The 72,089-nt window shown below is 44.1% G+C and overlaps 3 pseudogenes; 1 reads left to right on the top strand and 2 right to left on the bottom strand.

Annotated features, from left to right (window-relative positions):
• The first annotated feature begins 56,314 nt into the window (after positions 1 to 56,314).
• On the top strand, positions 56,315 to 57,549 carry LOC148337734 (uncharacterized; annotated as a pseudogene).
• A 1,164-nt stretch (positions 57,550 to 58,713) lies between these two features.
• LOC148337733 (uncharacterized) lies at positions 58,714 to 68,440 on the bottom strand (annotated as a pseudogene).
• A 1,467-nt stretch (positions 68,441 to 69,907) lies between these two features.
• On the bottom strand, positions 69,908 to 71,237 carry LOC148337732 (uncharacterized; annotated as a pseudogene).
• Positions 71,238 to 72,089: the final 852 nt, after the last annotated feature.

The raw sequence follows: 72,089 nt of genomic DNA, 5'->3' as shown, positions 1-72,089 counted from the left end.
GCCCTTTATTAGTCCCACAATGGGGAAATTCGAGATTCGAACCCAGGCCCCCTGGGGAGACTGGGTCCTGAACGCGGCGCCTTAGACCACTCGGCCATCCTACAGTGAACCCCCGGTTATCGCGGTTAATGGGGACCGAGACCACCCGCGAAAACTGAAAATCCGCGAAGTAGCGTCGCACCTTAAAAAAAAACAAAAAACAAAAAAAAGTATATATATGCTTCGCACCTATCTATATATATATATAAATATATATAGGTGCGAAGTAGCGGCACACCTTCAAAAATGCTTAAAAAAAAAAAAATATATATATATATTTTTATAAATATATATATGGGTAGAGAGAGAGAGAGTGAAATTCATGTTATAACAAAAAAAATCAAATTATTATTAAAACTTGTGTTTTTATTCCCCAGCCATTATTTTTGTATTTATTCAATTACTTCTTTTTGTATTTATTTAATTACTTCGACTTTTACCTGCTGGTACGCCGTCCGGTGTGCCCTGTGAATGTGAGCTGGAGGATTGAACAGGACTCTCCAAACGCAGACACGGGAAAAAAGGTGGTGATACAAAGATAGTGTAGGGACTTTGTAAATGGTTCAAGGGTTCTGTGTTTTCCTCTTTTCTGTGGAGGCTGTGAAGGCAGCAGGGGAGTGAACGTTATGTTGTTGTCGTTGTGTTGCTCTCTCTCTCTGATCGGCGTGGTTGCGGCCAACAGCAGCCGTTTTTGGCTTAATAATAAAAGCGTTGGCTGATGGACAAATTGGCCTGATTTATTATACAACGTTACAATATTTATTATAATCACAATATAGTCAGTGTAATCAGCGCGTCTCGCAGCAGCTGACGGCATGGCGCGAGACTATCGCTGGAGGAACGCCCACACAGCTGAAAAAACAAAAACACACGCGGCATGACAGGCACGGATCATGACAGTGAAATGAAAGGTGGCATTCTTCATTTATTTATTTATTCATTCATAACTGACAGCCTCGCGCTCCGCCCGTGCCCGGGGAAGGTGCTCCTCTTCGGCTTACTGTGACGCGAGCATGCCCTCCTCCTCGGCAGCTCCCATTCGGTTAAACTTAGGGGCTGTTTGGCACCGCCCGTGCCCGGGGAAGGTGCTCATCTACGGTTTAACTGCCACGCACGCCGGCCGGAGCTCTGATACGGTCCGAACCGCGCGAAACGTCGCCACCAATCGTGTCCGGGGGAACCTGCTCTTCTTCGTCCACTCTCTTCTTCGTCCACTCTCCTCTTCGGCGCACGCCGGCCGTCTAACCGCTTCAGCGCCCCCTTGTGCCGCTCGGCGAAACTACAATGCCCCCGAATATTTTTTAGACCCGCGAAGCACTGAACCCGCGAAAGGTGAACCGCGAAGTAGCGGGGTTTCACTGTATTAACTGTTAGGAATGCGAGGAAGCAGGGAAAGGTGTAACTTAAAGGGAATTTATTAACGGGATCAAAACAATGACAAACAATGTGGCAGGGTGCAAAAATAACAAGGTAAACTAACGTGACTAACTGGATCAGACGACGGGGAACATAGATAGTGACAATTACGAGGGGACGAGAGCGGGAGCGAGGACGAGAGCGGGAGCGAGAACAAGAGCATGAACGAGATCAGAGAGCGGTCGTGACAGTCCGTAATGGAGCAAAATAAACAAAACCCAGGACATGGCAAAAAGGTGAAAAATAATAACTAAAAACCTGACATGACCGACACGGGTCATGACAGTACCCCCCCCCTCCCCCCGAAGGGACGGATCCCAGACGTCCCAAAACAAAACAGAAAAAACTAAAACAATGTCCAAGAACGAGGGTGGGCGGAAGGGGTCGGGAGGTGGGACCACAACCCGTGTTCGAGGCCGGTCTGGCGGATCTCCGGGAGGCCAGACCAGCGAGTCCCTTTGTGGCCCTTCAGGCGGCCGTCCGGGAGCCACGACCAGGTAGTCCAACTGTGGCCATTCAGGCGGACGTCCGGGAGGCCCCGAACGCCACATGGAGTCCGCTGACGAGGCTGAGACGAGAAGCGGCGGCGGGACGCCGGGCTCGGCCGAGGCAGAAGCTTGGAACGGCGGCGGCCCGGGCGCAGCCGAGACAGGAACCTGGAGCGGCGGCGGTTCGTCGGGCGGCGCCGGGACAGGAACTTGGAGCGGCGGTTGATCGTCGAGTGCCGCCGAGGCCGAGACGAGACGCGACGGCGTGTCGTCGTCCACCGCCGAGGCAGGAACCGGGCGCGACGGCGGGTCGTCGAAGGCCGCAGAGGCGAGAAGCGGCGGCGTGTCGTCGTCCTCCGCCGAGGCAGGAACCTGGAGCGGCGGCGGGTCGTCGGACGCCGCCAAGGCAGGAACTTAGAGTAGCGGCGGATCGTCGAGCGCCGCCGAGGCAGAGACAGGAAGCGGCGGCGGTTCCTCGGAACAGCTTTAGTACGATGGGACGCATCAGGTCCCATTTATCCTCCAACTGAAGGGAGCCGGCGGTGGACGACGACACGCCGTCGCTTCTAGTCTCTGCCTCGACGGCGTGTTGTCGTCCACCGCCGGTGCAGGAACCGGGAGCGGCGGCGCTTCGTCGGGCGCCGCTGAGGCAGAGACGAGACGCGCCGGCGGTTCGTCGGACGCCGCTGAGGCAGAGGCGTGGAGCGGCGGCGGTTCGTTGGGCGCCGCCGAGACAGGACCCTGGAGCGACGGCGGGTCGTCGGACGCCGCCGAGGCAGAGACGAGAAGCGGCGGCGGTTCATCGGACGCCGCCGAGGCAGAGACGAGAAGCGGCGGCGGTTCATCGGACGCCACCGAGGCAGAGACGAGAAGCGGCTGCGTGTCGTCGTCCACCGCCGAGGCAGGAACCGGGAGCGACGGCGGGTCGTCGAAGGCCGCCGAGGCAGAGGCGAGAAGCGGCGTCGGTTCATTGGACGCCGCCGAGGCAGAGACGAGAAGCGGCGGCGTGTCGTCGTCCACCGCCGAGGCAAGAACCTGGGGCGACGGCTGGTCGTCGGGCGTCACCAATGCAAAGACGAGAAGCGGCGGCGTGTCGTCGCCCTCCGCCGAGGCAGGAACTTGCAATGGGCGCAGGACATGTGCCGTCAGATCATGGACCTGAGGCGGACGCGGGACGTGCTCCGCCGGAACGTGAGCTTGGGGCGGACGCAAGACGTGCTCCACCGGAACGTGAACTTGGGGCGGACGCACGACGTGCTCCGCTGGGACGTGAACTTGGGATGGACGCACAACGTGCTCCGCTGGATCGAGAACTTGGGGCGGACGCAAGACGTGCTCCGCTGGAACGTGAACTTGGGGCAGACGCAAGACGTGCTCCGCTGGAACGTGAACTTGGGGCGGACGCAGGGCGTGCTCCGCCGGAACGTGAACTTGGGGCGGACGCAGGGCGTGCTCCGCAGGGACATGAGCTTGAGGCGGACGCAGGACGTGCTCCGCCGGGACATGAGCTTGAGGCGGACGCAGGACGTGCTCCGCCGGGACATGAGCTTGAGGCGGACGCGGGACGTGCAATGCCGGAACATGAGCGTGAGGCGGACGCGGGACGTGCTCCGCCGGAACATGGGCTTGGGGGGGACGCAAGACGTGCTCCGCTGGAACGTGAACTTGGGACAGACGCACAACGTGCTCCGCTGGATCGAGAACTTCGGGCGGACGCAAGGCGTGCTCCGCTGGAACGTGAACTTGGGGCGGACGCAAGACGTGCTCCGTTGGATGGGTGACTTGAAGCGCTGGTGAGGCGCCAGAACGGGGTTCAGCAGCTGTCGGGAAGCCGGGACGGGGCTCAGCAGCTGACGGGGAGCCGGAACGGGGCTCGGCAGCTGGCGGGGAGCCGGAACGGGGCTCGGCAGCTGGCGGGTAGCCGGAACGGGGCTCGGCCGCTGGCGGGGAGCCAGGACGGGGCTCAGCCGCTGGCGGGGAGCAGGGACGGGGCTCAGCAGCTGGCGGGGAGCCGGAACGGGGCTCAGCAGCTGACGGGGAGTCGGAACGGGACTCAGCAGCTGGAGAGGAGCCGGAACGGGACTCAGCAACTGACGAGGAGCCGGAACGGGGCTCAGCCGCTGGCGGGGAGGCGGCGGCGGGCCGGGCGCAGCAGGCGGCCCGGGCGCAGCCAAGACGGGGGGCCTGATCCCTATCAGCCTGCCGCCATAGGGAATCAGGGGACCGGGAGACACGAGGGACCAAGACTACAGGTGCTGGTGATCGTGAGCTATGAAATGCCGGGGGAACGTGGTCAGGTGCGAAAACCGACGGTGAACGAGGTGAGCGAAGTGGCCGTGACTTTCCTGATTTGCGGCGTGACGCGCGCGAGGTGGAGTGGGAGGTGGTCTCAAAAAACTCAAAGGAAAAAGGGTGTCAAGAACTGTTCGGGGGGAGGAAGGTGATCGGTCTTAACTGAGTCCGGGTTGCGCTGGGCGTCTAACAGATTATAGATGTATTCGAAGTCGTCCTCGTGGTCCGAGTCGACAAAAACGTGGGGGGCATAATGCTCAAAATCATATTCGGTATCGGGAACTACTAAAAAGTGAGGGGGTGCCTGGGCTTGGTGCTCGAAATCATCCTCATAATCGGAGTCGATGATGAGGTTGGGAGGTATGACCGGTTGGTAATCTACACCGTGGTCGGCAGGCTGATGAGGGCGGTTGTCCTCACGGCGGCGTTCTTTTTTGGTCGGTGCATTCTGTCAGGATCGGGGTCGGCGAGGAGGGGGAGGACCCAAAATGCGAGGAAGCAGGGAAGGTGTAACTTAAAGGGAATTTATTAACGGGATCAAAACAATGACAAACAACGTGGCAGGGTGCAAAAATAACAAGGTAAACTAACGTGACTAACTGGATCAGACGATGGGGAACATAGACAGTGACAATTACGGGGGGACGAGAGCGGGAGCGAGAGCGAGAGCGAGAACAAGAGCATGAACGAGATCCGAGAGCGGTCGTGACAGTCCGTAATGGAGCAATGCACCGACAATGAGTTGTCAGCACGAGGTGTTCAAATAGTCCAGTCATTAGGGGAGCAGATGGGAATCAGGTGTGTGAGGCTAACGGGGAACAGGTGCGTGGCTGGTGGGGAACGAGTGCTGAGGGGAAATGCCCCACTCAGCTGACAAAATAAACAAAACCCAGGACATGGCAAAAAGGTGAAAAATAATAACAAAAAACCTGACATGACCGACACGGGTCATGACAGATAGCAATTGTTCAACGAGATATCCAAAATAAGCAAACGAAATTGTGTTATTGATATTATATTAATGCTCATCTTGATAATACATGTATGGATCGGGTCAGCGTGAATCCTGTGACTAGAGTTGATGTAGATGAACATGTTTTCTATGATAGTTGCTTTTGAAAATTTCAATTGTATTAATATTGCTGACAGAGCTGAGCGGTTAGGAATTTTTTTCACCACCACTGTGTCTGGTTTTGATAGTGGTTGAAATAAACTTCAATCCACTACCAAGAGGGGAAATCTGGTGGTGGTGTGGATATGATAGATCATTTGATAAATTACCTAAAAGGTTTTGAGACTTAGTGCATATCTGTATGTGTTTCTCATAACTAGGCCCTGCTTATAAATTATTGGTAGTTTCTGGAGAGTGCCATTTCACAAAATGTATTTGATTGATCGTAAATGGTATGTTTTATATTGTTTATGTGAACTGTCCAATGTCAGGACATCGGTGACGTTAAAAAAGAGAAAGCAGAGTATCATGGCCAAAAATGATTCAACATACATGGAAGCCATCGGTGTTCTCCTTAGTGTAAGTACCGTATTTTCGCACCCAAAAGACGCGCCGTGTCAAAGGGCGCAACACCTGTTGAGGGCGCTATTTCTGTCTTTGTAACATATACTGGACGCACCGCCTGACAAGACGATAGCACAGCTGCTGTTAGCATAGCATGAACTTGGCAGAGCTGCCCACACTGACACAGCCGATAGCAGCCTACTATGCCCCAATAACATAAGCAATCACCCCATTGTTGCAGCAGACGCCAAGTCTCTATTGACAATAGCTGACATTGACAATGGCTCAGGCCAATATTAGGTGCATTGGCAATAGCCTACAAAGCAACGTCAGGGGAGGGACTTGGCTGCTTACCACACTCCTTAGAGTCACGGTTTCAAAAAAAAATAAAAAACTCATCATACAAGCAAACAATGAAACATAGAAATAAGATTAACACAAACATGTATCTCTCATGCCATCAATATACCCAAAAAAAATGAAAATAACACAAAAGCCACTCAGCCTTAGCTAATTCAAGCAATGCATTCTGGGAGCAGAGACCCACAATGCCATAGCTGTTTAGAGAGATTTGCATGGCTGTTTAAAGAGATGTGCTGTTATGCTTTGGACTTTTTGTCTGTTGTCTAAACCTGGGACGTTTCTTGCTTGCAATAACATAAATGATAAGACAGACTAAAACATTGTGGACAGCTGCCCTTTGTCCAGCTTTTTCCAACACCATCACCCAAACATTATAGTCAGATAGTGTATTTGTCACGGTCGATTGTAAGCATGAACAACTCACTCTTTGCCCAGCAGGGTGTGCTAACATGCACTTCCAACAGCTCGTTGATGACAAGGGCTGATGGACGTGAGTGGTACTTTGTCCATTTAATGGACGCATCGACTGACAGGGCGCTTTGTTTGTTAAGGGGAATTTTTGTGACTTTAAAGTGCGCCTTATGACTGCGAAAATACGGTAAGTAATTGTAAATTAACAGATCAAGTAACAGGATTTGAGTCCTCGAACTAAGAACAAATAACGCAGACAGGTCAACTGCATCATCACAAGGTGCAAAAATTAGGTAATTGGACGCAAAGTGGGTTTGAAACGGTGCATGAACGGCCAATCAGCCAATCTCGTATGGCATTCTGAAACAGGATGACTGTTGATTGTTGGATGAGAGAGGTGGTGTTTGTGCTATGTTCGGTGAACAATGTTGCACATTTATTCCCAACAACACAGCGGTGGGTGGTAATCTAACCAGGGCCATAGAGGTCTCAGGACTCTTAATGGTAAAATGAAAGGACAACTGGTCTTGACGCCACCATGTGAATGAAGTTCCTGGATGAATGCCTTTGCACAATACAGAGCCCTTGTCTTGGCCGTTATATTATTTTTCAATTGTTTATAGTTAAGAGACTGTTGCATGCCATTCCCCTTTAAGTCCCAGTTGGTGGTGCACTGTCCCTTTAAGAGAGTGTCAAAAGTCAGCGCGAGAACAAGCGCTTCCTGCTCACACAAAGTCTGTTATACACGAAGCCAAGTAGCAGTTAGGTTGTGTCTGATGCTTAAGTCCATAAAACGGCATTCCCTTTTCACTGTACTGGCCTCACAGAACCTTTCTGCTAACCAGTTAGTTAAACACCTGCCATATAAAGAGAAGGTCTAAACCCATCCTGGCGTCAGTGACTGATTGTGTGGAGGTGTTTAACTAACTGGTTAGCAGAAAGGTTCTGTGAGGCCAGTACAGCCCTAGTGTCCTCAATTTGGTATCAATCGCAGTTTTTGCAGCATTCTTGAACTTGTGAGGATGCTGTTGTATTCGTGTATGCATTCTCTCATTAACAGATTGATAATCACAGCAAAATCGTCCATGGAGAACCGGATGGCTCGAATGTATCCTTTGCTTGGCCCTGATCAAGAAGGTAATGGCAATGATGAAAATAATGACATGGTTTATGACCAACCTGAATTGTTTCCAGACCCTGGAAACTGTGAATAATTAACATTGCCTCTGAGTGTAAATGTATTTCTTTTCATAAATATGATCTTACAGTCAAAAATCTCACTGAAGTGACTGACGTATGGTGATGTGAGCAGTTGAGTAAATATGTGATAAACAGGAGGGAAATGTTAGGTTGAATATATATTTTATCCCATATTTTACTCTATTAGTATTGCAAAAGAATTGTTCCACAGCGTGACCTATGTTTGACCATATGGATGAGAAGACTTCAAGAGAAGCGGATGCCTGAAGACTGGATCAACGTCTGCAACATCAAAGGAGGTGTGCTGAGACACACCTCTGAAACAAAAGGACTGAGACTTTAGTGCCAGAGCACTAAAAGGCATATCTGCCTTTTCAATCAGTAAATAACTGCCATTGATGTCTGTCTTTCCTCTTGTGTCTGAAATGTTTACATGTTCCTGCTGGTGCTCCCCCCTTCATTCTTTAGTGCAAATACATTGAATTGTTAGGGACTTCCCTAATAAAATAGCGGGCTCGGCGGAGTGTGCTCCAGAACAAAGTTGGAGATGTAACTGAGCACACCTCCGTTCATTCTCCTCGCGAGTAAAAGATCAACTCTTGTCTTCCTTTCATTCATTTTGCCCATGTTCAGTGAATGCTTAGGTGATTGAACCTGACATTAACCCATGCTTCTGTAATGTTTTACATCACCAATAAGAGTGAGTGACAGTCACAAATGGGAAGAAAATGTGAATCAAATGTATGAATTCTGTCCCTGCTAAAATAAATCCTTGTCATTAATTGACACTGGACTAATCGAAGATTTCCATTGGTTTTGGTTGTGTAAGTAAGCTGTAAAATTCCTACGACCTGAAAAAATGCATTAAACTAGCCAAGACGGACTACAAGAGGAGGCTGGAGTCCCACCTTGCCAGCAACAGACCACGGGAGGTGTGGAAGGGTCTACAGAGCATCACCAACTACAGAGGCGGCAGCATGACATCTGTAGACCCGAGTGCGGCGCTCGCAGAGGAGCTAAACTGCTTCTTTGCTCGCTTTGACTCACCCCAACCGTCACACCCCCGCACTCCATGCCTCAACTCCCCCTCACTCACCATAGAGGAACACGATGTGAGGCGTGTGCTCCTGGCTATTCACCCCAGGAAAGCTACTAGACCCGACGGAATACGAGGCAAGGTCCTCAGAGTATGTGCCCACCAAGTATCACATGTTTTTTGCAGGATCTTCAACCGCTCCCTGGCTCAAGCAGTCATCCCCTCCTGCTTGAAGACTTCCACCATTATTCCTGTCCCCAAAAAGTCACCCGCAGTCCTCCTGAATGACTACCGTCCTGTTGCTCTCACGCCAGTCATCATGAAGTGCTTCGAGAGACTGGTTCTCTAGTACATCAAGGACTGCCTTCCTCCCACACTGGACCCCTCCCAGTTTGCATACCGAGCGAACAGATCCACTGAGGACGCCATCGACACTGCTCTGCATGTTGTGCTGGGCCATCTGGAACAACAGCAGAGGTATTCCAGGATGCTCTTTGAGGACTACAGCTCGGCATTCAACACAATCATACCAGACATCCTCATCTCCAAACTGGACCTCCCTGACCTCACATGCATCTGGATTAAGGACTTTCTGACCAACAGACCCCAGACTCTTGTTGCTCGGCCCCTACACGTCCTCCACCCGAACGCTGAGCACCGGTTCCCCTCAAGGATGCGTGCTGAGCCCTCGCCTATGACTGCAGCCCGGCCCATGGTAACAACACCGTCGTCAAATTTGCCGATGACACGACAGTGGTCGGTCTGATCTCGAAAGGTGACGAGGCAGCCTACACGGAGGAGGTCCAGAGACTAACGGCTTGGTGTGAGGACAACAGACTGCAACTCAACATTGCAAAAACAAAGGAGATCGTCATCGACTTTAGGAGGAACAAGACTGCGCTACCCCCCCTCTACATCAGAGGTGAATGTGTGGAGAGGGTCCACACATTCAAGTTCCTCGGAGTACAGATCTCAGATGACCTCTCCTGGACACACAACACCATAGCAGTGGTAAAGAAGGTCCACCAGCGTCTGCACTTCCTGAGGGTCCTCAGGAAATTCAACCAGGACAAGAAGCTGCTGCTGGCCTTCTACCACTCGTCCATCGAGAGCCTGCTGACCTACTGTGTCTCCACCTGGTACAGCAGCTGCACTGAGGCAGACCGAGTGAGGCTCCAGAGGACAGTCAAAACGGCGCAGAGGATTATAGGCTGCCCTCTCGTCGGACATCTACACCACCCGGTGCCTCAGCAGAGCTCTCAATATCGTCATAGACAATACTCACCCGAACTCACACCTGTTTGACCTGTTGCCCTCTGGCAGGCGCTACAGGTGCATCAAATCAAAGACTAATAGACTGAAAAACAGTTTCTTACCGAGAGTCATCACCATTCTGAACTCTCACACACACACACACACACGACCACCCTTACCTTGCAGAACAGCGACGTAATGTGTTTTATTTATCCAATTTCGTATTATTTTCCATCACATTATTTATTCTCTTATTTATCTAATTTATATATTTGATTAAATTATTGTTGTATTGCACTGGAGAGGGGAGCTCTCTAATCTCGTTGCACACTGTACAATGACAATAAAGGGGTTTCTGATTCAGATTATCAAAACTCATCTTATGTCTATCCTAGCCATCACATATTTTACTTAATAAGTCACTACCGTCACAATCTGTGTTTGTTGATTTTGGTTTTGACATGTTTAGCCTTGGTCCTTTGTTTGTCTCGTCATTCTTATTGTGTCCAACTGTGTTCGTTTACCCAATCCATTCTGTTGACCAATCAGCTCCCTCCAACCCTTTGTGTCTTGAACAGGTGTTCCTTGTTGTCTCATCAATTTGTTAGTAATTAGTTCCCTGGTTCCTTTCAGACCTAGTTGGTTAATTGTCTCCTGACATGTGTCTTCTGGTCTCAGCCCGTTTCAGTTTTCTCAGTCACAGTCATAGTTATTTAGTACATTTCACATCCTTGTGTTTTGTTGATCCCTGTTATTTTGCACTTTGATCTTTTTGTTTATCCGATTAGATTGATTGTATTTTTACTTTTCATTAAATACCCCTTTGAACCACTCCCTGCCTCGCTTCCCTGCATTTGGGTCCCCCTCCTCCTCAACCAAAATACTAACAGAATAAACCAACCACTACTGGACACTGCGGGAAGCACACGCCGACATGCCCGAGGTCGCCAGTCAGCCTGCTGCCCACCTCAACCTGCCAACCACCCTTAATCTCTTCATGTAAATTCCGCGTTTTTCTCCATGCCCTCTTTGTCTCATCATGACTCACAGTACCCTACGATTTCACCTCCTCACATTTTGGTAGAATCTGATTTTGAAGATTATTTTGAATATATTTACAAACTTTAGATTCTCAGTGCATCACAGATTATGTTATTCCCAATCAGTTTTTGTCGAATTTTCTTTTGATTCCTTTGAATCCACCCCTAAATCCTGCCCATCAGACCATTACTTGGGCACTCGGTTAGCCATCAATCCTGAACCTCCACAGGATGGCCAACTACGATACCCAAGTAAAGGTCCCCCCCCTCCCCTTGTAGTAACACCCGCGTTTCACTCCTCAAGTCACGTTTTTCAGAGCTACTTTGTTCACTGCTATTTTTTGCACATTGTCCGGTTCCACCCGGCTTTTGTAGTCCATGTTTTAACATAGCTGTAGTCTCTCCCCATTGTGTCTCACCTTCTCCTGAACCCCTATGGCGGCAGGCTGATAAGGATCAGGCCCCCGAGCCGGCTCCCCATCAGCTGTACCTCCCAGTGCTAGCTGCAGCCCCCTGAGCCAGCTCCTCTCCAGCTGCAGCCCCCCAGCCGGCTCCTCGCCAGCTGCAGCGTCCCATGCTGGCTCCTCGCCAACCGTAGCCTCCCATGCTGGCTCCTCGACAGCTGCGGCCTCCTTGACAGTAAAAAAATACTAAAATATTTATTAGAACATTTCGTTATTTTATATATTAAATTAAAAATATTTTTCTGCAATTGATATTTAGCAGTCGAGTATACATAAAAACAATTATCTTCCTTAATATCATATAATTTGAAACATCATTGTTTTTAAAATTTGAATCATTGTAACAAACTCATCCAAATGCAGTAGTGTAATCATCGTGGGTGCTTGACTGTATTTTCAGAATAGGCAGAAAATAAACACTTTATCCCTTAAATAATTTTTTTAAACCACTGTACTTTGTATACAAATAAAGATGTATTGGAGTGCATTGTACAACTACAAAATATTTTAAATTAAATAAATAAAATTAAACAGGTATAGTTGCGTTTGGGCGCACTAATTTCCATCCTCCGCAACTTCTTTCAGACTTTTCTGGTTAAATCATCAGTCGTGTGACTTTGGAGCAGCGGTGTCTGAATAACGTTGCATTTGATGTCTGTCCCACTCCGCAGTGATGTTAAGTGCCGTAACGGTCAGCTGGCGCAGCGGGGGCTGCTGACAAAGCCGCTGCTATTTTGACTCTCATCTTGTACAAATCAGGAATTGCAGTATTGGTATTGCTGTCTTGGTGAATTAGCTTCTTCCGCTTCAGGTATGCTTTATAGCCATGTTGCAACCGCTAGCGAGCTTCTCGTGCAGTTTGAGCCAAAATGAATGTGGGAGGGGCAGTAACGTACAGTGAATGGTTCTGCGCTCGCCAATCCAGCATATAAAAGGCGGGGTAGGCAGCGTTGCTCCTCATCGTATTGTTCCATCCAGTATACATATATATATATATATATATATAAATATATATATATTTATATATACATATATATATATATACATATATATATATGCACACACACACACAATAAAGGTGATTTCGATACAATATTTTGACACAGTGACAATAGCATTCCTGTAAATTCCAAATAAAGAAAACATAGAAAACATTTTTCACTGTATTTTATGTTATTATATGCAAAATATATATCAAAATCACCTTTATTGAATCAAATATATATCGCTTTGTGTCGAATTGTTAGGCCTTATGTCGTTGTGTAAGACATCGGTCAAAAAAAGTATCGTGACAACACAAACTATAATGTTTCTTGCATATACTGTATTTTTATGACTATGGCAATGGCCGCTCGGAAACCCGGAAAAGGCTGTGTGCAGCCGAGTTCCTTGCTGCATCGCTGTCGCCCAAGCGGAAGACGGAGACGACACTGACACAGACGGCTGGCCTTTGAGAACAACCTCTGAGATGGTAAAGTGGTTCCCTTGTAACCGTTCAGCCCTGAAAAAGTCTAATGGAAAAGCACCATTGGTGTAAGCACAGTGATAATGAGTCACTTGAAAGTGAGCATTTCAGACCTGTAGTGTAAATCCAGTCATAGAGACAATGACAAACACCTACGGCAATTTGGAGTCCTGATTATCAACAGTGACAAGTTAACTGTGTAATGTGCATGTTTTGTGTATTAGGTGTGACAATTAAGAAATGTGAGACTGTGGCACACTGCTATCACACTCTGTCACACAACATTGAACGAAGAACCTAGTGCTGTTTCAGACTTATCCATGAGTGTCAATGTAGAAAATGCAATGAGATTCAAGCAAAAACAAACAAACAAACAAAGAACAATAAAGATAAACATTTTCAAGAGTGGTCAACCAACGAGGTATTAACCAGAAATTTAAAATTGACTCTTCGCTCCACACTTGTGGTCGCTCCAGTTGTGTAACAAAGTGTGACAGGAGTATGCTACGCTAAAGTCTGAAAAAGTAACACAGTGTGAGAGAAGTGAACAATATTTTAATGAGATGTTGTGCAACAATGTGTCATAAGTAGTTATCCATTTGGCACTGAGTCATGCGCGTGTCTGCCACAAACTACCTGTATAAATAGCTCAGTCCTAGGCAATCTATTTTGGCAGAGGTGAACTTTTTACGTTACTCCTAAACCACAACTTTCCGATGAAACTTGGCGAATGATAGCTGTCACCCCACTTTATCACCCATGAAGTTCCACTCATATTTGATTTGGAATTTTTAAATTAAACCAGCCATGGTTTGCACAAGTTATTTCAATGTCATTGCCCCTGATTTCAGAAAGATTTACAATTAATGTGAATGCTGTCCAAACGTAAAAATCATCTTTTACACCATGCACCAAGTCAAGGTCAAATCTAATCAACTTTATTAGTATAACAATTTACCATGCTTTGAAATTAAAATCAGATTAAAATCAATAAAATGGGAGTTGGATATAAGTCACAATATGAATGCAAATTACCAAGGCATAAGTATATTGATAATATAATTTACATTTAGAAATTAGAACAATTAGTCGACCACACTTACTCACTGCGTGTTCGTTTATCTTCAAGAAGGAAAAACACTCAAATTAAAACTCACAAAAATAATTGAAATTAGCTTGTCTGGTTGTCTTTTTTTTCTCTGGAGTTCAAGAAACATTCAAAGTCAGATCTGGCCTGATTTTCTTATCCTCGCGCGAACACCCACCTGCGTATGCAGATGTAAAAGACCACTCCTAAAATGCATATACAGACGTTCAATCAATGTAATGTCACTGTCCAGAGCAAATTAACAACTGGCCGAACCATAATTTCCTTCAGCTTGAACTATAACACAACTGAGGTAATTATTTTTGGCAATAAAGAAAAGAGGATTGCTGTTAGAAAAGACTTGGAGTTAAAGTCTTTAGAAACCAAAGACCAAGTCCGAAATCTTGCGGTGCTAATAGACTCTGACCCGACTCAGCAATCATATAAAGTCAATCACTAAAACAGCCTTTTACCAACAAAATACAACTCCAGACTGAAGGGTTGCATGCTGCATGCAGACCAGAAGAAACTTACCCATGCTTTTATCTCCAGTAGACTTGATTATTGTTCTTACTAGACTCCCTCAAAAGACCATCAATTCTGACCAGAACAAAGAGATCAGAAGATATTACAACAACTGTTGAAGGCTTCTCACTGTTTCCCAATTAGCTGGTGAATGGATTTCAAAATGTTCCGACTGTTCTATAAGTCACTAACTGGTTTAGGTCTTGAATACATTCAAGACATGCTGATTGAATATTAACCCTGTAGCGCTCTGAGGTCAGTTAGTGGAGCCCAGAGTTCAAGGTAAACATGGTGAAGCTGCATTTAGCCATTATGCTGCACACAAATGGAATAAGCTAACAACAGAAAGTCAGCCACAAGTGTAAATGCTTTTAAATCCATGTTAGAAATGTTGCTTTTTTTCCCCCTCAAACCTTTGATTAAGGTCCTCCAATGTTCAATATATTTTTTCTTTTAGATGGTTTAGTAATCCACTTTTATTTATTTATTTTACTTTTAAACGTGTTTTAGTTTTCTGATGTGTTTAAATGATGTCATCGTATACTTGAGTAATTTTTTTAAGCTCCTTTTTTTCTCTTCATTGCTTTTGAAAGTAGTTAATCTCTGTAGGTGTTGTGTCTCTGCTTGTGTGTAGCTCATTGAATTTCCGTGTGTATGAAATGTGCTATATAAATAAAAGTGCCTAGCCTTGCCTTGCCCAAAATGTTTTTATTCAATGGTGTTTGACTCAGCATAAGACTCGGTATTGTTTTAGTTTTGTGGATGTTACTCTTTTTTTGTTATTAATTTATTGTTTTAACTGTCTGATTTTACTCCAGGTATGGCACATTGTATGCAACAATCGTTGTTTTTACAGTGCTCTCTAGATAAAGTGGAGGAAATGGTAAATGGGCTGCCACTTGTATAGCGCTTTTCTACCTAAATTCAAGCCTTCTACTACTCCAATTTAGATGAAAGTAATTTGAGATAATAGTAATTATTATACCTTTTTTTAGAATAGTGAGTGAATGCTTTCTCTGTCGACAAATGAGGACTTGAACTTTCAGGTCCAATTTATCGTTGTACTGTACATTGTTCATAGTGTAGTTTTCAACATGTTCACACTTTATAGCAGAGGTATTCAATTAAAAGTCACAGAGGTCCACGACTAAAATTTCTTCCAATTAAAAGGTCCGAACCAATGAACAACTTCCCTTAATGTCTAGCCTATGTTCACATTTTTATATAAAGATGTCCTTTATTAGTGCCACAATGGGGAAATTTGAGGTGTTACAGCAGCAAAGATATAGATCACACAGAGTCGGCGGCGTAATGTAGCCGTTAATGTATAACATTAGCAGCAGACATTTATAAAAAGCATGCAAATATACACAGTATAAACGTATATAAGTGTAAGGAAACACTCCTAATGTCTGTCCATTATGCAGAGGGGGAAACGCTGTAATGATAAAAACTACTGAATGATTGAAAATACTGCAATGATAAAAATATTGCAATGATAAAAGTTCTGTAATGGTAAAAAGTACTGCAATGATAAAATATACTGCAATGATAAAAGTACTGGAATAGTAAAAGTACTCCAATGATAGGGAATACTGCAATGATAAAGGTACTGCAATGATAAAAGTACTGTAATAGTGAAGGTCCTGCAATGATAGGAAATACTGCAATGATAAAAATACTGCAATGATAAAAGTACTGTAAAAGTGAACGTCCTGCAATGGTAGAAATACTGCAGTGATAAAAGTACTGTAATAAGAATACAGTAATGGTAAACAAAATACATCATTGGTCATTTAAGTACACCATTGGCTGAAAGTACAGTAGTAGTGTATATTGCATCCTAGGACTGCGCAATTGCACTAATGCCCTCCTGTTTGTAGGCCTGACCCAATGTTCTTGTTAAAAAGTTTGACAGCAGATGGCAGGAAGGAGCGGCAAAATCTCTCTTTGGTACAGCGAGGGTGGAACAGTCTATCACTGAAGGAGCTGTGGAGTGTTCTCACAGTGTCATATAGTTTCAATATTTAGTGAATTTCAACAGAGCACAGTAATATACTAAATATTTAGCATTGTTCCCATTAAACACCTTTGCCAGTCAACAAATATAAGGTGTTTATTTCACATTCAAGAAAATGTGGCTCCAGGAACTTAAGTTTGCCACTTCCAGAAAAAAAACAGTCAAATAAGATAAGATAAGATAAGATGTCCTTTATTAGTCCCACAATGGGGAAATTTGAGGTGTTACAGCAGCAAAGATATAGATCACACAGAGTCGGCGGCGTAATGTAGCCGTTAATGTATAACATTAGCAGCAGACATTCAGAAAAAGCATGCAAATATACACAGTATAAACGTATCTAAGTGTAAGGAAACACTCCTAATGTTTGTCCATTATACGGAGGGGGAAACGCTGTAATGATAAAAACTACTGAATGATTGAAAATACTGCAATCATAAAAATATTGCAATGATAAAAGTACTGTAATGGTAAGAGTACTGAAATGATAGAAAAGTACTGCATGATAGAAAATACTGCAATGGTAAAAGTACTGTAATAGTAAAAGTACTGCAACGATAGAAAAATACTGCAATGATGAAAGTACTGCAATGATAAAAGTACTGTAATAGTGAACATCCTGCAGTGGTAGAAATACTACAGTGATAGAAGTATTGTAATAAGAATACTGTAATGGTAAACAAAATACATCATTGGTCAATATTTAAGTACACCCTTGGCTGAAAGTACAGTAGTAGTTAATATTGCATCCTAGGACTGCACAATTGCACTAATGCCCTCCCGTTTGTAGGCCTGACCCAATGTTCTTGTTAAAAAGTCTGACAGCAGTTGGCAGGAAGGAGCGGCGAAATCTCTCTTTGGTACAGCGAGGGTGTAAAAGTCTGTCACTGAAGGAGCTGTAAAGTGTTCTCAGAGTGTCATTGAATGGGTGGGCTGGTTTGTCCAGCATTGATGACAGTTTTGCCGTCATCCTTCTGCCCCCCACTGAGTCCACAGAGTCCAGGGAGCAGCCCAGGACAGAGCTGGCCCTCCTCACCAGTTTGTCCAGTCTCTTTTTGTCTCGGCCCGAGATGCCTCCTGCCCAGGAGACCACTCCATAGAAGATGACTGATGAAACCACCGAGTCATAGAAGTTCCTGAGGAGTGTTCCCCGAACGCCAAAGGACCTCAGCCGCCTGAGTAGGAAGAGTCTGCTCTGACCCTTCCTATAGAGAGCGTCTGTGTTGTCGCTCCAGTCCAGTTTATTGTTCAGATGAACACCCAGGTACTTGTAAGTTGAGACCCTCTCAACGTCTGTTCCCTGGATATTCACTGGTGCAGGTGGAGAGTGCCGACGCTTGCGGAAATCCACCACCAGCTCTTTGGATTTCCCAGCGTTGATTTGGAGGCGGTTCTGCTGACACCAGTCCACGAACCCCTGCGTAACCCCTCTGTACTCCCGATCGTCATCGTCAGTGATGAGGCCGACAATCGCAGAGTCATCAGAGAACTTCTGCAGGTGACAGGTTGTGGAATTGTATTTGTAGTCCGAGGTGTAGAGGGTGAACAGGAAGGGAGCCAGCACAGTTCCCTGCGGCGCTCCCGTGCTGCAGAGGAGCACGTCAGACACACAGTCCTGTGTTCTCACGTACTGTGGCCGGTTTGTGAGGTAGTTGTGAATCCATGTGATGAGGTGGTGGGCCACTCCCGCCTGCTCCAGCTTGTCTCCCAATAAGGCGGGCTGGATGGTGTTGAAAGCACTTGAGAAATCAAAGAACATGATCCTCACCGTGCCCCCCGCCTTCTCCAGGTGGAAGAGTGAAGTGTGGAGCAGGTAGATGATGGCATCATCCACACTGATGCCAGGCTGGTATGCAAACTGGAGTGGGTCCATTGAGGAGCTGACCAGGGGGCGCAGATGGACGAGGACCAGTCTCTCCAGGGTCTTCATCAGATGAGACGTCAGCGCCACTGGTCTGAAGTTGTTGAGCTCCTTCGGATGGGGTGTCTTTGGAACCGGAACCAGGCAGGATGTTTTCCACAGCTGGGGGACTCTGCCCAGCTTCAAGCTCAGGTTGAACATGTGCTGGACGATTCCACACAGCTGGTCTGCGCAGGATTTGAGGAGCTGGGAGCTGATCCCATCTGGGCCTGCCGCCTTCCTCGCCTTCATCTTCCTCAGCTGGTTCTTCACCTGAGATGTTGTGAGGAACAAGGCTGAGCAGGAGGAAGTGGTGGTTGTCTGATGAGGCTGGGAACTGGAGCCTGTGGAGAGAGAGAGGGGCGAGAGAGGGGGAGAGAGGGTCTTGTTCGCAGTGGCAGGAGGGGTGGGTGGGGGCTGCATCAGGGAAGCCTGAGCCTGCAGAAATATATCAAGTGCTAAGCATTGAGTTAACATCTTTTACCTTTTTTTTCTTCAATCAAAGAGTTATCAGCCTAAAAAAAAACGGAAAGCCAAACAGGTCAACATGTTCAGTACACAATCAATAAAAATGGCTGTCCTCATGAAAAACTAATACAAAATGAGCTTTGACACCACCTTTTCTTTTTAATATTTTTTTTAACTTCTCTTAATGACAAAAATGAGTTTGTGACTGCCTTGCCAGTGAATTAATCTGGGTTGGAACGGAGTCAGGGCCATTGGGATTTGGTAGATTATTTCACACATCTGGGCTTTGTGTTTTCCTTTAAAAAATGTTTGTGCAACCGCATTTAAGCACTCCTTCACAACTTCCCCATCACTGAATCTTTTTTTTTATGTTTCCCCAAAATCCATGATACTTTTAGTGAGCATTCGTTTGCATGCCGCTGAGGTGTAAACGCAAATGTAAAAATCTGTTATACTGCACTCGAAGTTCGATGTTGTTGCGTGCACTCACCTCAAACTTCAGCGGATAACTTTGCACAAAAGGGCGGTGCTTTGTTTCGTAGTGGCGCTTCGCAATGTTGCGACGGTTTTGGAGCATATGATGCACACTGGTTTTGAATCGGCTGCAAATTTCTCCGTCCATTCATTTAAAACAACACGCATCGAACTTGTTAACTTTTTAGCAAGGCATACTGTCAGCAGCACTCTCTTCCGGTCTGCTGCGCAATTGGCAGTGGATCGTGAACAAAAGATTTAATTGGCTCAAATCAGTGACGCCTTTTCCGTATGAACTACAATTGCAACGTCAGCATTTGCGAATGCCCCCTGAAAAAAATTCATTATAGATTGGTCATGGGTCCGGTCCGAACCATCTGTCGGGCCGGATTCGGACCGCGGTCCGCCATTTGGTGATGCCTGCTTTATAGCATCTGACAAATTAAACATGGTTGTACATTTAATCATAATCAAATCAGTTGTTTAGCTGTGATCCAGAGGAGAGATGCTGACCCATTGTGACCACCTGTCATTTGCATTTTTACGTTTTCACAAAATGTTGCACTCCCGGGCGACAATCCTTGCCTCCTGTTTCTTGTATGCCTGACCCCTCCCCCATTGTCCTGTTATTGTGCAGATATGCGTGCAGGCTGGACAGGGAGAGGATGTATGCTGGACACAGATGAGGGAGTTACAAAAGCGCATTCTGGAGTACGAATTCATTTGGAAAAGACAGTGGACAATGGTGTGTGCGCACGTGTGCGCACGCGTGCATGCCTGTGTATGCATCATCACTGCACAGGTTCCTGGAGATTTTTTTCTGAGAAATTTGTTCTAGGGATTTTGGTGGAAATCACACAAACACACTTAAAACGAAATGCAAACACATGTGTGCGCAGATGCACACACACACACACCTGCACACCCCCTGTGGGCTTAACCGGGCTTGACAGGGCCCAAAATGGGTCATAGGGGGAAGTTAGGAGATGTTTCTCACACATTAGAAGTTATTTTTGCCAAACTGACGAAGTGTTTTTGGATTTTTTGTGTAAAAGTGCTCAAAACATATATCCTGGAGTGTGACACTCCAGTCAAGTTCAATTGACACACATGTATATTCTCATCTTTTTGATGAATGACATTTATTTGTGTTGTAGGCCAAAATTATCGGAATCGGCTGTTAATTAATTTTAATAATTTCCAGACACTCCAAATGATGAAATAATAAATCAAGTGCTGCGAAATGATGCAATTTTTCTCTTCAGAAAAACGAAGACCTAGTGTAATTTCTATGAAACACACGATGAAAAACCATGACAGCTAAATTTAACCCTAAAAACAAATTTGTACATACATTGGTCGCCTCCTATTAATAATGTGGGTCTCCACATTACAATATTGGATATTTGCAAATAAAGAGGACGTACTGGATTTTTAAAAAACTTTTACTTAACTTAAGCACAAGTAGATGCCCTTTCCCCCCAAACAATGCCAAATGCAGCGAGTTACACAGCGGTTTCCCTCTCGCTCTCTCACTCTCTCTCTCTCTATCTCTGTGTGTGTGTCTGTCTCTCTCTCTATCTCTGTGTGTGTCTGTCTGTCTCTCTCTCTCTCTCTCTCTCTCTGTCACCACAAGAACCCAATTCCTTACGGTATATTAAATATTTAGAATCTCATCAATAATAATTTTTTTAGATAATATAATATATATAATAATATGTCTCAAAATTATATATTTTAATCAAGTTAGATATGGTACAGGACAATTATTTTATTGACATATAATCTGACATTTATCTACAAAGAACATGTACATTAGTGCAGAATGTAAAACATTTATAGGGTTTAAAAAAATGCATTTTCATAAACCAAATTACGCAAATACAAAATTTTACTTTACGGCAAATAGTTCAGTAGGTTTCGCCATACTTGAACCATTTAACTACTTGAAAAAGGACCCTCAGAAAACGTCTTTCTGGTCATTGCATTTTTACAATAGCTATTGTTATTTTGTTAGGGTATAAATGGCATAAATTTCTCCTTCATAATTATTAATTGTTTATGCATGGATATCCATCTATTATCTGTTCCGCTTTTCCTCACAAAGGTGCTGGAGCCTATCCCAGCTGCTTTCGGGCAGTAGGCGGGGTTATTAATAGATATTTTGAGATAATCTTAATTTAATTCTGCTTTTCATCTGAAATTAGTTTAATGATTTATTTTTGACGATGTTTATGAATCCAAAAGCAAGACACTGTATGTTGATAATTATTTTCATGTCCAAATGTCCAAAGGAATGGATATCAAGGATCTGTTTGATTCTTCTTTTGTTTTTTTTTTTAAAGTTATATAATTTGTTCGCAAAGTTCCGAAGTTAAAAAAAAAACACATTGATGGCATGTTTGTTTGTTTGTTTATATCGTTTTGTTTTTCACCCATCCAAAAATGCTTTGTATTTGGTTGAAAAAATATTTCACAAGGGGGTACATCATTGCAAAAAGCTTGAGGACCACTCTTTTAGAATCAGAATCAGAATCAGAAATCCCTTTATTTTCATTGTACTCAAGTGTGCAACGAGATTAGAGAGCTCCCCTCTCCAGTGCAATACAACAATAATTCAGATAAATATATAAATTAGATAAATAAGAGAATAGTTGGTGCAATGGAAAATAATACTGAATAGGATATATAAAAACACATCACGTTGCTGTTCTGCAAGGTAAGGGTGGTCGTGTGTGTGTGTGAGAGTTTAGATGGCTCTTGGAAAGAAACTGTTTCTCAGTCTATTGGTCCTTGATTTGATGCACCTGTAGCTCCTGCCAGAGGGCATCAGGTCGAACAGGTGTGAGTTTGGGTGGGTATTGTCTTTGACGATGTTGAGAGCCCTTCTGAGGCACCGGGCGGTGTAGATGTCCGAGAGTGAGGGGAGAGGGCAGCCAATAATCCTTTGCGCTGTTTTGACCGTCCTCTGGAGCCTCACTCTGTCCGCCCCAGTGCAGCCGTTGTACCAGGTAGAGACACAGTACGTCAGCAGGCTCTCGATGGACGAGTGGTAGAAGGCCAGCAGCAGCTTCCTGTCCAGGTTGAATTTCCTGAGGACTCTCAGGAAGTGCAGACGCTGGTGGATCTTCTTTACCACTGCTGTGGTGTTGTGTGTCCAAGAAAGGTCATCGGAGATCTGTACTCCCAGAAACTTGAACGTGTGGACCCTCTCCACACACGAGTTCGATGCAGAGGGGGGCGGCACCGTCTTGTTCCTCCTGAAGTTAATGACGATCTCCTTTGTTTTTGCAATGTTGAGTTGCAGTCTGTTGTCCTCGCACCAAGCCGTCAGTCTCTGGACCTCCTCTCTGTAGGCTGTCTCGTCACCTTCAGAGATCAGACCGACCACTGTCGTGTCGTCAGCAAACTTGACGATGGTGTTGTTACCGTGGGCCGGGCTGCAGTCGTAGGTGTAGAGGGCGTATAGGAGAGGGCTCAGCACGCATCCTTGAGGGGAACCGGTGCTCAGCGTACGGGTGGAGGACGTGTAGGGGCCAAGCAACACAGTCTGGGGTCTGTTGGTCAGAAAGTCCTTAATCCAGATGCGTGTGAGGGCAGGGAGGCTGAGAATGTCCAGTTTGGCGACGAGGATGTCCGGGATGATTGTGTTGAATGCCGAGCTGTAGTCCACAAAGAGCATCCTTGCATAGCTCTGCTGTTGTTCCAGGTGGCCCAGCACAACATGCAGAGCAGTGTCGATGGCGTCCTCAGTGGATCTGTTAGCCCGGTATGCAAACTGGTAGGGGTCCAGAGTGGGAGGAAGGCAGTCCCTGATGTGCTGGAGAACCAGCCTCTCGAAGCACTTCATGATGACTGGTGTGAGAGCAACAGGACGGTAGTCATTCAGGAGGACGGCGGGTGACTTTTTGGGGACAGGAATAATGGTGGAAGTTTTCAAGCAGGAGGGGATGACTGCTTGAGCCAGGGAGCCGTTGAAGACCCTGCAGAAAACATGTGACAGTTGGTGGGCACATGCTCTGAGGACCTTGCCTGGTATTCCGTCGGGTCCAGTAGCTTTCCTGGGGTTAATAGCCAGGAGAGCGCGCCTCACATCGTGTTCCTCTACGGTGAGTGGGGGGCAGTTGAGGCATGAAGTGCGGGGGTGTGACGGTTGGGGCGAGTCAAAGCGAGCGAAGAAGCAGTTAAGCTCCTCTGCCAGCAATGCACTCGGGTCTACAGAGGTCGTGCTGCTGCCTCTGAAGTTGGTGATGCTCCGTAGACCCTGCCACACCTCCCGTGGTCTGTTGCTGGCAAGGTGGGCCTCCAGCCTCCTCTTGTAGTTTGCCTTGGCTAGCTTGATGCCTTTGCTCAGGTCAGCACGAGCCACCCTGTACTGGGCTTTGTCGACTGACCTGAAGGCAGCGTCACGGGCCTTGAGGAGAGAGCGGACCTGGCTGGACATCTAGGGCTTCGCATTTGGGAAGGTCCGTATGGTCCTGTTTAGGGACACAGTTTCCATGCAGAACTTGATGTAGTCCAGTACACAATGCGTGTAGACATCAAGGTCCTGATGCAAGGTTTCTCACTTTTCCCCTAATGAGGTTTTGTGAGTTTTTCCTTGCCCTCCTGTGGGTTAAGATCGGGGATGTCGATTGTGGCTATGTAAAGCCCTTTGAGACTGTCTGTGATTAAGGGCTATACAAATAAAATTGACTTGACATGATCAAAGAGGTCCCAGTTGGTGTCTTGAAAGCAGTCCTGTAATTCACTCATGGCGTCATCACGCCAGGTTTTCACAGTCTTTGTGGTGGGCCTGAATCTGCGCCTGAGAGGGATGCACGCAGGTGGTAGCTGCAAGGACAGGTGGTCTGACTGGCCGAGGGGGGGCGAGTGGGAGGGACCTGTATGCGTGCTTGATGTTCGAGTACACATGGTCGAGAGTGTTGTCTCCCCTCGTTGGGCACTTGACATGCTGGTGGAACTCTGGGAGTACAGTCTATAAATTGGCCTTATTAAAGTCCCCCGCTACTATGTGAACGCCATCAGGGTGGGTCCGCTGATGTTTATTGATGACGCACGCGAGTAGCGAGAGCGCCGTGCTAGTGCTAGCGTCGGGAGGGATGTAAACAGCTGTGACGATCACTACCATTAGCTCCCTCGGGAGAAAATAAGGCCGGCATTTAACGGACATGAACTCGATGTCGGGGGAAGAGTGCTTCTCAACGATCGTGCTATCGCCGCATCAGTTCTCATGCACGTAGACACAGAGCCCCCCGCCCCTTCTCTTACCGGTGTCCCTCGTCCGATCCGCGCAATGTAGCGAGCGCCCAGCCAGCTGGATGCTAGCGTCGGGGACGTTGGGGTGCAGCCAGGATTCTGTGATGACGATCACACCGCTGTCACGCGCATAGCGGTTTCCCAGGATTTGTAATCCCAGATCGTCGATTTTGTGAACCACGGATCTGGCGTTGGTGAGGTAGAGACTCGGCAGTGGTTGCGTGTGGGGCTGCCGTTGCAGCCGTAGCAAGACACCGGACCGGCAGCCCCGCTTCTGCTTCCTCTCTCTGCGTCGCCTGCGCCGCCTCCCGGTCCCGATGATAAGCCACGGTGAGCCGGGCGGCCTCGCCAGTTCGTCCGGAATTTTGCGATCATAGCAAAATTCCTCTGTGATGGTTATTTCGCATCGATATCCAATGTCCAACGAACTCCTGGCGGGTATATCGATGCTGTGCCTCAGTTGGTGCCAATAAGACCAGCAAACACAAATAAAAAGCAATAAGGAGCACTGGGAGGGAGAGCCGTTAGCCGCTGCGTCTATGCGCGCCGCCATCTTTTTCCTTCCTTTTAGATGAGATCATCAGAGATGGCAGCATCAGGTGACGCCCTCAAGGTGCTCCTTTGTTTTGGGTGCTCTTGACAGCCTGCTTGACAGCCTGCTTGACAGCATGCCACCAAGTTCACACTACCCTTACACTGCTTTTTCTTTGTTTTCGCACACAACCCTCCTGCAGAGTGAACCCCGACCACCTGCTGAGTTAGTCTCCTGTTCCACTACTACGTTGTTTGCTTACTGCACCCACCAAGAAGCCCCCCACATTCCTCACCATCTCATCTAAGGGCCCCCTCTTCCCCTAGCTCCTCCACTACAACACAACGCAGGTAGGAGCAGCACTGATTCATCCTCATATCACTCAGGAGCCAAACAGCGAGCCGGCCATATTATCACTGAAGCAGCAAGGTACATGCCAAAGAATGCTCATTTGTGTGTAACACTTAAGAAGATCACACTCAACTTCACTTCAGATTTTTGTAGAAATGAACACAATATCAGTTGGACAACCAGGCCAATCCTCTCATGATGCCACGTACAATTTGGTGCGACTTGCGATAGCCTCCTCAACATCATCCAAAAGAAGGGGGAAGAGGACCCTGACTATAGCACCAAGTGTGGCCAGACGCACCATTCGCTGGAGCAAAGTGCAGGCCATTTAGGACCAGATACTCCTTGCCATCAAGAAAGAATTTCAGGGGTGTAACAAGCAAGAACCAGAACCCACACCAGGTTTATTGGTGCACCTACGAGGCGCACAATTCAGAGGAGTAAAGTTTGGGTCAAGGAAGAATTTGAGGGGGGCAACAAGCAAGTGCTAAACCTAGGACTGCCAAGATCAGTAAACTAATGACGACGATGTTGACGATCCAAATCGTCGACATGCCCCGTCTAGGGGCGGTGAGACGGGTAATCCATGATCCAAATGGAAGCATTGTGGATAATGAGCAACCATCACAACCCCACCACATTCAGAGTCTTTAGGAACTCCAGGCGGATCTCATCTACGCCTGGGGCCTTGCCATCAAGGAGCTTGTTAACCACGTCGGTTACTTCAGCCCCAGAGATAGGTGAGTCCACCTCAGAGTCTTCAGGCTCTGATTCCTCAATGGAAGGCGTGATGGTGGAATTGAGGAGATCTTTGATGCATAATCCTCTCCAACTCACAACATCCCGAGTTGAGGTTAGCAGCACCCCATCTCCACTATAAACAGTGTGAATGGTGTACTACTTCCCACTCCTGAGATGCCGGATGGTGGACCAGAATTTCCTCAAAGCCGTCTGGAAGTTGTTTTCCATGGCCTCACCGAACTCCTCCCACATCGGAATTTTTGTTTCAGCAACCACCAAAGCTGAATTCAGCTTGGCCAGATGTACTTGTCAGCTGCCTCTGGAGTCCCACAGGCCAAAAGGGCCCAATAGGACTCTTCCTTTAGCTTGAAAGCATCCCTTACTGCCGGTGTCCACCAGAGGGTTCTGGGATTGCCGCCACGACAGGCACCAACCACCTTACAGCCACAGCTCAGATTGGCTGCCTCAACAACGAAGACACGAAACATGGTCCACTCTGTCTAAATGTCCCCTGCCTAGTGATGGCTAAATGAAGCTTCAAATCAGCTTCATGAACCAGTTGTTGTATTTTAGCACTCCAGCAGATGGCACTCTCTGTTCAACATTGGGCTGAAAGCACACTGACTTACCATTTTTTAAAACCCTTTATTTAAACCAACAGTGCTATCTACAGGACTCAAAAATTCAACTAGTGATGGGAAAATGCATCACTACGCTTAGTGATGGGAAAATGAAGCTTCAAATTTACTTCATGAACCAGTTGTATTTTAAATCAAAGACTGTTCTAATAGCTTTCTTTGACCCATGAATATGATCTAAACGGAGTCTGGCATTTTTCCAAGAAGCAATTCTCCAAACTTCAACAGTACATTTAGTTCTCCTGACAAGCACCACACTCCAGCAGTGTTGGTTTGCAAGGCCCAGTGGTACCTCGAGAAGTGTGTTTTGTTCGAAAATGACGTGCTAGAGATGTATAGCTATAATTTGAATTGGGCTTTGCTAAGTATGCAAATTATTTTAGAAGTCCGTTAAACTGAGTGAACTGAGTTAAAATATTTAATCGCGTGAATTCTTTTTTAAATTAATCTCGAGTTAACGCTTTAATTTTGACTGCAAATATATGATGAGATGAATGAACTTTTATCATTAATATTATCATGATTTCTTGACTGACTGGTTATAAGTACATGGTGTACCCCATCATTCACCCTCGGTCAGCTTTGATCGGCTCCAATTTCTCCTCCAGACCACTCCCCCACAAGTTGGGCAGGGAATGAATGTATGGTTTGAGGTATTTGCTCTGGCACTATGTATCAATCTAAAAGGAGACCTTGCAGTGGCATTTATATTTTTACACAACTAACCAACATCTATTGTACCATCCATCCATCCATCTTCTGTACCGCTTCTCCTCACTAGGGTCGCGGGGGGTGCTGGAGCCTATCCCAGCTATCTTCGGTAGTAGGCAGGGGACACCCTGAACTGGTTGCCAGCCAATTGCAGGGCACACAGAGACCAACAACCAACAACCCTCCGCCCTCACACTCATACCTAGGGGCAATTTAGAGTGTTCAATCAACCTGCCATGCATGTTTTTGGAATGTGGGAGGAAACCGGAGTACCGGTGTACGGGGAGAACATGCAAACTCCACACAGGATGGCCGGAGCCGGGATCGACCCCACGCCCGATCCTGTCTCTCACTGTGAGGCCATCGTGCTAACCAGTCGGCCACCGTGCCGCCCACATCTATTGAACATTGGTTGAAATTCATACATCAGCAGCACATTTCACAGACTACAGCTAAAAAAAGACAAGAAAAATATCTTTAAAGACACCAATTGAGACTCGACTTAATGACAAGCAAATTTATTGTTTTTGTCGTAAAAATAATGTGTTAATGTGTTGAAACGTATTCTTCTGTCTCTATTGAATTAGATTGGATTACATTTGTTTCACTCCATTATACCTTTAGACCGTGCATGAGGGTGAAATATTTTAATGATTATACATTACAGCTGCTGTTGCAGGAAGGCATCTTATTTGCATGAAATGAATCTCCACTCCCCACCACTCACGAGGACATGACCACCTGAAGGCTGTTGTCCAATGTGCTACTGCCCCCATGTGGCTCTGAAAATATGAAACGAAAGGTTCATCAAATATAAGAACCCATAGAAATGTATGTGAAGTATGAAATTCTATTTAATTGATAATGTGTTTTAAAATATACAGTGTATGGATAATTTATGTTAAATGAAAATTACTTTTGACCACAATAGATTAAAAATATACTGCTCTGGACAAGTAATCACATAGAAGCTTTTAAGCTTCATAAATCTCTTTGATGTAACTGGCCCAGCTTGTGAATTCCGTTCTACCCCTGACAAGAAAGGGGGAAAAGAGATTGCCAACTTTCATTTGAATGCTTATTGGATACACCATTTCAACATAATTTACACCGTAGTAAATTTTAGACTGACATTTTCAAATCACTCTACAAAAAAATGATCAAGACAAAAACAACATTTTGTATGGACAACATATCATTGCCAATGCTTGTGTAAAAAAAATAAGAAAATAAATTCAATATGTTTAATGGACTACTTTGAACATTTTATGGTATCTTTCTTTGGATTAACTACTCTCCTACACCAAGTTTCATTAAAACAAAGACCCGGAGAGACTCTAAAGCAGAGGTATTCAATTAAAAGTCACAGAGGTCCACGACTAAAATTTATTCCAATTAAAAGGTCCAAACCAAAGTCCAACTTCCCTTAATGCCTAGCCTATGTTTACATTTTTAGTTTCAATATTTAGTCATTTTCAACAGAGCGCACTTATATACTAAACATTTAGCAATGTTCACATTAAACACCTTTGCCAGTCAAACAAATATAAGGCGTGTATTTCACATTCAAGAAAATGTGGCTCCAGGAACTTAAGTTTGCCACTTCCAGAAAAAAAAACAGTCAAACATCTCCTGCAGAAATATATCAAGTGCCGAGCATTGAGTTAACATCTTTTACCTTTTTTTTCTCAAATCAAAGAGTTATCAGCCTAGAAAAAAACGGAAAGCCTAATTATCCAAGTAAACCAGGTCAACATGTTCAGTACAAAATCAATAAAAATGGCTGTCCTCATGAAAAACTAATTCAAAATGAGCTTTGACACCACCTTACTTTTGAATATTTTTTTAACATCTCTTAATGAGAAAAATGAGTTTGTGAATGCCCTGCCAGTGACTTAATTCTGGGTTGGAACGGAGTCAAGGCCATTGGGATTTGGTTGATTATTTCACACATCTGGCCTTTGTGTTTTCCTTTAAATAATGTTTGTGCAACCATATTTAAGCACTAACTTCCCCATCACTGAATGTTTTTTTTTGTTTCCCCAAAATCCATGATGCTTTTTGTGAACATTCGTTTGCATGCCGCTGGGCTGTAAACGAAAATGTAAAAATCAGTTATACTGCACTCGAAGTTCGATGTTTTTGCGTGCGCTCACCTCAAACTTCAGCGGATAACTTTGCAAAAAAAGGCGGTGCTTTGTTTCGTAGTGGCGCTTCGCAATCTTGCGACGGTTTCGGAGCATATGATGGACACTGGTTTTGAATCGGCTGCAGCCAGAACGAAACTAAATTTCTCTGTCCATTCATTTAAAACAACACGCATCGACCTTGCTAACTTTTTAGCAAGGCATACTGTCAGCAGCACTCTCTTCCGGTCTGCTGCGCAATTGGCAGTGGATCGTAAACAAAAGATTTGATTGGCTCAAATCAGTGACGCCTTCTCCGTATTAACTAGAATTGCAGCGCCAACCTTTGCGAATGTGCCCTGAAAAAAATTCATCGTAGATCGGTCATGGGTCCGGTCCGAACCATCGCGCGGTCCGGATCGGGACCGCGGTCCGCCATTTGGTGATGCCTGCTCTAAAGAATACAATCCAGTTCAAAACATTATCTTTTTGAATTTTGCTTTTTTCTTTCTGTTGTTGATGATGAAAAACTCAATTAGATAAACAGCATTCCCCATATAGCACATTTGGAACCAACCACCCGTGAGGCAAATAATATGAATAGCTTTTGGACAATATTTTCACCATATCCAAGCCGGTCTACTCATTATGTTGGCTTAGGTTTATGTGCAGAATAATCATTCCATTTTTGAACAAAATGTGATTTTTTTTTGTTTGTTTATTTGATCGTTTTTTTGTGAATTGTATATTTTATGTTTGCGTGCTTGGGAGGGTGCGTATGTGTGTTAGCGTGTGTTTCAGCCATATCGTGATATTAGGTGCGCTCTTCTAAAATACTTTAGGCTAACCAGTTGCATTCAGCTTGTGGCTGTATGTGACTCTCCGACTCATAACACATGAAATAAAGCCAGCAGCTCACCTAAACAAGCAGAGGCAAATACTAGGGGCTGTGGGTCTGAGTGCTCTTAATTCTGCAGGCAGCTTGTGGCCAAAAAGGTCATTATAATGAATCCCAGAAGCAATAAAGACGTTGCAAACATAAAGGGACAGGTGCTGATTCTGCTCACATCCATAAATAGCATTGACATGCCATCACTTTAACCAAGACTATTGCTTTAGTTTAGAATTGGATGAAGCACAGCAGGTCTGGCAATGTACAACAGGCATCACCAAATGGCGGACCGCGGTCCGGATACGGACCGACAGATGGTTCGGACCGGACACATGACCAATCTATGATGAATTTTTTTCAGGGCGCATTCGCAAACGTTGACGCTGCAATTCTAGTTAATATGGAAAAGGCGTCACTAATTTGAGCCGATCAAATATTTTGTTTCCGATCCACTGCCAATTGCGCAGCAGACCGGAAGAGAGTGCTGCTGACAGTCTGCCGTGCAAAAAAGGTAGCAAGATTGATGCGTGTTGTTTTAAATGAATGGACGGAGAAATTTAGTTGCGTTCTTGCTGCAGCAGATTCAAAACCAGCGTGCATCATATGCTCCGAAACCGTCGCAAGATTGCGAAGCGCCACTACAAAACAAAGCACAGCCCTTTTGTGCAAAGTTATCCGCTGAAGTTTGAGGTGAGCGCACTCAAAAACATCAAACTTCGAGTGCAGTATAACAGATTTTTACATTTTTGTTTACAGCTCAGCGGCATGCAAACAAATGTTCACTAAAAGTATCATGGATTTTGGGGAAACATAAAAAAAAACATTCAGTGATGGGGAAGTTGTGAAGGCGTGCTTATATGCGGTTGCACAAACATTTTTTAAAGGAAAACACAAAACCCAGATGTGTGAAATAATCTACCAAATCCCAATGCCGTTCCAACCCAGATTAATTCACTGGCAGGGCAGTCACAAACTCATTTTTCTCATTAAGAGAAGTTAAAACAAATATTCAAACGAAAAGGTGGTGTCAAAGCTCATTTTGAATTAGTTTTTCATGAGGACAGCCATTTTTATTGATTGTGTACTGAACATGTTGACCTGTTTTACTTGGATAATTGGGCTTTCTGTTTTTGTTTAGGCTGATAACTCTTTGATTGAAGAAAAAAAGGGTAAAAGATGTTAAGTTCCTGGAGGCACATTTTCTTCAATGTGAAATAAACGCCTTATATATATATGATATATTTCTGCAGGAGATATTTTACTGTTTTTTAATGGGAACATTGCTAAATATTTAGTATATAAGTGCGCACTGTTGTAAATGACTAAATATTGAAACTATATAAAAATGTGAACATAGGCTAGACATTAAGGGAAGTTGGACTTTGGTTCGGACCTTTTAAGTGGAAAACATTTTAGTCGTGGACCTCTGTGACTTTTAATTGAATACCTCTGCTCTAAGGAGTGTGGTGACCAGTGACATCCCTCCCCTGACGTTGTTGTTTGGATGTGTTGCCATGCCATTGCTCATCTGTCTGAGATGCTGCGACTGACAGTGATCCCTTATTCGCATGAGAGCCAGCATGCGCATGCTATGCGCATGCGCGCTGGCGAGCCAGCCTGCACGAGTCAGCATGCGCGAGCCAGCATGCGCGTGCTAGCATGAGCCTCATAGTGCAGCGCGCCCAGTGTGAGTATAAAATACAGAATTCGCACCCTCAAATGGTGCTGCGCCCGTTGATACAGCGCGTCTTTTGGCCGTAAAAATACATACTAAAATGACTCCCCTAAAAGAGGCACCTGCCAGAATTTGCATCCGCTCCCAATCACAGAACGATGAACCCCAATCACTAGTGATGGGAAAAATGAAGCTGCAAATTTGCTTCATGAACCAGTTGATGTATTTTTGAGTCTATGTAGATGGCACTAATGGTTTCAATAAAGGGTTTAGTCAGTGTGTTTTCTACTGGAGTCCAAAAATACAACACCTGGTTCATGAAGCAAATTTGAAGCTTCATTTTCCCATCACTACCAACCACCATCAAATGACTTTCTCTGCATATTCCTGGGTTCATTTAAGATAAGATGTCCTTTATTAGTCCCACAATGGGAAAATTTGAGGTGTTAAGATAAGATGCCCTTTATTAGTCCCACAATGGGGAAATTCGAGATTCGAACCCAGGCCTCCTGGGGAGACTGGGTCCTGAAAGCGGCGCCTTAGACCACTCGGCCATCCAGCAGCAAAGATCTAGATCACACAGAGTCGGCGGCGTAATGTAGCCGTTAATGTATAACAGCAGCAGACATTCATAAAAAGCATGCAAATATACACAGTATAAACGTATCTAGTGTAAGGAAACACTCCTAATGCCTGTCCATTATACAGAGGGGGAAACGCTGTAATGATAAAAACTACTGAATGATTGAAAATACTGCAATGATAAAAATATTGCAATGATAAAAGTACTGTAATGGTAAAAAGTACTGCAATGATAAAATATACTGCAATGGTAAAAGTACTGTAATAGTAAAAGTACTGCAACGATAGAAAAATACTGCAATGATAAAAGTACTGTAATAGTAAAAGTGCCGCAATGATGGGAAATACTGCAATGATAAAAGTACTGTAATAGTGAACGTCCTGCAATGGTAGAAATACTGCAGTGATAGAAGTACTGTAATAAGAATACTGTAATGGTAAACAAAATACATCATTGGTCAATATTTAAGTACACCATTGGCTGAAAGTACAGTAGTAGTGTATATTGCATCCTAGGACTGCACAATTGCACTAATGCCCTCCCGTTTGTAGGCCTGACCCAATGTTCTTGTTAAAAAGTCTGACAGCAGTCGGCAGGAAGGAGCGGCGAAATCTCTCTTTGGTACAGCGAGGGTGTAACAGTCTATCACTGAAGGAGCTGTGAAGTTTTCTCAGAGTGTCATTGAGTGGGTGGGCTGGGTTGTCCAGCATTGATGACAGTTTTGCCGTCATCCTCCTGCCCCCCACTAAGTCCACAGAGTCCAGGGAGCAGCCCAGGACAGGGCTGGCCCTCCTCACTAGTTTGTCCAGTCTCTTTTTGTCCCGGCCCGAGATGCCTCCTGCCCAGGAGACCACTCCAGAGAAGATGACTGATGAAACCACCGAGTCATAGAAGTTCCTGAGGAGTGTTCCCCGAACGCCAAAGGACCTCAGCCTCCTGAGTAGGAAGAGTCTGCTCTGACCAGTCCAGTGGCAGGTTACATATTGTGTGAATGAAGGCAGAGAGGAGGAAGGAGAAGCATGATTGAAGTCACCAGAGATAAGGAGCAGGGCGTTTTGGTGCTGTGTTTGTAGCCTGCTCACAGCTGCAGTCAGTCCGTCACAGGCTGTCTCACTGTTAGCAGAGCACGTACGCCGCCACCGCGATCACATGACTGAACTCTCGCGGTAAATAGAACGGACGCATGCTAACAGCTATCAGCTCAATGTCCCGACTGCAAAGTTGATCCTTAACAGTTATGTGCTCAGGGTTACACCATCTATCATTAACAAACACAGCCAGCCCTCCCCCTTTTCTCTTACCGCTCTCCAGTGTCCTGTCCGCGTTAGCTCTGTTAGCCACGACTCCGTGAACACCAGCAAGCTAGCCTCCCGGACAATCCTCTCGTGCCGGGTTAGCGTTGTTAGCTCGTCCATTTTATTGGGGAGGGATCTAACATTCCCCAGAATAACGGAATTATATATATTAATAATAAGGAACTATAGCCAATTTGAGGAGGATCTCATTTTCCTAGGTAAGGTTACTAGGGGATACAAATTCTAGCAGTTACTAAATGTGTCAAGTGTAAGCACAACAAATGTTATGACTCTTCAATTTATATGGTAATGTATTTAAAATAGGCGGCACGCTGGCCGACTGGTTAGCACAATGACCTCACAATGCGTAGGTCGTGGGCTCGATTCTGGCTCCGGCCTCCCTGTGTGGTTGCATGGTCTCCCCGTGCCTGTGTGGGTTTCCTCCCACATTCCCAAAACATGCATGGCAGGTTGATTGGACACCCTAAATTGCCCCTAGGTATGAGTGTGAGTGTTAGATGGTTGTTTATCTTTGTGTGCCCTGCATGCGATTGGCTGGCAACCAGTTCAGGGTGTCCCCCCACCTACTGCCCGAAGATAGCTGGGATAGGCTCCAGCACTCCCTGCGACCCTAGTGAGGAGAAGCGGTACTGACAATAGATGGCTGGATGCATTTAAAATAAAAGTGTGCGCTACACTACTTCAGCATTTGGGGGATTTTTTTTCTTTTCACCAGGGTGAGCATCATTTCTTTCTTTTCTTTCCTTACTCTGAGAAGTTGTGGAGATATAGTCAGATCCTAAAACAGTCTTAGCATGCATATAAGGCACTGTTGGTTTAAATCAGAGGTGTCAAGATCCAGTCCTGGAGGGCCGCTTTCCTGCATGCATTCAATCTCTCCTGGTTCCAACCCACCTGATTCAAATGATCACCTCATCAGCAAGCTCTGAAGAAGCCTGATATGTATCCTGCTCATTTGAATCAGGTGTGTTTCAGCCGAGAGGGATGGAAAACATACAGGACACCAGCCCTCAAGGACTGGAGTTTGACACACCTGGTTTAAATAAAGGCGTTTAAAAATGCTTGTAGCTACTGATGGGTAAATGAAGCTTCAAATCTGTTTCATGAACCAGTTTTATTTTTGGACTCCAGCAGATGGCACTCGCTATTCAACATTGGGCTGAAAGCACACTGACTTGGCTTTTTTTTTTATTATTATTTTGCCATCACTACTTATAGCCAGCCCAACGTTGAACAGAGAGTGATGCCTAGAGGTGTAAAAAAAAAACTGTTCTTTAAAGTCAACGTGTCACCATCCACACCGCTTATCCTGTAGAGGGTCGCGGGGTGCTGGAGCCTATCCTAGCTCTAGCTAATGTTGGAATTTTTAACTTTAAATGTACCAAAAGTTTACCAAAATAGTTCAAATTAATTATCTGACTCTATTAATGGTTAACCAAACACGACCTACATTCATCCAACAATTATGCACACTCGTTTTTGAGAGAAAGATGACCAGGAAGCCGGCAACTTCACACGGGAGCGGATTTATTCCTAACAGGAGATCTAATACAAAGCCTGGGGCTCGGTTCTTACCATTACAGTTCTGCGCGTCCCTGTACCCAACAGAGGATGATGCCCCCCCCCCCCCGAGTTGCCCAGGATCATTGATACATTTCAACAAAACAAAGCAAAGACATCCTACTACTCTCCTATTTGCTTTGTGTCATCTGCAACTAACTTTCGCTTTCTCTTATTGGATATCTTCACCCCGCAGGATAGCGTGTCGGCCCCCATGGGTGTGCGCCAAGGCAGTTGTTTGTGCGCTCAACTGGACATAAGCCACTGGATCTGTTATTCCGCTCTCACGGTCGACCGTCTGACCATCTCACACAACAGCACCTGGATGTCCTTGATGTCTGGAACTTTTTTCGTGTCAGCACACCCAGTTTCCAGACGTGCGGCTCGTCCTGCACAAAACATCTGCCACCCATGCACTTCACACAGCCTGCCCTGACCTTTTATTGTACATTGAATTAAAGCACAATCAGTAAATATCTTTATTGCATTAAACTGAATACATGTAACTTGTAGTCAATCGTATAAAATCCTTTACTAACTATGGGCAAAAGGCGCACTACACGATGAACTCGTTGCCAGTCAGTCGCAGTCTTTAAGTAAATTTGAAGCTTCGTTTTCCCATCACAAACATCATCTATCCTTTTCACTCTTTGTTTTTTCAGAGCAAATCCATATGTTTCCCTCTATGAAAGCCAAATGACGAGCAATGAACCGGTCGACACGAATGGGTTGGCTTTCATGCTTGAAAAGCCCCATTTTTTATGTTGTTGAACTTTGCTTCAACAGCTGCGGAGCTTGCAATGATGCTGGTGCTTTGGAAGAGAGGGACCATTATTCTCTTTCAGAGTGGTATGTAACTTCCAAGTCTTATGAGGTGGGGAATAATCTCTTATCGCTATCAATATGAGACATAGCAAGTGACCTTCTCTCCTCACATATTTCTGTCACCCACTGTCGTGCGTTTGTCTGGATCTGCTGATTATGTGCATCGACTGGTTCCTGTGCCTTACCTTCTGATTCACTAAATCTTTAACCCAATTTCTTTTAAGTTTTAGGCAGTCCTACTGGCAGATCTTCTTGATGCTGTGTGAAACGTCAAGCCTGTCAAAACATGGTGGCAGGGTTGCGTGTTAATTCCCAAGGAAAAGTTCATTGATGTCAAATCAGTATGAGGGGTAAAAGCCTTGACCAGAGCACCAAGAATGGCTAGAGAAAAATTACTCATAGCTTCTTTTGGAACCAATGCAGCTGCATTAATCCATTCCTTCAGTTACTGTGTGACAACATCTGCACCACTGCGACACTAGAGCTGTTATTCACCGTAATAACACCCTGATAAAGGACAGTATGGCCAGCCGAGCCATTCAGTCTCACCATTTTTTACTAAGCCATTTGCATCAAAACCTACTGTTGGATGACATTTTTGAATAATGTCTTTGTACACTTGCATGTGTTTGACTCCAGTAGTGACAGAAAAACGTGTCCAGTCCAATGTCTTTAATGTTACTCCTCTGCGGTGCACTTTAGTTCAACAGCTGCAAAGACAAAATGGGATTTTTATCACCAAATCAATTTTCTCTTGTTTTTGCCTTGCACAGGGTGACCGAATTTGGAAGGTGGGTTGGCTTGGGATCTCCGAAGTCCATCAGTTTTTCTGCCTGTGATGCCCGCTATACATGTGGTTCCATCCTACCCTCAATGAGTTCTTTGGCTATCTGCACATGCAACTGCCTAGACATGAACCATTAACATCGTTAAACTTGAAGTTAGCAGGCTGGGTCTTAAAAAACGAGAGGCACAGTGGAGGACTGGTTAGCACGTCCGTCTCACAGTTCGGAGGTGCAGGTTTTAGACTTCCTGTGTGGAGTTTCCATGTTTTCCCTGTGCCTGCGTGGGATTTCTCCCTGTACTCCAGCTTCCTCCCTCATTCCAGAAGCATGCATGCTAGGTTGAATGGACACTCCAAATTGGCCCTAGGTGTGATTGCGAGTGTGGATGGTTGTTTCTCTTTGGGTGCCCTGCGATTGGCTGGCAACCAGTTCACAGGGGGTACACCGCCTACTGCCCGAAGACAGCTGGCATAGTCTTCAGCCCGCCCGCAACCCTTATGAGAAGCAACTTGGATGATGTATGGTTTTAAAAAAATGGCTGACGTAACTTATAATTAAAATGTGTAATAGTTTTAAACCTTAGTGAGACTCACATCCCTGTCTTTTTAGACCTATTCGTAGTGGTTATGTCTCTAGAAGTAATTATTTACTTAATTAATCCAAATAACCAATGAGACTGTGCTTTTGAATTTCGGTTCTGTCATGATCTGACTTGTTTTTTTTGGGGTTTAGTATTTAGTTTCATATTTTTTCCTTGTGTTTGGTGTGTCTCGTCATGTTCATTATGTCCACCTGTGTTTGTGTACCCAAGCCTCAGTGTTAAAGAATCAGGTCCTTACAACCCATTGTGTTTTGTCCAGGTGCTCCTCGTTGTACTTAGTTCCCCTTTACTTTCAGTTCTTGTTCGTGCATTGTCCTTGTCAGATGTCCCTGTCAGTTATCTTCTTGCATGTCTCGCCAAGTCAAGTTAAGTCCAGTCCTTGTGTTCGCCAACCGGACAGGTTCAACAGAATGATTTAAGCAAACAAACTCATCAACCAGAGATGATCGTACCATTATTTTAATACTGTGCAACCATTTGAAGCAATCCCTGTAAACAATTTCGTAAATTTCTTGAGACTTCTGCACCTCTCAGCAGAAGCAGAATGGCCAACTCGTCATGATCAGATTGTCTAGTTGTCTCAGCTTTGAATAGCCCATTCACCAGGTGGCAGCTCTGAGCTTCTTCGGGTGTTCAACAGGATTTTGGTAAGTGCTCAATGAGGGCAATCATAATTGGTGTTATAGCTCTAAAACCGTAGCACAAACAAATAGTCTCATTGTCAACCTATTTGGGTGCAAATGGCGTGAAGTAATCAATAAATTTTTTTACAGCACCTTAGAGCACAAATGGGGCACAAGTGAATGGTACCATTTCTGACCCATTTGGGTGCAAATGGGGGTCTGGGTGACGTCATCACTCAAAAATAAAAAGTATCATCTAGAAAAAAAGTTTTTCACCACTGAAATTTTAACAGCACAAAAGAAGCACAAACAAATCAGGGTTCGCGGTTAACCGCTTCCCGATTGCCCGGGGCAAGTGAAATTTGGCCACGGGCAAGGTAAAATTATGGGCAACTTGCCCGACCGGGCAAGCATTTTTTAAAGCAGCCAAATATCTTTAATTCCGACGAAAACTGTGGCGTGATCTGTTTGTGTGCACTGTATGGTGATGGTTTAACCCAGACACCCCCTTATGTTGTGGTAAGGTCCATTGGCCTTATCGGGGGCAATGGGCGGGCACTACCGGGATCAGTTAGTTCAGTGAATGTCGAGTTAAAGTGGACGTCAATAAATCCCACAGTATTGGAACTCGCTGTAGTTGCATCCCCTTTGAAGTTTGAAAAACACAACAAAAACCTACGATATTTCGGCCGAAAATTGACAGCCGGAAGTTTTCTTACCTTCTGCGCATGTTTACAAGTGGCGACGAGTTCGTTCAAATCCGAACATTCCTCTGACATGACTAAAATAGCTAGAATATTTTTAAGTAGACAATTCAGTTGTGAGTAAGGGAGTAATATTTGATTATTGGCTGTTAATTCATTAGCTCCATGATGTGACCTGACATAGTGTCAGTGACTGTGTTCTGTTTATGCTATGAAACTTATGGAGGCAGCACCACAGGCACTGGTTTTAAAGGAATACACAAATTTCCCACACTCATAATTTACTCATGTTATTCCTCAATTAATAGGCTCTCCTGGACTTAAAATTGATAATCTGGATTGCTGTAATATAATTTTCCCAATTTAACATGCAGATTTGTTAATTATTAAAACTACAATTAACATTTTCAATAACTGCACAGGATGATACATGCTGTTGTGAGTAGGGTTTCATGCTTGATGATGAAAACAAGATTAATTTATGCTTATCAGATTATATGTTTATTTACATTTGTGGCGCACATTTTACAACCATAAACATTTTATTCTTAGAGAAAAAAAATTGTCACTTGCCCAAGTCGGGCAAGTAATTTGGCCACTCGGCCGAGCAAGGCAAATTTTAGTGGCACTTGCCCTATGGGCAAGCAGTTTTTAAAGTTAACCGCGAACCCTGCAAATGCTACCATGATGACGTGTCAGCCCCCCGAGCGGCCCGACAGGTTCCCCCCGCAAAGTGCCGGGAGGTGAGCAGCTGCCACGATACGGCAGGAGAGGGAGCAGTGGGTCGATGGGCCGACACAAGGAAAAAAAGGAAAAGCGCATAGAAGCGCAAGAACCATCTTGTATCAGCAGAAAAAAAGACTCTCAATAATATGAGACAGGACTCCAGGCTTCGGACTGATCACAGAGAGAGTTTTTTATTTTCCCAAAAAACCCAAGACAGTTTTCCAGCGCTGACGAGAAGGGTCTGACTTAATCCCGACAAAACGACAACTTTTATAAAGTTTTTCAAGTCCATGCCCCTTTTTCTGATAAGGAGACACTGGAATTTTAATCCTTTCTAACAGTGTTTCCAAAGTTATGCATAATGATTTCGACTTTGGTTACTTTCGGTGGTGTCCTTTAGTCAATTCTGTTGGTGTCCCAGTGTGTCTTTATTTCTTTTTCCTCTTTTTTACCAATAAACTTTATTTATATTGGAGTCACGCTAGTCATGCTAATTACACAATTCATGGCCCTCTTCAGGCCATCGTATTTTCTTTAAATAGTAATTTCAATATTTTTTTTTCCGGACAGTTTAACATGTCACTTGTTGAGGCATTAACCAAACAGTCATTTAAACAATGCATTGCAACCATATGCTCAGGCATGATAGTTCTAGTTGAGTTTTGTTAAGGCACTTGCAGTCACATCAATGATCCTCATGTTGGTTTCTAATTTGGCTCCGCACACGCCTGTGGGGTGCTCTTTTGAGAGAGACTAACCTGCCTGACCTTGTTAAAAAATGTCCATACCTGTCTGTTATTGGCTTTCGAAAGAATTCCGCATCTGCTTGTTGTGGACTTTCTAAGCCGTACAACTTGGTGTCTTTTTGGACAAATTTTCGTGTGTGGTGTTTGAAAGAGTTATGACCTGTCCTTGAATCTGGCATATAAAACAAACAGACATCCTACGTGTATGAGTTTTTAATTGGTCCTTGCACCTGGCATATACAATGTAACGTGTGCGCTCTGTGGGCCGCTTTCGAAAAGATTTGGCCGGACCTTGAACTCTCCTTGGAGCAAAGCTTGTGCACTATCCATGGTACTGATCAGCAGGCTTTTTCTTTTTGTTCCCACTTATCTATTTTCATCCTAATTTACGTGTTGCATACTCTAAAAGCACCAAGCCAGACACCACAATGACCTAAAAAATCATCTCTAATATTTGCAAAACGATTGCATCCCAAACAAATATTTTAACAGTACAAAAGAGCACAAACGTAACAAACTATTTCCCACAATTTTTGTGTGGGGTTGGAGCAAACTTCCCACAGGTCTGGCTCACTTGTCAAACTAGTTTACTTTTTGGATAAACTCCAAAAACATCTTTGCTTCAGGTTGATTTTACTTTGTTTTTAGGGCATGCCATCCTGAACTAAGAGAAAAGGAAGCAGACAAGGAAAGGAGCAGGTAGAAATGAGCTTCATGAATCATCTTCATGACTTCTAGCAGGACCTGGAGGAATTTAATTTCTCATTTTCCACAGTTTTGTTCGTTTGAACTCTCCGTGTACTTACTTTCTCGAACACATCGTTAATTGTCCATGTAGATTATGTTATCATTGTAAATGTACCTTTGTCAGACATTGGCGTTCAAAATTGTACATCTGAATTAGTTGAGGTAACCCATGCCTGTATTTTATTCACATATTTGTTTTACTCATTTGTCTTTGAAAAGGTAAACATCCAGAAGTGGGTGAATCTACAAGTCACCTCTCCCTCAGCACATTCCTGTAGTGGATTACAGGACAAGGCCACATGCCTGTTCGACCTGAAGAGAAGAGGAAATTCAAAATATCTGGAGAATGTTTGCACACGTGTGATTTACAGTTTGGGCAACACACAATTTGCTATCCAAGTGTTACCATGGGTAGCAACACAATTCGCTTTCCTGTCAAACATATGCAGTCCTTCTTGGGAATGAATTTCCCCATGTTTTGGTGAATGTATAAAAAATAGTGATGTAACGATTCGATCAAGACCAGATTAGAGTTTCAATTCCCGATTTCGATTTAATCTTTTTTACTTTATCCCAAAAAAATTGAAAATGCACCACTAATTTTGACATTTATCTATTACAATTTTTTAACACGACTTTGCATTTTCCCAAAAACTGTTGTATCCCTAATAAAAAAAAAAAGAAAAAACTAGTTAGAGAATTTGTCCCATCTTTTACTGTTGTCATTGCAATCCAAGCAATATGTTAACATACATCTGGGAGAGGGTTGAGATATGATTTAATGATTAACAATGCACACAATTTGTGTCCGGCGGTGAGTCCAATCAGACAGTGTCAGGTTTGCTCGCCGGTGGGCGAAGAGGTGGGTGGACCCAGAGGTGCGAGGAAGCAGGGAAAAGGGTAAACTAAAGGGAATTTATTAAATTAATCAAATGAGGACAAACAACATGGCGTGGACAAACAAACGTGGCAGGGTGCAAAATGACTAAGACGAACTAAACGTGACTAAACAGAACAAAAGCCGAGGAACAAGACAGTGACAAAAACCAGGGACATGAGAGGGAGCGAGAGCAAGAACATGGCCGTGAAGGAGATCAGGGAGCGGTCGTGACAGTCCAAACGGAGTAGCAGGAGTAATGTTCCGACAATGAGTTGTTGGGATGAGATGTTTTTATAGTTAAGTCATTAGGAGTGCGGATGGGCATCAGGTGTGTGAGCTGACGGGGAACAGGTGCATGGCTGGTGAGGGCGAGGTGCTGAGGGGAAACGCCCCTACTCAGCAGATCAAAACAATAACAAGTGCACATGGCCGGGAGGTGAAGAAAACAATAACAAAACCGCATGATCATGAAAACAATAACAAAACCCCGGTCATATCCGACGCGGATCATGACAGTACCCCCCCCTCAAGGGACGGATTCCAGACGTCCCAAAAAAAACAAACACGGAGAAAAAAAAAAACACAAAAAAGGAACCCCAAAATTGTCCAAGAACGAGGGTGGGCGGAAGGGGTCGGGAGGTGGGACCAAGGTCCGCGAACGAGACCGATCTGGCGGATGTCCAGGGGGCCAGACCAGCGAGTCCCGACGGGGCCATTCGGGCGGACGTCCGGGAGGCCCGATCAATAAGTCCACCCGTGGCCATTCAGGTGGACGTCCGGGCGCACCCGAGACAGGAACGTGGAGCGGCGGCTGGTCGTCGAGCCCCGCCGAGACAGGAACGTGGAGCGGCGGCGGGTCGTTGAATCCCGCCGAGGCAGGAACGTGGAGCGGCGCCTGGTCGTCGACCCCCGCCGAGGCAGGAAGGTGGATCGGCGGCTGGTCCTCGAGCCCCGCCGAGACAGGAACGTGGAGCGGCGGCTGGTCCTCGAGCCCCGCCGAGACAGGAACGTGGAGCGGCGGCTGGTCCTCGAGCCCCGCCGAGACAGGAACGTGGAGCGGCGGCTGGTCCTCGAGCCCCGCCGAGACAGGAACGTGGAGCGGCGGTGGACCGTCGGACGCCGCCGAGGCCGTGACGAGAAGCGACGGCGCATCGTCGAAGGCCGCCGAGGCAGAGTCGAGAGGCGGCGGCGTGCCATCGTCCACCGCCGAGGCAGGAGCCAGGAGCGGCGGTGGACCGTCGGACGCCGCCGAGGCCGTGACGAGAAGCGACGGCGCATCGTCGAAGGCCGCCGAGGCAGAGTCGAGAGGCGGCGGCGTGCCATCGTCCACCGCCGAGGCAGGAGCCAGGAGCGACCGTGGGTCGTCGAGCGCTGCCGGGGCAGGCCCTTGCGACGGGCGCAGGACAGGCGCCGTCGGATCCTTGACCGGAAGTGGACGCGGGACAGGCTCCGCCTGAACGTGAACCTGGGACGGACGCACAACGTGCTCCGCCTGAACGTGAACCTGGGACGGACGCACAACGTGCTCCGCCTGAACGTGAACCTGGGACGGACGCACAACGTGCTCCGCCGGGACATGGACTTGGGGCGGACGCGGAACGTGCTCCGCCGCAACATGGACTTGGGGCGAACGCACGACGCGCACCGCCGGAACATAAACTTGGGGCGGACGCCGGACGGGCTCCGCTGAAACGTGAGCTTGGGACGGACGCACGATGTGCTCCGCCTGAACGTGAACTTGGGACGGACGCACGACGTGCTCCGCCGGAACGTGAACCTGGGACGGACGCACGACGTGCTCCGCCGGAACGTGAACTTGGGACGGACGCACGACGTGCTCCGCCGGAACGTGAACTTGGGACGGACGCACGACGTGCTCCGCCGGAACGTGAACTTGGGACGGACGCACGACGTGCTCCGCCGGAACGTGAACTTGGGGCGGACGCAGGGTCTGCTCCGCCTGAACGTGGACTTGGGGCGGACGCAGGGTCTGCTCCGCCGGAACGTGGACTTGGAGCGGACGCGGGACATGCGCCGCCGGAACAGGGACTTGAAGCGCCGGAACGGGGCTCAGCAGCTGGCAGGGAGCCGGGACGGGGCTCAGCAGCTGGCGGGGAGCCGGGACGGGGCTCAGCAGCTGGCGGGGAGCCGGGACGGGGCTCAGCAGCTGGCGGGGAGCCGGGACGGGGCTCAGCAGCTGGCGGGGAGCCGGGACGGGGCTCAGCAGCTGGCGGGGAGCCGGGACGGGGCTCAGCAGCTGGCGGGGAGCCGGGACGGGGCTCAGCAGCCGGCGGGGAGCCGGGACGGGGCTCAGCAGCCGTCGGGGAGCCGGAACGGGGCTCAGCAGCCGGCGGGGAGCCGGGACGGGGCTCAGCAGCTGACGTGGAGGCGGCGTGGGTGGCAGCAGCTGACGTGGAGGCGGCGTGGGTTGCTGCAGCTGACGTGGAGGCGGCATGGTCTGTGCCGCTGACGGGGAGGCTGCGGCGGGCCGGGCGCAGCAGGCGGGCCGGGCGCAGCCGAGACGGGGGAACTGATCCCTATCAGCCTGCCGCCATAGGGAATCAGGGGAATGGGAGACACGAGGGACCGAGACTATGGGTGCTGGTGAACGTGAGCTATGATGCGCAAGGGGAACGTGATCAGGTGCGGAAAGCGACGGTGGACGAGGGGAGCGACGGGACCGTGACTTACGTGACTTTGGACGTGGTGAACAACGCGAGGTAACGTGGGAGGTGGTCTCAAAAAACTCAAATGACGAAGGTGACAGAAATGGTTGGGGGGGAGGAAGGTGACGGCTCAAAAATAACTCAGCGTTGCGCTGGGCGACTAAGAGAGTGGCAATATATTCAAAATCATAGTCGTGATCGGGATCAGAAAAAATGTGAGGGGCAAGGTGCTCAAAATCATACTCGTAACCGGACTTACTTGAATCGTGAGGGGGTGAAAAGGCTTGGTGCTCAAAATCATCGTCATAATCGGAATCAATAATCAGGTGAGGGGGTATGACAGGGAGGCCGTCGATTTTAATACCGTGAGACGCAGAGGAAGCAACAGACGAGGTACGGAGCTGGTCGGCAGGCTGATGAGGGCGGTTGTCCGATCGGCGACGACGATGACGTCGCCGAGAGCTTCCCGCAGGGTCCGTGGTTGGTCGGAACATTCTGTCAGGTTTGCTCGCCGGTGGGCGAAGAGGTGGGTGGACCCAGAGGTGCGAGGAAGCAGGGAAAAGGGTAAACTAAAGGGAATTTATTAAATTAATCAAATGAGGACAAACAACATGGCGTGGACAAACAAACGTGGCAGGGTGCAAAATGACTAAGACGAACTAAACGTGACTAAACAGAACAAAAGCCGAGGAACAAGACAGTGACAAAAACCAGGGACATGAGAGGGAGCGAGAGCAAGAACATGGCCGTGAAGGAGATCAGGGAGCGGTCGTGACAGTCCAAACGGAGTAGCAGGAGTAATGTTCCGACAATGAGTTGTTGGGATGAGATGTTTTTATAGTTAAGTCATTAGGAGTGCGGATGGGCATCAGGTGTGTGAGCTGACGGGGAACAGGTGCATGGCTGGTGAGGGCGAGGTGCTGAGGGGAAACGCCCCTACTCAGCAGATCAAAACAATAACAAGTGCACATGGCCGGGAGGTGAAGAAAACAATAACAAAACCGCATGATCATGAAAACAATAACAAAACCCCGGTCATATCCGACGCGGATCATGACAGACAGGGAGTTGGTCGGTTTCCTGCAAGCCGGAAATCCAGTGAGGAGTTAAGATAGCTCTGAGATCTCCCAGTCAAGATCCTCACTTAGGATTCCCTAAAATGAAAAGAAAGCAGTTTCATGCATATGTAAATGTTTAAAAGCATATTTAGAGGCAGGACATTGTTACTCAACTGCCATATTGTCTGGCTCTCTAATGGGGTGCTGCAGTATCCCAAGCTCCCACAGCAGGTTTGGGGAAAGGTCTCTCTCTGTCCTCAAAGGATGATCATTCTAGCCAACAGAAAAAATGTCTTAATCAACTTTGAGTCTGGGGAGGAAGGTGTACTGAGTGCAGAAGAGGTGAAGATTATCAGAGATGTCCAAGGATCCATCTTCCTTCAGGCTGTGTCAAACGTCCTAACTAATGAGTGTGAGTCTTGTCTAAACATCCCTCCACAGACGTTTAATTCTACAATTCATACAAAGAATAACTCCCCACGAGTCAATCAAGCTATGCAAAAGGATATCCAAGCTACAGTTCAATTTTAGTAATTCACCTCTGGTTGTGCACACTTTTTCCACTTATGAAGCTTCCACGTTCTGTGCCTCTTACACTGAACAAAAACTGGGCAATGCTGATATTTTCATCACCCTGTTCATCTCTTACTCTGTAAAACTTAAAATATTAAAATTAAAGTCCATACAATTGAATCCACAGAAAAACATTTACTGAAATACTGGATTAATTTCTCACACAGGTTAAAGAAAATCCATTGATCATTTTAAATTGAATTAAAAGAAGACAAATGATGTGACATGTTTACAAATATACTATGATAAATATAATTAAAACTAAATTTTCTGCAGTAATACTTGTACACTTCTCGAAATTCCATCCATAAAAAATAAGTACAGTACTCGCTGTGGATGCAGCATTGAGGTACATGATCTAGAGAGTGAAAAAAACCACGAGTTGTACAAACAATAGTAATAGAATTGTATGTTGTCTTAAAATGTACACCAAACCACAAAATTATGGATTATAAGCATATGCTCCTCTATTGCTCGAGGACACCCTGGGCATGTTTTTTTGCCTAACATTAACAGTACTAAATTGCTTTAATGGCTTTGAATACACTTTTTAACTTTTTGCTCTTCAATTTATTAAAAGCTAATAGCGTGATAATTGCTGGCGTGACAGAAAGTGGGGAAAGACACTAGCGTTGAGCATTGAGCTTCATCGCTCAGCGCAGGTAAAAGCCTTCAATCGCCGCAAAGAGATTTACACTGCACGGGGGTCGCAATCTGGGCCAGCAGCGGACATTCAAGCTCAGTCTTGTTGTGCTTTTTTTAAAATTATTATTTATTTACTTTCTTAGCTTAGCTTAGCTCACTGCGCTCCAGTAGTTGACGTGACATCATTTGTTCTTCGGGAGTTTTCTTTTTCTTTTGTCACAGACACTTCCAGTACGTCATTTCGTGGGTGTCACCCAGTGTTCGACTGAGTCATCACAGTTGGATGAAACGTTCGCTAAACAACAAGATAACAAACTGGTGTTGGCAAAACTAAAATGATAAATGGGAGGTATTCCACAATGTTACTTGATGCCTTCCTGTATTCAATTCAGTTCTTGGCATTTCAACTTGTACAACCTCATATTTTGAATGGAATTTTTTCCGGCCACTGGATAGTTGAGCTTCATTGTGTTTATTGCTTTATTGTTAGTTCATATTATTCTGTTTTCTGTACAAAATATGATTTTAAGAAAACATTTCAAATATATAATTTTTTATATAGATTTCTTCTATATATTGCAGTATATTTCCATTTGACAAGGACAGCATGCAGATAGCACTAATGTGCATATTTACATATTGACGGCAATTGCTTTTCGTTACAGATTATGACTTTACTGGTCCCGCTCACTTGGTAATTGAGTTTCCTCCATGTTGCCCGTGAGCTAAAATGTGTTTGACAGCCCTGGTTTAGGGTGTCCCAATTCTACGAAGGGCTCAGTCAACCCGCAACCTTTGCGCACTTGTTCCTCACTTCGGCTGAGCCTGCATCGATGCAGACTCAGCCGTAGCATACTAATCTCAATTCATTGCGGATTTGAACAGAATAGCGAGAATGGCGACATCTGGTTGAATTCTTCTGGCTGTGTCAAAAAAAAAATATTTTCAAGTGTATCGAATTATTAACAAACATGACGTCTTGCTTTATTTTTAATATGATTTTAAGCATCGAAATTGCCAAAACTACACCCGTTTCTGCCACATTTGATGACGCATTTCTAACATTGTGACGCAAGTCAATGATATTACACGCACTAAAATAAACTGCACCCTCGAACACGAAGTACTGTCCAACTACGTGGGCACTTCATTGAAGACCATAGGGTGGGTATTGGCATTAGGCTTTTATTCGTAGACTCAGTGCAGAATTGAATTTTTAGTGAGGTTCCATTTTATATATTTATTTAGTAATTAAAAACATTTTGGAGTCTTAAATTCATTTCAAGTTTATTGGTCGAAAGTTGATAATAAATACATTTCAATTCAAATTCAGAACGAACAATTTATAAAAATTAGTTTAATAGTTAAAATACTTTTTCAATGTAATGCCTCAAATTACACAATAAAAATACAATTGATGTCATTTAAATTAAGTTTTCGAATTTTCAAGTTTAACAATTCAAATTCAAATCTACATTCAGATTTACACCAAAGAATCATAGGAACAGGCCCAGTATGAGTGTTTTCTGAAATTTAAAGCCGTGCTGTCTTACTTTAGAATTACTGCGCAACAATTTGGAAGTCATCCCGCTACTTGGACTGGTTTGTGTTCAACTTTGGGGGTTCTGTTGTTGAGGATAATACTCACACATGACACATGGACTGTGAGAATGGGCAATGCATTTGTTTACTGAAAAGCCCAGTATATATGCTGTATTTTCACAGGTGGCATATCATCTAATGCACAAGGATATTGTTTCCTCAAGCAGTCACACTTTAGTCAGACATGTCAAATACCAATCATACCACAGCGGTTTCTAATGACTTTGTCTAACTGTGTCTAAGTTGACCATTCATTATTGATCCCATATTCCCCCCATTTTGGGGTCATTCAAACCCCAAACTAAACAATAATAATGTCCCAATACAAGAAGACTGGATAGACGTCCTCCGCTGGAAGGGTGTCCTTCAGTGAATGTGTCCTTCAGGTGGTCGTCGTCATAAATCTCACCTGTGGGCTATCCATGGCCCACCTCCTTTCATCGGTGCCAATGCAAACAAACACATCCTAACCCCAAAACAGATCCTCTGACCCCCAACGTCTTTACAATCTTCCCCAACACTGGATGGTGGTTGGTCTATAAACTGTGCATCCACCTTTTCTGACATTTATTCATCATATTGAGTATTACCACACCCCGCCAAAAAAAAAAAAAACGAAAATCATTTCAAGAATCCCCCTTGGCAGGACTTCATCTGGGTACATCAAACACAACTTTTTCAACCCACAATGGCCGAAGGGGGGAAAAGTGTAGATCTGATTGCAGTTGTACTTGCAAGGCCATTTGAAAACAGACCTTTTAAGACAGGGGTCCTCAATCCTGTCCCTCGAGGGCCGGTGTCCTGCAGGTTTTCCATCTCTCCCTGCTGCAACACAGCTGATTCAAATGATCAGATAATCAGCAAGGCCTGTAGAAGCTCGATAACGATCGCTCAGGTGTGTTGCACCAGGGAGAGGTGGAAAACAGGCAGGACACCGCCCCTCGAGGAACAGGAATGAAGACCCCTGCTTTAAGAGAAGCTCTCTCGTTAGCCGAGGTGGTCCAACACTCTCGAGTGCGTAAGTGTGTCTATATATTATGTCTCCAGCCAAATGATGGTGTTATGAGGGGTATTTATTCAAGTCGAACTAAGTAGGACAGGCATCACCAAATGGCGGACCGCTGTCCGGATCCGGACCGTGCGATGGTTCGGACCGGACCCATGACCGATCTACGATGAATTTTTTTCAGGGCGCATTCGCAAAGGTTGGCGCTGCAATTCTGGTTAATACGGCAAAGGCGTCACTGATTTGAGCCAATCAAATCTTTTGTTTACGATCCACTGCCAATTGCGCAGCAGACCGGAAGAAAGTGCTGCTGACAGTATGCCTTGCTAAATAGTTAGCAAGGTCGATGCGTGTTGTTTTAAATGAATGGACGGAGTTATTTAGTTTCGTTCTGGCTGCAGCCGATTCAAAACCAGTGTGCATCATATGCTCCGAAACTGTCGCAACATTGCGAATCGCCACTACGAAACAAAGCACCGCCCTTTTTTGCAAAGTTATCCGCTAAAGTTTGAGGTGACGCAAAAACATCGAACTTCGAGTGCAGTATAACAGATTTTTACATTTTCGTTTACAGCCCAGCGGCATGCAAACGAATGTTCACTAAAAGTATCATGGATTTTGGGGAAACATAAAAAAACATTCAGTGATGGGGAAGTTGTGAAGGAGTGTTTAAATGCAGTTGCACAAACATTATTTAAAGGAAAACACAAAGGCCAGCTGTGTGATATAATCTACCAAATCCCAATGGCCCTGACTCCGTTCCAACCCAGAATTAAGTCACTGGCGGGGCATTCACAAACTCATTTTTCTCATTAAGAGATGTTAAAAAAATATTCAAAAGAAAAGGTGGTGTCAAAGCTCATTTTGAATTAGTTTTTCATGAGGACAGCCATTTTTATTGATTTTGTACTGAACATGTTGACCTGTTTTACTTGGATAATTAGGCTTTCCGTTTTTTTCTAGGCTGATAACTCTTTGATTTGAGAAAAAAAAGGTAAAAGATGTTAACTCAATGCTTAGCACTTGATATATTTCTGCAGGAGATATTTGACAGTTTTTTTTCTGGAAGTGGCAAACTTAAGTTCCTGGAGCCACATTTTCTTGAATGTGAAATACACGCCTTATATTTGTTTGACTGGCAAAGGTGTTTAATGTGAACATTGATAAATATTTAGTATATAAGTGCGCTCTGTTGAAAATGACTAAATATTGAAACTAAAAATGTAAACATAGGCTAGACATTAAGGGAAGTTGGACTTTGGTTTGGACCTTTTAATTGGAAGAAATTTTAGTCGTGGACCTCTGTGACTTTTAATTGAATACCTCTGAAGTCGGACTTCACTAAAGTCCATTGTTTGTGATTTTCCAGGACCTCACCCTGTCACACTTGGAAGATAAGATGGCAGTCTACAGTAGCTGTTTCATAAAAGTTTTTTTTTTTCTCAATCTATTGGACCATAATAGTGTTAGATGGTTGAAGCGAAGGCAGGATTATTTCACATACAGTACTTGTTTTACAATAAGAAGAAAATGATTTGTCGTCATTTGGAGCACATTCACGCTCATGTGCACACGCACGAACACCCGGACATGCCCGCACACGCACCCCCCCCCCCCCCCCCCCCCACACACACACACACGCACCCCTGCACACGCACGCACACACACAACCAATCTTATTTAGTGTAAGTGACAGATTTGAGAATTAATTGGTCCAGCGGTCCTTCTGCCTTTGGAGCACTGATCACGCAATATGTTGAAACAAATGCTGCAACAGTGGTCATGCACATATGCAACTCTCTTCTGCAGAAGTATTCAAATGATCTATTTGCATATATTTTATTCTGTTGTCGCTTCATGAGCTGCAACAGCAATTTATTCAATTTCTGTACAACATTATTATTCATTTGGAGTTGTGAATCGACATCCAAAGGATGTCTAATCAGCTAGGCACTAACTATATAGGGTTTTATGGAGCAGAGCAGCTGCCTTCTGTCATAGAATATAAGTTGTATCGTAATATGATGATAAATCAGAATAGACTACAATGATAAAAGTTGTAATTGAAACTCAATGTGAAGCTCAGCTCATCGTCTCAGCAGGCTTATCACTGCAAGTAATGCCCCTGCTTTTGTCACCTTGATTGTTAATCCCATAAAAATAATGGCCTCGCTGTGCATCACTTGCATGGCGTTAACTTGTGAATTCAATCAGGAAGAAAGTGGTACATGTCTTAATAAATCACAAAGCAAGGGGGTTTTCATGTTAAATTATTGCAATCTAATTAAATCAAATAGTGTCAGATTGTCGTTTCCAGGATGCTCTGGCAAAACAGATTAGCACATGCTACTGGTTTGACAACACTGTCAGGAGTCACATTTTGGCATGAATCATGCATTCAAAGCTCTGAAGTCTTGGGGAAGCCCCCAATTTGTTCTAGTTTAAATTTTTCTGAAACAATTAATCCAGACTAAAAACCTCTGCCCTCATATCACATCTTCGTAAAAATCAAGCCAATTAAAGACTGCCTTAAGTGTACTGAACAGCCCAGACAGAGATGGGTGTTTTTTCACATCGGCTTTCCACATCCTGCGTCCATCATCGTATTTCTCCTTTTTGCTACCAGTGGAGATCTTGTGAGAGATTGCCGCCAAAAAGGGGTGACAAAGGGGTGCAACTACCACAGAAGTGCTACACACAGTGATGAGACATGCAGGAGAAAAACTGTAAGATAAGCTGAAGATCATAATAACCTCAAGTAACCTTATATAATCAGTTTGTGTATTTCTAATCATGTTTTTATACACTAATTGCATTAATGATTGCACACGCACACACACCTATATTTTTGCTTCTGTTGTCTAATAAGTTTCTATTTCATTGTAAGCCATGATGTGCTAGTTTCAGTTCCGTTATGAGTCTGCTTCAAGCTCTAATAAAAGAGGAGGCGGCGGGGCGGAAGGCCAGAGGGTGCGCGGAGCTGAACTGAGCGGGTTGCCTGTCTGCTCTTGGCCTCTCTCCCTGTCGCGACCGGTAAAAACGAACAACCTTGCCTGGTTTCTTCTGGCCTCGGTCACCTTTTTAATATCAGTAAGCTCTCCCAAAAGGCGTCAGGGCATTTAAACCTGACATTTATCTGGTGCCCGAAACCCGGGAATCTTGTCCGGACGGATGTGATCGTCGTGGGACCCTCGGACGCCACAGAATCTGACGTCAGCGCTTCCCCGTTGAGGAAGTGGGTCTCCGAACTCCTGCTTCGGCCGCCCGCCCGGAGACGATTCCCTATCGGACTAGGCTGACCCGGAAGGCAATCGGGTATTGTGTTTCAAAATATTTCGTACCACCATTTTAAAACGTTAAACGATTAAAGAATTTTACCACAGTAGAAGAAAGTGGATGTGAGTGAGACAGAGCGAGAGAGGGGCGTTGGCCAGCCCGTAACCGTCCTGTCAGTACGGATAAAGCTGCACTCTATTAAGGATAAATTAAACGTCTTCTAGGTGCGTCGAAAACCTGACTTCGATTCCGATCGAAGTAGAAAATAATTGAATTTCCTTGAAATAGAGTAGAATGAATTAAACGTCTGCTAGGTGCGTCGAAAACCTGACTTCGATTTTGATTGAAGTAGAAATAAATTAAACGTCTTCTAGGTGCGTCGAAAACCTGAGTTCGATTTTGATTGAAGTAGAAACCGTCCTGTCAGCTAAAATAAAACCGATAAACGGAATAAAACGGATAAAACTGCACTCTATTAGGGAAATAGAGTAGAACAAATTAAACGTCTTCTAGGTGCGTCAAAAACCTGACTTTGATTTCGATCGAAATAGAAAGAATTCTGGTAAAGATAGAGAAATAAGAGGTCTACTCACATTTTTATAATAAATTAAGGAAATAATAAGATAATAATGCATTGTTTTTGGTGTTTTTTATTATTTTTATTTGCATTGGAATTTCTTTGCTAAACAAACTGCACGTTTGACTGAGAAGTGATTTAAAGTTGATACTTGTGTGTGTGTGTGTGTGCGTGTGTGTGCTGATAGTGTGCGCTGCGCAGCTGTGTGTGTGTAAGAGAGAGAGAGAAAAAAAAAGGTTAGTGGTTGAGTGTGAGTGTGAAAGATTGTGGGTGTGTGAGTAAAAATAACGGACTTCAGACAACAACGGAAAATGGGTCAGAACTTGCCCAAAGAGTTGAAAGCAAATCCAGACGTGAGGTTTATGAACGGGTATGACCCGGATTGTTGCCAATTTCTGGAGAAGTGGGTGAAGAAATATGACTTTAAGCCACGCCTGAAGGATCCGGCCAGTTTCGAAGCAGTGCGTAGAGCATTGGCGGAAAAAAGAAAAAACATCAATATATATATATATTGAAAAAAAACATTTCAATATACCTAGTGAAAAATAACAAAGCTGTCTCCACGCAGAGCTTGTCTCTGGGGTGACTTGGTGGAGGCCCCTTGCCTCGTTGTAGGAGGGGACAGCCATCCTTACCTCCCGGATCTTCATGTGTGGTGTGTATGTGCACGTGTTGGGGCAGGGGCAGTAAAGTCCATGTGTTTTTAGGTTTCAGTGTCCAGTTCGAGTTCGTCATTCTCAATATCAATCAGGTTTTAATGGTACATTTGGGCAACAAACATCTGATTAACCATCGTCTTTGTCATAAAAAATAATGCAACATGAACAGACTACACATAACAAAATGAAAACTATAATTATCCCGATAAATTGTGTCTTTCAAATTCTTCATAGTGGTCATAACATGAATAATTGTTACATTTTTATTAAAAATGTAAAAGCAGTAATGTTCTCCAATCAGCGCTGAAATTTCTTTATTATGTACGTCATTAATTTCAAAAGAATATATAATCTTTTTGTTCTGAGGCTTATCTGTGGCTGGTTGTGTGGTTCTAATGTACGTGTGGTCCGAGACTCTGACTCTGGTGGAGATCCTTTCCGAGGGACTTGCGTCGCTAGGCTTATCAGCAGGAAACCGGAGAAGCTTGCACTGCGACTGGTGGATCCAGCCGCCACGCCCCGCGACCTTTGTTGCCGTCGGGGTCACTGCCATCACCTGGCGACGGCCGTCTCAGCATTCACTGTCCCAACGAGGTCGTTTCAACACCTTAAGGAAGGTTTGGTCTCTCACACGGACGTGGTTGCTCTGTGGATCAGAACACACTGGCCAGTAATTGTGTCGTGTCTATGGATCTTTTTCGGTCAAACATGTTTTTCATGTGGACTGGGACTGATGTGCCAGTCACTGGTGGTTCTGATGATCTAATACTGGTAGCAAGCAACAGTGATCTACTTAATAAATTCAAAGACACCATGAAATCCAGATTCAATATGAAAGATCTGGGCAAAATATCGTACTTCTTGGGCATTCAGTTTGAGCAAGAGGGTGAAGAAATCAAAATGAGTCCGAATAGGTGCATCATCAAGGTGCTTGAAAGATTTGGAATGTCAGACTGTAAACCCAGATACACACCAAGTGAACCAATACTGGGGGTGAATGAAGAAAATAACAATAATGAAATTGTCAACCCTAAAGAGTACCGTGAGATTGTAGGTATCCTGATTTATGCCATGGCTTGTACAAGACAAGATATCAGCTGGATAGTGAGCAAATTGTCACAAACACTGGCAAAGCCAAAGGCAGAAAATTTAGTGACTGCTTTGAGATATCTAAAAGGTACCATGGATTACGAATTAATATACAAGAAAAATGATGAAGATTTAAACCTAGTGGCTTTCAGTGACTTTGATTGGGCATCGTCTGTAGAAGACAGACGTAGCACTATGGATTACTGCTTCAGCATGACAAAACAAGGCCCTGCAATTTCATGGAAGTCGAAAAAGCAGCCTATAGTGGCTCTTTTACGGAGCCCCTTAGGGGACATGGAAGAGAAAAAAAAAATTGCGTTCCCTCGCAAACTTTGCAGAGAACGCAAAGTTGGGTTTTTTTTCCGAGTGAATGTTTATTTATTTTTTGATGCACGTTTATGTACTTCCGGGTCATCTTCCGTGTAAACAAACGCAGCAAAGATGGAGCATGTTCACCCGTGGGCGAGTTTAATTGAATTTTACTTTGAAATTGGCTTGAAATACAAAGAAATAAAATCAGTTCTGGATATTAAGCATGGTTTTCAAATAAGTACAAGACATCTGAAGCGAGTGCTAAACAAAAAAGGACTATTTCATCATAAAACGTTCACTGACTTGGCAGTCCTGGTTGACTTTATTAGAGGTCAATTGCAGCGCTCCGGACAGTTACACGGGTACCGATGGATGTACAGTAAATGCAGAGAACATGGACTTCGAGTCAGGAAAGAGGATGTTGGTCTGGTGCTGAAAGAGTTGGACCCGGGTGGAGTGTCCTTAAGGCAGGCACGACGTCTGAGACGACGAAGCTTCTTCTCTAAAGGGCCAAACTTTATTTGGCACCTGAATTCCTATGATAAAGTGAAGCCATTTGGAATTTGCATCAATGGGCATTGATGGCTTTTCAAAGAAAATAATGTGGCTCAATCCCTACACAACAAGCAGTGACCCGAAGTTGATTGGAGGTTACTACATGGAAGTTGTGCAGCGTGTAGGGGGTTGTCCTCGAATCGTTAGAGGTGATCTTGAAACTGAAAATGGCCATAAAGGTTTCCAGCGTTTCCTTGTCCCCATACCACCAGGAAGCACCCTTGACATCTACTTGGATGGAGCCAGTACCGCCAATCAAAGAATTGAATATTGGTGAGGGTTTCTTCGCAGCCAGTGTATGGAGTTCTGGTTATCACTCTTCACAGACCTTAGAGACAATGGCTTCTTTGATGCTGGATTTTTGGACAAAAGCCTCCTGCAATTTTGTTGCATGGGACTTATTCAGGTGAGTTACTACATTCCAATATAGTAATTTATTAAATGTGTATTTGTGCATATGAGAGTGTGTTAATGGGAATAACAAGGATAGGAAATAAAAACAGGATGTATAGGGGAAAGAAGATGGTGGTACGTGTGTGTGGTGGGTTTCACAAAGTGAAGATGAAATGACCAAGATAAACAGAGATGGAGGAAAGGTGGGATGAAAGTGGGAGTGAGTGTCAAATAAGGAGAGAAAGGGGGCTTTATGCTATAATTTCTTGCTCATTAAAATTGATTTGACTGTGTAGCTCTTCCTAAATCTATTTGCATATTATTTTCAACAGAATGAATTGGCTGAGACTGCCCATGTTTGGAACTCCCATCTCATTAGGCCCTCAAAGAACATAAATGTCCCCAGTGGTCAGCCCAACGTGATGTATGCTTTACCTGAACTTTATGGGACAAGGGACTTCCTCTCCCCTGTTGACAATGAAGAAGTTCAACTGTGCAAAAACCAGTGTGTTTTTCGTAAGACCATGCCTTGTGATACGGATGTATTTGCATTGTGTGCTGTGTTAATGGCCCAGTCTGATATGACTCTACCAAGAGATCCATATCAGGCTGTGAACTTGTATTTGTACCTCAAAGAGGCCATCACCGCAATTCTGTAATTCACAAGCATTACGTTTTCAGTGGCCATAAAGATTCATTGTTGGTGAAACTATTTTTCCTTCCAATCACCAATCATGTGAGTATGGTATCCATATTTTCTTTTACATTCAAATTAAAACATGGCATACACTTTCTGTCTTGGTCACTGACTTCAGCCACAATTTCTTAACCTAACTGCATGTTAAATAATATTTCTGCAGACAGCTGTTGTGGAATGCGCTATTTAAATGAAGTTGTTTTGTATTATCCTAATTGAGATTTTAGAAACTTGCCTGTTAAAGATGATGACATAATTGTCACTCCCTGCTTCGGTCAGCAGGTGGTGTCATGTGTTTAAAAAATGCAGTATGTTACACTGAAATAGAACAAATTTTATTAGCAATCACAAATTCTTACAAACATCAATTTACCTGACAGAAAGGCAACGTTAGGATATCTGTTCACGAACAGCCTTTGGATGCAAATGGAATGGCAACTGGATACTGTTTCTCGTAACAGAGCAAATATTTTTTTTAACAATTTAGAATGTATGAACACTACATATCAACAGCAATTAACCATTCGACCCTTGATGGGCAACTCTGGGTCTTCAAAAAAAGTGTTGTGAGTCTTGGGACATCTTTTTTTCCCAATTGCTATTTTTAATTATTATTTAGAAACTTCAACGGACCTGAATTAGGGAACTTTGGGGAATTTGGAGGGAAGCCGGAGTACCCGTAGAACAGCCATGCAATCATTGGAAGAACAAGCCAACTAAACACACAAAGGACCTCAAAATTGTGGAACGTGATGATCACTCGTACAACATGCCTTTTTCAAAGCTGATTTAACAAAATCAAATATATATAACTGCAGCACAGGATGAGAAGTTATCACATCCATCTAAAAAGTTGCATGCTCAAATCCAGTCTTCAGCCTTCTGCGTGGCATTTGGCATGTTCTCTTGACCATGTGGGTTTTCTCCATGTGCTCCAAATTTCTCCCACATTCCTGGTCCTGGTCTGGTGAACAATCTACGATGTACCCCGCCTCTCACTCAAAAATAAGATAGTGCTCCATCTAACATGGAACAATCATAAAAATAAGTGGAGCAGAAAATGTGGAAACTATGGCAGTGTATTAATGTACAAACAGAAAGGCCTGCTCTCTGCATGGTGTCAGATTTAAATAATGTCCATTTCTATGTAGTTACTGGACAGAATGTTGTCAAACTCTGCGCGGAATTCAGGGTAAGAGCTGTATGTGCATGGTACTTCAAGTGTGGCTCCACAGGTATGGGCAACAGGCCTTCTGTTCAGTCCACTTTCACTATTGAAGCATACCAGAATTTTGTCAACACAGATGACAGAGGAACCAGTCCAGAAATGCAGGATTTTTTCAGCTTTGGTTTGATCAGCATTTTTTACATAACGTTGGAGATCGTTAAAGGTTGCTTGCTCTCCTTGAGACATCACCATCTTTGTTGTTTCAAGCAGTTGCAACACTTTTTTGCCTGTGGCCTTCTTGGAGTCATACAAGGGACAGCACACTTTGCTTATCGAGTAATTTGTGATGCACAAGTATCATTATTGTGGCGAAACAATCAAGTATAAACTTGGGCTCTTGTAGAAGGGCTTTATGAGCCATTGTTTGAATGGCAGGCTGTAAGCTAGTCTTTGGTGGGAGGAAATGGGGACCCATCCTTGTAAATACATCAAGCAAGTCCTCTTCATCACTTTCCTCCATTGTGCCCTGGAGGCCCTTCTCAACTGCTGATCTCTCAATGGGAGGAAGGTAGTTAAGGAATGATGATGTAAGGATGTCTACATCAACTGAGTCAATGCCATGGGTGCAGGCTAACATGAAAGCTTTTGATAGCCTCACTGGCATGACATCATGGTCTAACAGCCCTTTCACCCAGATCCGGCCAACCGCTTGCCATTCAGCCTCACAAAAAATCTGCCCTCAGCCTTGGAACCCGCTCTGTTTCCCCCTCACACTGTTCAATAAATTTTTCCCAGAATGCAGTGTAACCTTCCCTTGACACACCAGCATCATCAATATGTTTTTTATTTACAAACTTGTGTTTAATATATTTATTGAAGTTTAACAACATAGAACCCCCCCCCCCAAAAAAAACCCCACCCCACACAAATTTAACACCCCCCGTCTCTGTCACAAAAAAAAAGAGAAATCAAATCACAAGCATATACAAAAAGACCAACAGGACATACAGATGCCAGGATATTCCACATTCAGTCATAAACCTTTGATGATGGTCGATCATAGAATGTCAAAAAAGGCCCCCACACCTGATGAAACTTCTGTTCAGAGCCCCCCATCACACATCTAATCCTCTCAAGTTTTAGGTGTAATAATACATCTCTAATCCAATGCAATACTGTAGGAGGAGCTGCATCCTTCCACTTTAGTAGAATTAAGCGCTGCGCCAACCAAGTTGAGAAAGCAATAACTCTTCGACCCCCGGCAAATATTACTCCAATAATGTTGAATCTTGGGGCAGAGCCAAAACATATATATTAAAGTAGGTTCGAAAGATTTACATTGGTCACAAGTGGGGTCAATGTGTGGGTAGATATGTGCCAATTTAGATTTGGGAAGATGTGCTCTGTGCACCACCTTGAACTGGATAAGTGAGTGTCTCGCACTCAATGAGGAAGAATTGATCCTTCTCAACATATCAGACCAGTCTGCCTCATCGATAGTGATCTGAAGATCCCCCTCCCAAGCTTCCTTAATATTAGACATAGTAGGGAAACCTAAGGGAAAAATCAAACTTAACATCATAGATATCTTCTTTTTCTTTGTTGGATTGAAAGATAGCAAGTCGTCAATGAAAGTATTAGGGGGTTTGTCTGGGAACCCTGTGATGGAGCCTGAAGCAAAATGCCTCACCTGCAAATATCGAAAAAAGTTTGAGGCAGATAAATTATAAATATCAGACAGCTGGCAAAAAGAAGCAAATTTGTCCCCAATAAAGAGATCATTAAACGTTTTAAGCCCCTTCTTATGCCATAAATTAAATGTAGAAACCTGCATCGAAGGGGGAAAAAAAACATTGGCCGCTTTTGGACTCGACAAACTAAAGTGGTGAAGATCAAAATACCTCCAGAATTGTCGGCAGATTTTAACAGAGTTATAGACAATAGGGTTGTGGTATGGCACATTCTGAGATAAAGGAATGGGCACACCAATTATAGCTGGTAATGATAAAGAACCACATGAAAGCCTCTCTAACTCCACCCATTTTGATCCGACCCCATTAGCACCATAATGCACCCAAAAGGACAAACAACAAAGATTAGCAGCCCAATATAATAACGAAAATTAGGAAGTGCAAGACCGCCTCTGAAGGTGTTCTTTACGCAGACGGGGCCTTTTACCACTCCAGATGAAAGATGTAATTTAAGAATCCAGCTTCTTAAAATAAGTACCAGGGATTAAAACAGGGATGGCCTGAAATAAATATAAGAATTTGGGTAACACCAACATTTTTAAAATGTTCACCCTTCCAACCAACAACAGTGGAAGGAGTGACCATCTAGACATATCTTGTTGCACCTTAAGTTGGAGGTCAGTGAAATTACACTTGAAAAGATCACAGTAATTCCTTGTCACTCTAATACCAAGATAAGATAAACTATGCTCAGAAATCATAAAGGGCACTGACATGTTCTGTAATTCCACTTTAGTCATATTCAAAGGCAATATCTTGCTCTTATGCAAATTCAGTTTATAACCTGAGATTTCCCCAATTCTTGAGAAAAGGTCCTGAAATTGCGCTATAGTTGTTCCAGCTCTGGACAGATATAACAGAAGATCATCGGCATACAAAGATATTTTATGTTCTACGCCATATCTTGTAATACCATGGATAGAATGGTTATTCCTTATGGCAATGGCAAGTGGTTCGATAGCCAACACAATAAGAAGAGGGCTGAGAGGGCAGCCATGGCGTGTACCTCAATATAACCTAAATAGCTCGGAGTAGTGGTGATTAGTTAATACCACAGAACATGTGTACATTAACATTAACCCATTAAATAAAAGTATGACCAAAACCAAATCTACGCAAAGTTTCGAATAAATAACTCCATTCCACTCTATCGAATGCCTTCTCAGCATCCATAGAGAGAAGACATTCGGAGTCCGATTGACAAGGAGTGTACAAAACATTCAATAAACGACGAATGCCAAAAAATGCAAGCCTGTCCTTCACAAAACCTGTCTGATCCACGGATACAACACACGGCAAAACCTTTTCTAAACGAAGGGCCAATACTTTTATAATCACAATTTAGAAGTGAGATTGGCATATAGGATGAGCATTCCAAAAGGTCTTTTTCCTTTTTGGGAAGCAAAGTTATACAGGCCTGGTTCAGGGTGTCAGGAAGTACCTCCCTGGCAAAGGAATCTGTACATACGTTAGTGAAAAATGGTGTTAGTTGCTGAGAGAATGCAACATAAAACTCACTCTGGAGGCCATCCAAACCAGGAGATCTGCGGGGTTGCAATGATTTTACTGCTTCCATTATTTCCCATTGCTCTATTGGCATATCCAATGAAGAGACCTGCTCTGGAGACAAAGTTGGAATCGACAAATCCCTAAAAAAAGTCGAAATAAGCGAGGGGTTGCATGGAACCTCAGAGCCATAAAGGTCTCTGTAGTAACTTTGAAATGTATCATTAATTCCTAGCTGGTCAGTGACAGTCAGACCATCCTTGTTTTTCACACCATTAATAATTTTTTTAGCTCTTCAGTTGGTTAGCAAGTAACTTCCCTGCACATTCCCCATGTTCATAAAAACTACTACTGTTCTTTATAAGCAAATATTCAATTAAATGAGATGTAAGTATCTCATACTCTACAGTAAGCCTCAATCGTTCTTTGCATAGATCTGGGGAAGGGGATTGTGCATTCCTATTATCTAGATCAGCTATCTTATTTTCCAAATCTTTTTGTTTACCCTGTGAGGCCTTCCTCCTTCCAGCCACAAAAGATATCACCTGCCCCCCCTTAAGTATGCTTTGAGGGCCTCCCAAACTATTGAAGGGGAGACATCTGGTGTCATGTTAATGTCTAAAAATAAAGAAATTTGGTCAGATATGAAATCCCAAAATTTTTCATCTGATAACAAAAGCGAGTTAAACCTCCACAGCCGTTTGGGAGCCATAACATCGGGCATCTTAATTTTAAGTTAAAGAGGTGCATGGTCCAATACCACTATAGGTTGATATTCACATGATAAAATTTCAGACGTCAACTTATTATCAGTGAAAAAATAATCAATTCGACTGTACGTTTGATGACAATATGAAAAGAAAGAATATTGCTTGTCCTTCGGGTGCAAAAAACGCCGGATATCCGAAATCCCATAAGGCGAAAGAAAGGACTGAACATAGGTGGCAGATTCAGATATTACATATCCAGGCCTGACAGAGGAACTATCCAACACAGGGTCCAGACACAAGGTAAAATCCCCTCCAAGAATGAGTTTCTTAGAATTTAAACAAGGGAGCAAATTAATGATACGAGAGAAGAATCCAGGGTCATCACAGTTCGGAGCATAAATATTAGCCACTATAACATTTACCGTACCAAGTCTCCCGGTTACAATAACACATCGGCCATATGGATCAGCTATAGTTTTCGAGGGTGTAAAGGTAACAAATTTACTTATTAATACAGCAACGCCTCTGGCCTTACTTTGAAAAGTTGAATGAAAAAGTTGTCCCACCCATCCACATTTCAACCGTGTATTGTCTGAGTTCTTAAGATGTGTTTCTTGTATAAATGCTATTCCAGCACCTAAATTTTTCAAGTGTGTAAGGGCCTTTTTCCTCTTCACAGGGTGATTCAAGCCTTTAACATTCCATGTAAGAATATTAATTGAACTAGCCATTCTCAACAAACTAGGAACAGAATATAGATATAAACATATGTGCAGGTAAATCGATACACCACATACATCCGGTGTACCACTTGTAGCCCAGTTACTCTGGCAGAATACCATAAATTATACAAAAAATATATATAAACAGCACATTGGTCCATTAGTGACAGTGATTGTAACCCACCCCATAACCCCCAGGTGACACTAGCTGCTAGAACAAGCAGCACACCTACTCTACCTAATACCAATACTTCCATATCTACTTCTACCTAAATAACATCCCATTGTGCCGCTTAATGAAATGTAAGCCAAAATCCACCAAATAACAGTACAGTGAACCCTCGGTTATCGCGGTTAATGGGGACCGAGACCACCCGCGAAAACTGAAAATCCGCGAAGTAGCGGCGCACCTTCAAAAATGCTTAAAAAAAATATACAATATATATATAATAAATATATATATATATATATATATATATATACGGGTAGAGAGAGAGAGAGAGAGTGAAATTCATGTTATAACAAAAAAAACAAATTATTATTAAAACGTATTATTTTTTTATTCCCCAGCCATTCTTTTTGTATTTATTTAATTACTCCGACTTTTACCTGCTGGTACGCCGTCCGGTGTGCCCTGTGAAATGAAAGGTGGCATTCTTTATTTATTTATTTATTTATTCATTCATAACTGACAGCCTCGCGCTCCGCTCGTGCCCGGGCGGAAGAGGTGCTCCAATTCGGCTTAACTGTGACACACGCCCGCCATCCTCCCCCGGAGCTTCCATTCGGTTAAACTTAGGGGCCGCTTGGAACCGCCCGTGCCCGGGGAAGGTGCTCCACTTCGGCTTACTGTGACGCGAGCATGCCCTCCTCCTCCGGAGCTTCCATTCGGTTAAACTTAGGGGCCGCTTGGCACCGCCCGTGCCCGGGGAAGGTGCTCGTCTACGGCTTAACTGCCACGCACGCCGGCTGGAGCTCTGGTACGGTCCGAACCGCGCGAAACGTCGCCACCAATCGTGTCCGGGGGAACGTGCTCTTCTTCGTCCACTCTCCTCTTCACCCACGCTCTTCTTCGGCGCACGCCGGCCGTCTAACCGCTCCAGCGCCCCGTCGTGCCGCTCGGCGAAACTACAATGCCCCCGAATATTTTTTAGACCCGCGAAAGGTGAACCGCGAAGTAGCGAGGGTTCACTGTATTCCAATTGGAGACAGAGGGAAAGAGAGCAAGATTTTGAAGAAAAAGTCTCTTAAATTCCAGAAGAAATATATTTTTACCATTGCCCATCCCCCAAAAAAATAAACAAGAAAATTGAACCTTAAAGATAAACTGAATGCCTTGTGTAAATTACACTATGAAAATAGTAAACCTACTTTAAAAAAAATAAAGAAAACAATTACAATAAATAGAATTTTAAAAAAGGGAAGGAGAACCAGAAAAAAAAGAGAGAAAAAAAGGGGGGGGTCAGTCACACAAGGTCCAGAAGTCATCACCAACAGTTCAAACGTCCCTTGAATCTTCGACGAACTTTTAGTTTAAAAAAAAAAAATAAAATAAAATACTTACGCACATACATACATTATATATATACATACATACATATATATATATATACATATATATATATATATATGTATTAGGGCTGGGCGATATGACCTCAAATCAATATCGCGAGAAATCGAGCAATTTTACCTCGATAACGATAAATGCACAATAAATTTCCACGTGGACTAAAATCAAAATAAATGCAGGAATTGCATATTGACTGTTTTTTTTATTGACCAACTGGTACACTTTACTTTCAATGAAAAATAAAAGTACAAAAATCATTTGTATGAACATTCCAAATAGCTTGCAGGGTTCGCGGTTAACTTTAAAAACTGCTTGCCCATAGGGCAAGTGCCACTAAAATTTGCCTTGCCCGAGTGGCCAAATTACTTGCCCGACTTGGGCAAGTGACAATTTTTTTTCTCTAAGAATAAAATGTTTATGGTTGTAAAATGTGCGCCACAAATGTAAATAAACATATAATCTGATAAGCATAAATTAATCTTGTTTTCATCATCAACCATGAAACCCTACTCACAAGAGCAAATGTATCATCCTGTGCAGTTATTGAAAATGTTAATTGTAGTTTTAATAATTAACAAATCTGCATGTTAAATTGGGAAAATGATATTACAGCAATCCAGATGATCAATTTTAAGTCCAGGAGAGCGTATTAATTGAGGAATCACATGAGTAAATTATGAGTGTGGCAAATTTGTGTATTCCTTTAAGACCAGTGCCTGTGGTGCTGCCTCCATAAGTTTCATAGCATAAACAGAACACAGTCACTGACACTATGTCAGGTCACATCATGGAGCTAATGAATTAACAGCCAATAATCAAATATTACTCCCTTCCTTACTCACAACTGAATTGTCTACTTAAAAATATTCGAGCTATTTTAGTCATGTCAGAGGAATCCGAAATGTTCGGATTTGAACGAACTCGTCGCCACTTGTAAACAGGCACAGAAGGTAAGAAAACTTCCGGCTGTCAATTTTCGGCCGAAATATCGTAGGTTTTTGTTGTGTTTTTCAAACTTCAAATGAGGATGCTACGACAGCGAGTTCCAATACTGCGGGATTTATTGACGTCCACTTTAACTCGACATTCACTGAACTAACTGATCCCCGTAGCACCCGCCCATTGCCCCCGATAAGGCCAATGGACCATACCAAAACATAAGGGGGTGTCTGGGTTAAACCATCACCATACAGTGCACACAAACAGATCACACCACCGTTTTCGTCAAAATTAAAGATATTTGGCTGCTTTAAAAAATGCTTGCCCGGTCGGGCAAGTTGCCCATAATTTTATCTTGCCCGTGGCCAAATTTCACTTGCCCCGGGCAATCGGGAAGCGGTTAACCGCGAACCCTGAGCTTGCTTTGCATGACTTGAACAATGTCACAAAGAAAAAGGGTCCCTCTTGCGAAATCTTTTTCTGCAAATAGATTGCGCCAAGATGCTCTCATGATGTAAATAATGGCAAATAAAAAAAACGCTAAATAAAATGAAAGAAAATGTCAATGCAAGCCAAATAAACAAGTGGGCATTATCGGGGAAAATGTGCCGTCTCGAGTACTCTGGTGCGCAGTCGCCACTTGTCATCTATGTAATGCACAGTTAGGCTCAATCAGGGATCCATGTTGCGACCCGACCACAAGTCGGATGTAGATGCAAAATGCTTGACATGTCTAAGCTCCCGGCCCGATGTAGTCCATATCGGGAAATACGGCTTTCATGAAGCGTTTAAATCCTGTGCGCGCCACGTAACTAGAGGAGCTTTATCTTTAGCTATGTGCTAGGCTATCGCGTCCACCTCTGAGACGTTCTCTCGTATGGTGTCCCCTCCGTTCATGTGCTGTTGTCACTTGTCGAACCTTGCTTCTCACTTTGAACTTTCAGCACAGCATGGTTGTGTTGTGGGTGGTGAGAAAGCTTCTGGATTTGAATCGCCAGCAACGAGAGCGACAGACGGGTGGAGTCACATGACTAGAGGCGCTGTAGCGGTCTTAAAGGGGCATGAACATTGCCGCAGACAAAAGGCTTTTCTTTTTTTATTCACCGAATTTACCGACATGGGCAAAATGATTTCGGTCATTGTAATAAATTTCGGTAACGGTAAATTTTCGGTTTATCGCCCAGCCCTAATATGTATACATATATATATATACACATACACACATACACATACATACACACATACATATATACACAAGCATACATACACACATACATACACAAACATATATAAATACATTTTAAAAAAGAAAAAAAAGACAGTCACACAGTGTCAAGAAGTCACACCAACCGCTCACACATCCCTTGAGTCTTCAACGAACTTTTAATTAAGAAAAAAGAAAAAAAAAGACAGTCACACAGGTCCAGAAGTCATCACCAACCGCTCAAACGTCTCTTGAATCTTCGACAAACTTCTCACCTTCAGTCACCGAACCAAACGTCTTATACGTGCCGTCAGTGGTAATTCGAAGCCGCACAGGAAACAACAACGAAAGTTTAAGTCCCCTCTTGTACAAGGCCGACATCACTGCCGAATATTTCCTCCTTTGGCTCACCACGTCGGGGCTGTAGTCCTCGTAGATCCTGAATGTGCTGTTTTGGTATTTAAAGTTACGTCTCTTCCGTGCCTCACAAACCACCAAATCTTTGTTTTGGAACCGATGGAAGCAGATAATAACTGGGCAAGGTTTACTACCATCACCTGGCTTCGGAGCGAAGCTGCGGTGCGCACGATCCAATTCTAGAGGTGATGGGAACGCGTCCCGCCCAAAAACATCCTGAAAAAATTGTGAGAAGAACTTGCTGGGCTGTGTACCCTCAATTCCCTCGCGTAAACCAATAAGACGGACATTATTCCTCCTGTTTCTCCCCTCCAAATCCATTAGCTTCGACGTTAGCTTTGTGCTATCGCCCAGCAGTCTTTCACAACAATCCTCCATTTTAGCCAAGCGCTCGTGTAGTGATTCGGCGTTAACTTTCAGGGAATCCAAACGCTCGCCATGACTATTGGCAGTCATTTGGAGTCCATCCAACTTCCCATTCACTTCCTCAAAAGACTTTTTTAAATCCGTGAGCAGTGAATTTTGCAGCTCGGCTAGCGAGGCAGCCCTGCTAATAGTAGCGGAAGCAGCATCCGACTTGTGTTTTCTGTTCCCTTTGGAAGCTTTAGGTGGCATCATGCAGTGAGGCGCTACCAAATGACGGAATAAATTTAAAAAATATAATCCAGGGAGAGCAAAAAGCAGTTTGGAATGTGGGTTATAAAGTTGAGTAGCGGGAGGTTGAGTGTTACGCAGTCTACTCCATGCTCGCCAAACCGGAAGTCTTTATTTACAAACTTAATCTTTAAATTGAATTCCATTATGCTACTGTCCATAAACACTGACAAAAGATCATCAACAACCTTTATCCTACAAATCGATGCCATGTTGTCCTTAGATCGCTATGGTTGTCAGGTGAGGTTGACGGGACAGGAGACTGCTTGAAATTGAGAGCACGTTTTGTGTTTGATTTGGTCCACTGTCCTGAAAGAATAAACATTCAAACAACAAAAATACTGTTTAGTCAACATAGCAGAGGTGAAATGTGAAATGAACTTTGACGATAATTGTGTGAGGATCAAAATAATGCCTGATCCTATGTGTCCTATCATGCATGTAAAAACCTAACAATAATAATAATGCATCATATTTAAATAGCGCTTTTCTGGACAACCAGACACTCAAAGTGCTCACAATGAATACATTATTCATGCACTCATGCATTCACACGATGGTTGTGTTAAACTACATATTTGCCACAACTGTCCTGGGCAGGTTGACAGAAGCGTAGCTCCGAGTGTGCGCCTACGGCCCCTCCGACCACCACCAAAGCCATACATTATTGTGAGTGGCTGTGGAGGACACATGATTGTATGGAGTGGGAATCGAATGGTTGTACCTCTGACCTGGCCCCCACCTCCCAAAAACCAACAAAAGTACTGTAAATAGTCAAGTTAAAATTTATGTTAAGGATTAACATTAAAGTGTTGCTTTAGATTCTTTAACAACAAACATTTCCTTGTTGGGGCCAGAATGAATGTATTATTTGACACCACTGTTGCCTTACTGGGCAGCGCAGTATGGAGGGTGCCCGCTGTAGACGAGGGATGTGGTGTGACCTGTGAACCTTTAAGTTTCATGATTATTGCACCTGTGCGGTGAAGTGTGGGACTTGGAAGACAGCAGAACAGTATTTGACCAGCTCACAACTAAAACAAACTATTCTACAGATTCATTTCTTTGTAGTTTGGAATGGAGGACGAGGACGAATAATTTTGAGTCCAGCACATGTGACAAACAAATGCACGTTAATCTTGTTTACATTAAATTGACAACTTGGATCACCATTCGTTCAATTGTGACTGCGTCTTTAACCCCCGCATAAGTGGCTTATTTTGAGACAACGGAAGGCCACTATATTCCGAAATTATATTTTTGTTTCTGTTTTAAAGGGATTCACCATTTAAGCATTCTTGCAATTCTCTGGAAGTATGTTTTATATATGTGATGTTGCACAAAAACTGAATGCTGCTTCTCCAAGATAATGTTCCCCTCAATCCCTGAAACTGTAAATGCAAACTGTAGGACAAAATACGATATTATATTACTTAACAGTTGTGTAAAATAAGTCAGTAGTTTAGAGTGTGTGTTTGGGGTAACTTGCAATGGAGCCTACCTGTGCAGTTTCCATCACCTCTTGTTGAGTGGACTGTCCAAATTGCGAAGGCAGATCATTAGCAGCAGGAGGGGCAGAGGAGGTTGTGAAGCCTGTTCGGTCCCACCATACATCCCAGTACTCTGAAGAATTAATTGAACACAATGTATTAAATGATAAACGTATTATTCGTTGAGCCTCAAGTTAATGGCCTTATCAAACAAAAATCTGCTTCTTCAAAAGTGTCATGGGAGCTGTATTCCATATCTGTTTGTGAGAATCCATTTGGAACTGCTCTAGTCATGTCCATAATTTCAAAGCAAGCATCAGGGAAGTCTTCAGAATTTGGGAGATTAATCCAAACTGCATCCTGTCCGTTTGTGTTGGTGTCTGACTCCTTCCCCTGGCCAATGTTTGTTTCATTATTTGCTGTTGGGGTTGAAAAAGACGGTTGGGATTTTTCTGCTTCTTCTGCTCTCCCAGTCTCAGAACGTCCTGGTTGTTTGTTTAACCTTGCTTGTAATTGCGGACTGCAACAAATACAATGAACTCTAACACAAATGTCTGCAGCAATTTAAAGTCATGTAATGGTAAACACTTTATTATGATTGAATGCTGGGCAAACACTACAGATTAGGATAAAACACATTAGTAAGAGTATTAAATAGTTGTGAATTTTCCCTCAGTCTTTGTGATGCATTTTTTAGCAAACATGTTCATTGTTGGCACACGTTTTTGTTTTTTGAGGAGCAAAAAGACTTCACTTCTGTTTTACTTAAATCGAGCATAACAAATAATGCATCAACTGGCACAAACCTGTTGGCCTATGTCACTGTCAGATGAGTGTCCGTGATCCAGTACATTTCTATCACCTCCGTCAAGGTGAGATCCATCTTCATTCAACTGTGAAAGTCCTCCCTCCATGTTGGTGACAGATAAAGTATCTTCACTGTATTCATCCACTTGACATGTGGAAGGAACTTCTTTTGTGCAAATGTAAAATCTCAGCAGCTTCAGTTTGTTTTTTTTCATAGTCTGCCAACTGTTTCATCTAAAGTAATCTGATTTCTTTTAAAGTCACAGACCTCAAAAGTAAAGTCACCAACTGATCCTTTGGTTGAGCTTCCATCTGGGAAAAATAACTCTTTTCCCAATTCCAAAATCTGAGCAACAGTTGTTGTTTTTTTCCATGATGGCATGCCTTGTTCCTCCACCATTGGTTGTCCTAACTTGATGGTATTCATTGCCATAAAAATGGAGCCATCCTATTTCAATCTTCCTGCAACTCTATTCCGCAGAATCATTTTTTCTCTTGCCATTCCACTGTCGTGGTTTCGGAGCACACTTGGAGTCCCACTGAGGGCACCTTTTTTCCTTTATCTTATTTTGTCCCTTAATGTCTGGATGAGAGTTTCATTATCAGCTCTGGGCATTTTCTGTCGACAAAAGCCAAGGACAGCTACTCGATCACCGTAGGAAGTGATATACTTGCCCAATGATTCGTCAGTCAAAAGGGAAATTACTGTCATGTCAACCCGCAAATATTAAATATGAGAATAAATACTTGCAATGTTAACTTACTTAATAACTTATTTTGTATATATTCACATGAGTAATGGCACACAGCAGTCATAATTAAATGTATTCAATATTAAACATCTGGAAGTGGCAGCACATTTACTATTTTTGTAACATAGTTTTTAATTTGTGTTAAATATCTTCAATACTATAAGAGCATTAACAGTGCAGCAAGACTAGATAGAAATGCAAGCTTCACCCCTCCCCCAGTAACAACAGTTGTATGAGTTATTCATTCGCGAACGTCATCTCTGGTTGGCGGCAAAGATATATGTCATATGCAACAAATAACAGATAGTAATACACCAACATAAATCATGTCGGCATGGAGGGAGATAAAGCAATGCCTTCGTTTCTGTGGAAACAGTTTGGATTGCCGTATATAGCATTTGCAAATGCAGAGCGAAATATAACAGGAACACGGCTATTTGTCCTTGTGTCTCAGCCATCACCATGACATCGCAAACAGCAACAAACTGAATGAAGCAACGTTTACACAGCAAAAAGGTGTTGCTGCTATCTTTGTTCAAAAACTTTATCACAAACCTCTTTGTGCTCAAAGAATTACTTACTGCCAGACCATGTAGACCAGCTGATATTTTTGAAAAAGAATTTTCATGCCTTCGGCAAAATTGTTTACTGTTAAATACAGTTGTTTATTAAAGAGAACAATCACATGTTAATTTAATTTGAAAATATGCAAGTTTAAGACGTGTATATAGGTTTTTATTGAATATTATTCTGATATGTGAATCACTTCATCAAAATGGTTTGTTTACATTGATGTTTTAATGCATAAAATA

Source organism: Idiotropiscis lumnitzeri, chromosome 4 (genome assembly GCF_059441095.1).
Source record: "Idiotropiscis lumnitzeri isolate Australia: NSW breed Sydney's pygmy pipehorse chromosome 4, RoL_Ilum_1.0, whole genome shotgun sequence".
In the NCBI taxonomy this organism is placed as follows: Eukaryota; Metazoa; Chordata; class Actinopteri; order Syngnathiformes; family Syngnathidae; genus Idiotropiscis; species Idiotropiscis lumnitzeri.
The sequence above is the reverse complement of the archived record's forward strand: the minus strand, read 5'-3'. Positions and strand labels throughout refer to the sequence as shown.